Source organism: Miscanthus floridulus, chromosome 18 (genome assembly GCF_019320115.1).
Source record: "Miscanthus floridulus cultivar M001 chromosome 18, ASM1932011v1, whole genome shotgun sequence".
Lineage (NCBI taxonomy): Eukaryota > Viridiplantae > Streptophyta > Magnoliopsida > Poales > Poaceae > Miscanthus > Miscanthus floridulus.
In genome coordinates this window covers 102,905,260-102,977,348 of record NC_089597.1, presented here as the reverse complement: position 1 = coordinate 102,977,348, position 72,089 = coordinate 102,905,260, and the positions used below count along the sequence as shown (strand labels likewise).

General features: G+C 47.3%; 1 protein-coding gene and 2 pseudogenes across 2 annotated transcripts; 2 read left to right on the top strand and 1 right to left on the bottom strand.

The window, feature by feature from the left end:
* The first annotated feature begins 18,518 nt into the window (after positions 1-18,518).
* LOC136519912 (uncharacterized) lies at positions 18,519-20,004 on the top strand (annotated as a pseudogene).
* A 13,753-nt stretch (positions 20,005-33,757) lies between these two features.
* LOC136520171 (AT-rich interactive domain-containing protein 6-like) lies at positions 33,758-65,812 on the bottom strand. 2 transcript variants are annotated; one of them, XM_066513603.1, is made up of 13 exons: positions 65,080-65,812; positions 64,941-64,980; positions 63,579-63,631; positions 63,402-63,447; positions 62,945-63,037; positions 62,022-62,144; positions 61,892-61,940; positions 61,629-61,701; positions 61,306-61,372; positions 60,927-60,977; positions 60,730-60,822; positions 60,509-60,642; positions 33,758-34,040 (listed from the first exon to the last, which is right to left on the bottom strand). In XM_066513603.1, the coding sequence occupies exons 1-12, from the start codon at positions 65,667-65,669 to the stop codon at positions 60,541-60,543; spliced, it is 1,380 nt and encodes a 459-aa protein (XP_066369700.1). In that variant the 5' UTR covers positions 65,670-65,812; the 3' UTR covers positions 33,758-34,040; positions 60,509-60,540. The 2 variants fall into 2 exon arrangements, with proteins under 2 accessions (XP_066369700.1, XP_066369699.1); XM_066513602.1 differs by lacking the exon at positions 33,758-34,040 and adding an exon at positions 59,779-60,214.
* On the top strand, positions 46,258-47,730 carry LOC136519668 (uncharacterized; annotated as a pseudogene).
* Positions 65,813-72,089: the final 6,277 nt, after the last annotated feature.

The window sequence follows — 72,089 nt, the reverse complement described above, 5'->3', positions numbered from 1 at the left end:
AAGATCTTCAAGAAATCCCACCAACATCGAGAACCTTACAAAGGAGCTCAACACTCTTCATCGAGCTCATGCCAAAGATCAAGAGGAGCTGGCGGAAATGCAAAGGGGCATCACCATGACCATGGAGCTGTGGAATGAAGCCTGGACATGAGAGGATGCGGCCAATAAACGCGTCCATGAGTTGGAGTTCTACGTAGAAGACCTGGAGATGGACAATGTCATTCTTCATGAGAATGTCCACATGCTATACGCTCAACTTCATCCTCCTCATGGGGATGGTGGAGTTACAGATGAAGAAATGATTGTAGATCTAGGAGAAGTCAAGAATGAAGAAGAGGAGGAGGACCCTGAGGAGTTAGTGTACTTCTCAGATGAAGATGAGGTTTTGTCCGATATGGACACAGACGCCGATGACTGAGAGCTTGGAGTAGTAATAGTTCCTTTACTGCTTTCCTAGAGAACCAGGGTTGTCTTGTGGGATACAAGACATGTAATATAAATAAGTAACCCTTTGTAGCATGAAACCTTTTAACTGCTTTCAATAAATAATAATGTAAATCAATGTGTCTCTCTAACAGATGCCTCGTCCTATCACCCAAGCTGGTGCAAGTGGCTCGCATGACAATGATGATATCCCAAATCCTCCACCAATGCCTCCGACTATGGCAGATGCCATAGCCGCACTCGTCAATGCAACGGCAGAGAATGCTAGGTTGTTAAGGGAATTGGCTCAGAACCAACAGGCACCACACCCAAATCATGGTCACCGTAATAATGGAAATGATGAGTCAACCTATGTTGATTTTACTGACACACGTCCACCTGTGTTCTCTAAGGCAGAAGAGCCTTTAGAAGCTAATGATTAGCTTAGGACAATAGAGCAAAAGTTTGAGCTGATTCACTGTACCGAGATTCAGAAACTAAGGTTTATGGCACAGCAACTCCGAGGAGCTGCTGGTGCCTGGTGGGCAAATTTGGTAGTAGTATAGCCCGCTGGTCACCAAATCACCTGGATGGAGTTTAAGGATGCCTTTAGGGCACACTATATTCTAGATGGTGTGATGACCATGAACTTAGAAGAGTTTTTGGCTCTTAAGCAAGGGGAGCACCCGGTGATGCACTATGTTGGGTGCTTCAATCACCTATCACAGTATGCTATAGAATATGTGAATACTGACAGGAAGAAGAAGAATCATTTTCTTAGAGGACTAAACACTAAACTTCAGACCATGATGGCAACTTGTGGCAACGCAACTTATCATGAGACAGTCAACATTGCTATCGCTTTGGAAGAGAATTACCGCTGACACCAGGAGGCGAAGAAAAAGAGAATATCTGCTTCCGGATCGTCGAGTGGAAAGCATCAAAAGATAGTCTACCATCCTCAAAATCATGGCCGTACGCCATTTCGCCCCCAACAAAGCCAAAGCAGGCAGCAAATCTTTATTCACCCTGTAATTAAAACACATTATCCTCATCAAGCACCGCCGCGGCAAAATAATACAAATAATGCAAACCGCACTGCTACTCCCTAGAATCACAATTATCCATGTTATAATTATGGTAAACCCGGACACTTTTCCCGAGAATGTCCGTATCCCAGGAAGAATAATCCTGATGCACCTAAAGCCCCTATTCCTCAAGCTCAGAATCAGTACAAGGGCAATGCTCAGAACAGTCAGAAGGGTCAGGCTGAGAAGAAAACTGGAAGGGTCTTCTATACTCAGGTGGAATCTATTCCAGAAGGAGAACTAGTAATAATGGGTATGTTTCCCATTACTAAGCATCCTGCAATTACCTTATTTGATTCTGGTGCATCCCATACATTCATCAACCGTACATTTGTTGTGAAGCATGGGATAATTATTGGGGAAACAAAAGAACCATATCATATACAGTCGCCTGGGGGACAAATCTGTACAAGGGAGATAGTTCAGCATGTACCTATTGATTTGGGAGATTATGAGTTCCCTACCAATATGCTGATATTAAAGGATCAAGATATAGATGTGATCCTTGGTATGAACTGGTTAACCCAACACGGGGCTATCATAGATGTCTTGCGTAGAACCATAAGGGTAAATGCACCAGACAGCAAAACCCAACTTCTCATCCAACTTCCCTTTCCTAAGAGTACAGTTGGAATAGTCTGTGCAACTACTATTGAACAAGCCGAGGAAATTCCTGTGGTATGTGAATTTGCCACTGTTCGCCTAAACGGTCGTTTAGCCCATTTAAACACCGTGTAAACGCTACATGGTGGTGCACCATTTCCGTTTAATCACCCGTTTACCCTGTTTAATTGGCCGTTTAGTCCGTTTAATGGGACGTTTTGCCTGAATAATGGCTAAACGGTAGGTGACCGACTGTTTACCGTTTAGCGTTTAGGAAAACATTGGAATTTACGGATGTCTTTCCCGATGATCTGCATGGACTGCCACCAGACCGAGATGTGGAGTTTAGAATTGACCTGAAACCAGGAACGGCACCTGTGTCTAGAAGAGCATATAGGATGCCACCCAAAGAACTAGCAGAATTAAAGATCCAACTACAAGAGTTGTTAGACAAGGGTTTCATTCAACCCAGTTCATCACCATGGGGATGCCCTGCTATCTTCGTAAAGAAAAAGGACCAAACCTTAAGGTTATGTGTTGACTATCGGCCGTTAAATGAAGTCACCATAAAGAACAAATACCCCTTACCCCGAATTGATTTGCTATTTGATCAACTTGCGGGAGCTAAGGTGTTCTCGAAGATAGACTTGAGATCCGGCTATCACCAGATTAAGATCAGACAAGAAGATGTGCCGAAGACAGCGTTTACTACCCGATATGGTCTATATGAGTACTTAGTCATGTCTTTTGGGCTGACCAATGCCTCGGGTCATTTCATGTACCTGATGAACTCAGTTTTCATGCCCGAGTTGGATAAGTTTGTAGTGGTGTTCATTGATGACATTCTTATCTATTCTAAGAGCAAAGAGGAACATGCGGAACATCTCCGCATTGTTCTACAAAGATTAAGAGACCACGAATTATATGCCAAATTCAGTAAATGTGCATTCTGGTTAGAGGAAGTACAATTTCTGGGTCATGTGTTATCTGCTGAAGGTATAGCTATTGATCCGAGCAAGGTAGAAGAAGTCCTTAACTGGAGAGCACCTACCACTGTTCATCAAGTTCGTAGTTTTCTGGGGTTGGTAGGGTATTATCATCGATTCATCCCTGACTTCTCCAGAATTGCGAAGCCGATTACTAAACTGCTGAAAAATCAAACTAAGTTTGTATGGTCAATAGAATGTGAGAAGGCCTTTCAAACATTAAAGAAGTTGCTGACAACTGCACTAGTATTAGCACAACCTGATATCGAGAGGCCGTTTGATATCTTTTGTGATGCATCTGGAATTGGTATTGGCTGTGTTCTTATGCAAGAAGGCAGAGTCATAGCATATGCTTCTAGACCACTCAAGAAGCATGAAGAACATTATCCCACCCATGATCTTGAATTAGCCGCTGTTGTTCATGCACTCAAGGTTTGGTGACATTATTTATTGGGCAATATCTATCATATCTATACGGATCACAAAAGTTTGAAATATATCTTCACTCAGTCAGAGTTGAATATGAGGCAAAGAAGATGGTTAGAACTTATCAAAGATTATGACTTAGAAGTGCATTATCATCCGAGCAAGGCTAATGTGGTTGTCGATGCCCTGAGTCGCAAGAGTCATTGCCATTGTTTGACTGTGAAACCTATGCAACGAACATTGTGTCAAGAGATGGAGCATCTAAATTTACAAATCATAGAACAAGGTTCCCTATCCAATATTACAGTTGAGTCCACTATCAAAGATCAGATCATTGCTACTCAACAGAAAAGTAAGGGTATAGCCCATATCAAAGATAAAGTCAGATCTAGAAAGCCAACATGCTTCAATATTGATGAATCCGATGTAGTATGGTTCAAAGATAGATTGGTAGTACCCAAAAGTCTGGAGCTGCGAAAGCAGATTCTTGATGAAGCTCATTCGACAAGATACTCCATTCATCTAGGTAGCAACAAAATGTATCATGATCTGAGAAAGAGATATTGGTGGACCAAAATGAAAATAGAAATAGCTCAATATGTGGCCAAATGTGATACTTGTCAGAGAGTCAAAGCGGTTCACATGAAGACTGCAGGTGCATTACATTCATTGCCAGTTCCATCTTGGAAGTGGGAAGATATCTGTATGGACTTCATCGTGGGGTTGCCTAGGACATCTGCAAGCTACAATTCAATATGGGTTATTGTTGATCGCCTAACCAAGATAGCTCATTTCTTACCAGTCAGAGATAAATATCGAGTGGAACAGTATGCAAAGCTTTATCTTGATAGGATCTTCAGTCTGCATGGGGCACCCAAGACCATTGTCTCTGACAGAGGGTCATTGTTCATGTCCAAGTTTTGGAAAAGTCTACATGAGTCTTTGGGAACCAAACTTATCCGTAGTTCTGCTTATCATCCGAAATAGATGGACAAACTGAGAGGGTAAATCAAATTCTTGAAGATATGTTAAGAGCATGTGTCCTTTCCTATGGTGCTAAATGGGATGAATGCCTTCCCTTAGCTGAATTCTCATATAACAATAGCCATCAAGAGAGCATTAAAATGGCACCATTCGAAGCATTGTATGGCCGTAGATGCCAGACACCTTTAAATTGGTCAGAAGCTGGAGAACGTTGGTTCTTTGGACCGCATGTGGTCAAGGAAGCTGAAGAGAAAGTTAAACTCATACAAGCTAATATGAAGGTAGCTCAATCCCGACAGAAAAGCTATGCTGATAAGAGGAGACGACCGCTAGAATTCAAAGTGGGAGATCATGTCTACCTCAAGGTATCGCCGATGAAAGGAGTTCATCGTTTTGGGATTCGGGGAAAGTTGGCACCCCGTTATGTCGGTCCTTTTCAAGTCCAACAACGATGTGGACCGGTCGCCTATCGCGTCAAGCTACTAGATCACATGTCAGCTGTGCATGATATCTTCCATGTATCTCAGTTAAAGAAGTGTCTTCAAGTACCTGACCAAGTGATCGACTTTGGTGATGTAGAACTAGAACCTGATTTGACTTATGCCGAGTACCCCATTAGAGTCTTAGATCAGAAAGATCGAGTCACTCGAAGACGTACAATCAAGTTCTACAAAGTACAATGGAATCAACACACTAAAGATGAAGCTACTTGGGAGTCTGAGGATTACTTACAAGAAAACTTTCCCGACTTCTTCGCTTCCATCTCGTTGCAATACCTTGTCTATATTGTAACTTGTCTCATTGTCAACAGAATGGAAAACCCCCTCACTAGCCTTTTGAATAAAGTTATAATGTGTTAGCTTGACACATTTCCTTTTTCATTACTTAGCCTTAGGTTTTAAATCTCGGGACGAGATTTCTTTAAGGGGGAAGGGTTGTAACACCTCTGGTGTTTTGACCTAGCACTAAAACTTGACATGTCATCATATGCATTGTAAAGCATTCATAAAGTAGGAAATTTTGAATGCATTCACTAAATAAGCTATATTCCATAGTTGTTATTTTATGTGATGTAATATGATCCAAAACTCTAAATAAAGATCATGACCACAAGGCTCAAATTTCATGTGATCATGTGAGACCATGTGTTAATTGACTCAAATAACCCTAATGGGCCATGTTACTGGTCAAAAATCAAAGTTAAGTAAAAAGGTAAACAAATCAAATTTGAATTCAAATTCAAATCATAAAAGTCCTTTTTGCCGCTTTTGTCTAATTCAAAATCCATTTGGAATTTGGGGTTGTGACAAAAAGCAAAGTTGAAGCTTATTTGATAAGGATCAACTTTGGTATTCAAAGTTTTTAAAGTTTACATATAAAATTTGGAGTAATTTTGAAATGATTCAAATGCTCAAATGCACCCCAAATTCAAATTTCAAAATAGAGCCAGAATTTGAAAATGTTCATTAAAGCAAAGTGGTAGAGTTTGAAAAGTTGAGCAACTTTCATTTTTGGAGATTTTCAACTTCTTTAGAAAATTTGTGAGTAATTTGCAAAATAAATGCAGTGGCAATTCTGTAAATAATTCAAAAATCAAAACAAAGCCGAGCGCCACCTCCCTGCTTGCTGCCGGCGCCACGCAGTTGCCACCGCCGATCGTTTTTCACCGCTTTCTCGCGTGGTGACACGCCGCTGTCTCCGTGGCGAACTCGTTCGTGAGCAGTCGACGCCGGACGCGTCCTTCTCTGCTATAAATAGTCGCACCCGCCGCCGTCGTCCTTCCTTTTCTTCTCTGCTCGGCTCCACCGCTCACCATAGCCACCGTCGAAACCTTCCCGTCATGCCTAGCTAAGCCATCATGATCGCCTCGACCTAGCGCTTCTCTTCGGCTTGCTCGCATCACTCGAGTTGACCGGAATCACCCAGCACGACGTCTTCTTCCTTGGAGCCAGCCGAAGCACCACCACCACTGACCTCGCCATGGCCAGGATGCTCCAGCCCGTCTCCGCCTTCACCAAGCACACCTTCGTGTTCACGGTGAGCTTCTGAGCGTGATGCTCTCTCCGTTTTACTCTCTACCGTGTTGTAGCCGGCGTTGTGCCATGCGCCGCCGTGCCCGCGCCATAGTGGCCGCCATGGCCGGTGAAGAGCTCCCTCCAATGCGCCTGCTGCTGTTCTGAGGGTCGGGTTAGGTTCATGAGACGTGGTAGATCATGTTGGTGCTATCTGTCTCGCCAGAGTCTCGCCGTCGGCGTGTTTTGGCCGACCGGTGATGGCAGCGCCACCGTGTCCTCTATTTGTGTCGCTGACGAACGGGCCCAAGCTGTCAGTGAGAGAAGAAGGAGAGAACAGTGAGGTTTTGATATTTTCTAGATTTTGAATAGTGTAGTAATTTTGGAAATTTATAGGAAAATAATTATAGCTCCAAAAATTCTGAAAATTTGTCTGTAGCTTCTGAAAAGTTGAGCAAGTTGTGGAAGAATCCCCGGTTGTCACGGGATTCGATAATTGTGGTACTGATCCGGAACCCGAGATCGTCAACGAAGGCAAGCCCCGGTTTATGCATTAAACCATTACCTTGTTTACTTTGAAAAGTTTATCACCTATGTTACCTATTGCATTAAGTTGATTAATTCAAATGTTACCTACTTGATACATTGCCTACCTTATTAATTGTTTACCATCCTTGAAGATGATTTCATTTACAAAGGCGTAGAATGCTTAGTATGCTTTATGGTAGGCTTTCAAAGTAAAAGCTTCGATACAATCAAAGATGGCATACTGGCCAAAGAAAGAAAGAAGATAGAATGAACTAGAGACTAGTCGGGTGACTTATCTTGCATGTTGGGTAATGTTGCCGACTATGTCGCTTAAAGGCCACTCATTGTGGATCTTCTGAACGAGACACTTTGTAGTACTGGTCACATACTCCGGTAAGCCTACTTCGGCTAATCCAATACTAAGACGAATGCCCACGCACTGGGAGTGGAGATATGGTGGGAGTAGCATGTACCCTCATGGCTGGAATGTGGCCGTATTTGAGGTGTGTTGTGCTCTCGGGTGGCGTGGAGACGGCTTAGTATGGGAGGATCCGGTAGCGAGGTTGATATATGCAAGATTAAGTTCTACATATGTCGTGTGATAAGGAATCCCCAGCTGGGACTTGAATCAATTCGAATTGCCGGTGCTTCGCGGATGTGGAGACTCGATTCATTACAGAAGCAATGCAGGACTGGTGAATTACTAAAACATGAGAAAAAGGAATGGAATGAGAAGGATTGGAATATGGGATATGAACACTTAGTTTGAGATAATGAACTAATGTACTTAGGGGTAAAACTCAAAATTAGGATCAAGAATAGTAAGCTTTTGGCAAAGAACTTTGGAATCTTGCTACATCATTACCTTGACCCAACACCTGCATCTCTAAAGTCCTTCCACCCCTTTTTCATCGGGTCAGTCTTGTTGAGTACTTTTGTACTTAGGGTTTGTTAACCCTTGTTGCAGGTGAGTCGCATGCGCAGGCTTATTTTGGTCCCTGCTGCATGTCAGTGTTTGAAGTCGATGACGATGAGGAATGATGAATGGCCTTTGGACAAGGCACTAGTTTGTGTGAAATAAATAATGTTAATGTAATATTATCCCGCTACTATGGTTGTATGACACTTATGGTTTTGTAAGTTTGAAACAACTGGTTTGTAAACTACGTTATCTTAAGACTTCTGCTATATTTTACTCCGAGGTATATATTTGAATAAACTATTGTAATCTGCAATGTCTATGATTGGGATCCTGTTCGAAAAAGATTTGTGGATGATTCAGGTTTCCCGAGGACACCTGACAGACCTGTTAAGCTGTGGGGAACTCGTGTACGCCATCAGAGGTCTGTTGAGACATCGATAGGTGCACGTGGGCTTGATTTCTTAGGAGGTTCTGCCACAGTACAGCTTCTCCTTCTCAGAGTTCACAACATTAGAAGGTGCATAGCGTAGAAGGTTGGTGAAATGAGTAGTGTACTCAGTCACCCTGTCCTTTCCCATCTTGATGTTGTGGAACTCCTCGGCTTTGGCCTCCATGATACCCTTGGGAATGTGATACTCAGTGAATGCTTTGGCGAACTCATCCCACGAGATGTTGGCAAGGTCCTCATGGGAATCATTGAAACTGTCCCACCAGGCGCGTGCTGCACCTGTGAGCTGGTGTGTGGCAGCTCTGACACACTCATTGTCTGTAAAAGTAGTGAGGTCAAGCTTCTTCTCCATCTCCTTGAGCCAGTCATCGACTACAAGCGGGTTAGGGTCGGTGCCATCATAGGTAGGTGGCCTCAGCTTCAGAAATCCCTCCAGCTTCCTTTGGAAATCATTCTGCTGACCTCCCTGGCGACGGTTTGCTCCATCAACAAGAGCTGCAAGAAGCTGGGTCTATTGTGCCATCACCTCTACCAGGGTCGGTGGTGGTGGTGGCAGAATGTTCTCCTCATCAAGCGGTGGGGTATTCTCTAGGTTGAAGGGTATCCCTCCACATCCACGGCCACAGCCACAGCCATGGTTGTTGCCACCACACCCCCTGTTTGGTTTGACTGGTTCGGGGGTGGGCGCGTGTCCACGGTTCATTAGGCGATTAGATCGGCGGTTCGGCATCTGCAACACGGATCATAGGAATTTTGTGTTTGTGCCATAAGTGCTTATAATTCAGTATGATTACATGATTTTGACAATTTAAAGAAAAACATTTATACTATCCAACACTCATTACAAAGAAGCAATAAGATCCATAAGATGCAATAAGATCCAAAACATTCATTACATGGGATTTATTACATAGCATCATCTCCAGTAGCTACACTTGGAGAACGAGAATCGTACTATGCATAGTGTCTCATATTACATCTCATAAGGGGTACATCATGGGGTACAACTTATGGAAGCTACTGACATGACTCATGACCATGCAGGGTCATCTACTATAACTCGTACACCGCAGCTGGGATACGACTGTTCTCAATCTCGATCTCCTCGTTAGACTTGTGAAGTCGGGACACGTACTTCAAGGCCTCGGTGAGCTCCTTAGTAGGCTTGGCTCCAGGTAGGGTAGGGCAGGCGTCTAGGTTGAGGTGAGTTGGGGCTAACTCAAACTCCTCTATCCTAGGCTTCATCTTGCTGCGAATTTCCTTGGGTAGCTGATCCCACATACTCTTCATCTCCCTGAGGCGCTTCTTGTCAGACTTCTGCCAAGCCTACCAAGTCCTCTCACACTTGTCCTGTAGATACTCGTTCTGCCTGAGTGCCTCGATCAGGTGACCCTGGTTGTGAACGGACTTCTTTCTGAACTCCTCTAGCTCCTGGATCATGGTCTTGTTCTTAGATTGGATTTTCAGCATATCAATCCCCTTGGACCTCTCTCTGTCTCCTCTGCGGTTGAACTCGGTCTTCTTGTCGTCCAACTCTCTCTACAACTCTAAGACCTTGCTGTCGAGGTAGCAGTTCCTGTTGCCTAGGTCGGTGGCCTTGTCCTATAAGTCAGTGACCTCGGCTCTGTGGATTTCTTCATGATGGTTTAGCTCGTCCTGTAGCTTGGCAACTATCTCAAGTAGACTAGCTCGCTCCTGTGCTCCCTGCGAGTCTCACTCCTGGTACTCCCACAGAAGGGCCTGGTCCTAACGTCTCCTCTGCTCAAGCTGGGTCACGTACCTGTCCTGCTCCAGTAGGTGGATAGCCGAGATGCGAAGGCATCTGTCCTCCTCGGCAAGGATAACTCTACCGGCTGCGAAACTCTGCTCACTAGGGGTAAGGCTAGGGTCGAGGGCCTGGGAAAGTAGACGGAACTCTGTCGTCTTCAGGTGCTCGTAGTGGTCCGTCATCACTCTATGAAGTACCTTGTGTGAGACAGCTCGCAGTCCCTCCTCAACTATGTCCTCTATAGTCAACTCGGTGAAAGCTGGGACAGAAGGTAAGGTAGTGCTAGCTAGGAACTCGACTAAGGTGACAACCGGTCCTTTGATTCCTCCTTCCTGAGCTGACTTTCTGATGCAGGTGACCTTAACCAGCTCGTTAGGGACTCCTAACGTGACGAGAGCTCGGCAGAGGGTCTGTGCAAAACCCCCGAGCTCATGTAGGTCAAAGGTAAGCTTGGCGTGGTCCAGAGGTAGCGCTCCTAGAGGTGGCCATTCGACATTCATTGCCATCTGCATGGTTTAAGGAAACAGGTGTAGCAGGTCCATAAATAGATAAGCCTTGCATAAAAGTAAATGCAAGGTCGGTATATAACCGAAAGAAGGGCTATTCACGTCCTATTCTATCGTCCATTTCTGAGGGTTTCGTCCTAAGGTCAAGTATGGCTCTGATACCAACTGAGGCGACCTGATTTCTGTGAAGGGAAATCCACAGAGTTGAAGTGTATTATGACCGTTGTAGATCATAATACCCAAATTCCAGTCGAATACCACATCCATACAACAATAATATCAGAGTACAATTAGTGCGAAATTACATAAATTATTACATCACCGCATTGGCGGAATCAAAAGTAGCATTCATTCAGAATAGCTTAAAGATAAGATCACCAAACTCGAGCGTAGGAACGAACCCCTCAACCGTCAAACTCCTCAGAGCTATACTCCTCATCAGAACCTATGTGCCAAAATTTATCAGTACGATTTGTACTGGCCACTCCCACCCTATGAGCAATGCTTTATGGAAATTGGATGCAAGTTGGACATAATCAAAAGGAACCTATAAGGCTAGGGTTTCCTATGTATTAGCATAACAAGTATATAATAATAGTTGGTCAACTTTTAACACCATTCCCACACACATTCCACCCCATTCCTATCTAGAGACAGGTTTTGATCCAGGGATCGATATACCTCCATCTCCTCACCATCACCACATCACCACCATACCATCGCTCAGTCAACAGGCCAACTCCCTCTCGGCACTGTCTCAAGGCCCGTAGCCCATGGCTATGACCGACACTCTATCCCGGGGAAAGAAGAGAAGGACTCATCTCACTATCTAGTTTAAGCAAAACCCAGGAAAGGTCCATAGCCGACAAGTCAGCAAATGTAACGATCAATCAACCATACACTCTGCAGAGGTTTTACATACCCACAAGATTAGCCATCCTTGGAGTCTAGAATCTCCTAGGTAGAATTCGGGTCGCTTGCTAGCCTAGAACAATGCCACCCTACCTCTCAGCCCTGGAACATCCCAAGTCTAGTCTGGGATGGCTGATGCTATGAGTCATAGACAGAGCCGGGGCCCTCCAGATGTCAAGAGCCGGGTCCACAAGGCCTCCTGAAGTCTTGGAAGGGTGTGGGGGAAAACCGCGCCCCGTACCTCCTTGCATACGTTCGCCTAGCAGTAGTGGCATCGCTCTACCAAGTAGTCCGACCGTCCCGCACCATATACGGCGAGTGGGATGTAAAGGATTCCCGGTGAGTCTGAGTACTAGTAAGTCCTTAGGGATTGACCAAGCCAGAATGTCTTCATCAGGGCTTCCATTTACCGTGCCACCACAGCACCTCCTCCCCGGGCTCCTCCCATCACAGGTTCACACCCAGGGCCACCTTATTTACCATTTACCCACCACAGGTATCTATTTCCAGGGGTGCCCAGGTAGCACCACACGGCAAGACTTGCCCCAGGCTCATCGTATATTCCAACTTGGTCGACACAACCCACACCCTCCACGCACCCAAGTCACACACGCAGCACTCTCCCATAGTCCAGATAACACCAGTTTCCACCACGCATCAATGTAGTATAAGCATAGTAGAAGTAATAAGCAATGAAATATAGCAGCAAGCGTGTGACTTAGCCTAACAGCAGGGTGAGCAGGGGTAAGGTTGCGTCAAGGTAAAGGCCATCAAGAAAGCATACTATCATGCAAGTCCTATCATAGTGTGTATATAACAATAAAGTAAAGCAATAGCAGTTCTATATGAGCCATGCGTAATAGGTGCTATGAGGTTGGGTGGGATGTGGCACCTTCGGTGTAGTCGTCTCCATACTCCTCACGGTACTCTCTATCCTCGTCCGTCTGGTTCTCCTCCGAGTCTGCAAATGATCGCATTATAGTCGCGTTAGCGACGTCTATAGAATAGCACAAAAAGCAATGAAGATTCAAAAGAGCCAAATGCACTCAGACATGGGTTCATTGCGTAGAGCTTGATTTTAGATGAATTTTGGTCCTGGTCTTGTATTTTTCTGAGTTCGTATGAATTAGTTATGAATTTTCGAACTTTCAATCATTTCTGAAAATGGGAAAAGGCTGAATTAATATCGTGCTGACGCGTGTCACGCTCCTGTTGGTCCACGTGGCATGCTGACATCAGTATGACGTCAGTATGATGTCATCGTCTTGGTTCTGATACTGACAGGTGGGACCCGCATGACGTCATCATGACATCAGCGTGACGTCACCCACTGACAAGTGGGTCCAGTGGCTCTTGGGTCACTGACATGTGGGTCCGGCCTAAGTCAACGTCAAGTCAACGTGCGAGTCAACGGTCAATGAATCACAGTCACTGACAGGTGGCCCCGGTCAACGGTCAACGTTGACTGGTCAATGGTCAATATAGGCCGGCCTCGACTGGGCTGGTTGGGCCTGGATACGGGCTGGGCCTTGGTCCGCCACGTGGCGCGCGCTGATGCGGCCACGTCGTCTTACTGGGCCACTAACAGGCCGTGGTCCACGGGCGTAGGTGAGGCGCGGTTCATGGTGAACCCGCCTGCGTTGGTCCATAGACCGCAGAGTTGGTCTATGAAGGACTTGGTCCACTTACTCCTTCCCATGGTTTGGTTCACGTGCACGACGTGGTCGTAGTCGGAGCTGCTCGGCGAAGCTGCTCGAGATGTGGTCGACGTGGTCATGGTCGGTGCTCGGTGGAGCTGCTCGGGATGTGGTCGACGTAGTTGTGGTCGGAGCTGCTCGGCGAAGCTGCTCGGGATGTGGTCGATGTGGTTGTGGTCGGTGCTCGGTGGAGCTCCTCGGGATGTGGTCGACGTGGTTGTGGTCGGAGCTGCTCGGCGAAGCTGCTTGGGATGTGGTCGACGAGGGCAAAATCCCCTACTCTTCCTCGACGGGGCTCCCGCCAGCGGTGAGGTCACCGGCGAGCCCCCGTGGCGGCGCTAGCGTCCGATTAGGGTAGGCAAAAGTGTCGCCAAGCCTCGGCGAGTGCAGCGGTGGGGTTAAGGTGGCGGCTAGGGCTACCTAGGGCTCTGGCCACGGTGAACGGCGGTGTGGGTTTGTCGGCGTGCATGGACAGGGCTGCAGTGGTAGCGAGAGCCCAGTTGGAGGAGCATGTGAGCTTCATGGTGCTTCTACGGCCATGGTGGGCGTGTTGAAGGAGCACCTAGTGCTCCTAGTGGCTCTGGCCATGGTGGTGGGGGGCAAAATAGAGGCGGTGGCGCTCCGACGAGGTGCGGTGCGGCAACGCAGGGCTCCGGTGGGCTTCTTCCTCGGGTAAGGTGAGCGCGGTGTGTCTCTCGTCATGGTGGAGCCAGTCGGGGTGTCAACGTCGCCTTTACTACGATGTAGAAGACACGATGGTCTCACCATGGTTGTGCTCACGGCCATGGTGTGCGTGTCCGTGCGTGTGCGCTCCTGCTTCGATGTACATCGTCATGGCTGGGGTCTTCCTTTTGGCTGATGGTAGCGCGCACGGCGTGTCCTGGGTCTCGGCAAGCGTGGCCATGGCGGTCTCCCTAGCTAACCAGTTGGCTAGGCCGGAGCTCGAAGCTTCAGCAAGGTTTCGATCATGGCGGTGCACGTTCCATTTGGCTAGGGAGGTGGTCTCAGCAAGATGGCTCACCGTAGGGTTGGTGGTGGTAGGATGGCAGTGCGGTGGCGAGGCGAGGCCGTGATGAGGCGATGCAGTGCCGTGCCAAGCAGCTACATCGCTGTAGCTGATCGGGGCGACGCTCTTGGCTCCGGCGAGCTCCTCCCCGCAGTGGCTTCCTTCTCCTCCTTGCTTCTCCCTCCTCCCTCTCTCTCAGCTTGAAGCTATGTGGTGTTGTGCCACCAGCGGCGGCGGTGAACGGGCTGAGGGTTAGGGCTCACGGATGTTGGCTTTTATAGCCGAGTTCTAAGGGCTCCAACGGCGGACGGTGATCGGGCGGTGGTGATGCGTGCGGTGCATCCGACGGCCTGCGTGCAGTAGCGTAGGCGCGGCGCAAGGGGGAACACAGGGTCATGCGATGTGCGTGACCCCAGGCCCACGACTGCTCCACGGTCGGCTCCCGGTCGCGTGGTGGAGGGAGCGTGGGGAAGAGGACGACGCTGTAGCTAGGCGGCTGATAGAGGGGGCCATTTGTCAGCTTGTCCTGATGTGGCGGCATGCGGTGCGTGACGACTGACGGGCAGGTCTGGCTCGTCAGCGGCTTGTGCGCGCGCGGGCAGTAGGGTGTTGCTAGGCCAACTTCATGGGCCGCGTGCGCGAGTGGGTGGGCAGGCAGGCTGGCTCGCAAGGCCGAGTAGGCCTGGGCTGCTGCTGCTCCCTATTCTTTCCTTTCTCTTTTTCTTATTCTTTTTCTATTTTGTTTCACTTCTTTCATGTATATAAATCAAAGTGGCATATTTCTCCTTTGGTATAATGTTCCATGGTGATAATCATTGATCATAGTATATGTTGGGATATTATTCCCATGTTAGTACATTTATTTATAAACAAATATTTGTTAGCTTTTATTGATCAACACATAAACCCAAATAAAATCCAAATCACCATGTTGAATATAATGCAACTTGATGTATGCTATGTGGTAAAACAAATTCAAGGTGATGAGGTGAAATACTTGTGCAAGTCATGTAGGTTTAGTTAGGTTACGACTAATGCAACGCTTAGGGTTAGCTCCTACAAATGTCACTCATCATCACATGGGGTTTTGAAGAAAAAATTTTGTAGTTGGGATTTTTGGTGTGTGGATTTTTGGTTGTTACATCCACGGTGTTTAAAGATCTTCAAACACATATATACATTTTCTACATGACCCAACAAGTGAAAATACAAATAACATAGGCCCAACTTACCTTGCAGGCAGATGGTAGGCATTGGTCATCTTGGCCATCCCAGTTCGGCAACCTCCCTGCAAAATGGTCGACCAGAAAATAGTTGAACAAACTTGCCCCTTCAATTTGCCACAAGCTCTGTCACGAACAGTACCAAGGTGGAGCACTCCTCGACGAGCCCTGACCCAGCAGCCTCCTCCTCCTCCTCCTCCTTCTTCTTCTTCCTCCTTCCTCCTTCTCTTCCTCCTTCCTCCTCTCCTCCTCCTCTCTTTCTCCTCCTCCTCCGGTGGTGTGGCGCGGGCGGCGGCGGCGGCGCTGGCGCGGTCAGCTGCCTGCGTGCGTGTGTGCGTGTGTGCGGTGTGTGTGGGCCGGCTGGGCTAGTGGGGTTAAATCCCCCCTTTGTCGAGTGCCCCCGATCTGGCACTTGGCAAAGTATTTTTTTTAATTTTTTTTAATTCTCTGCCGAGTGTCACCTGGCCTGGCACTCGGCAAAGAGGGTTTTTTTAAAAAAAAATCTTTGCCGAGTGCCCCTAATCCTACACTCAGCAAAGTATTTTTTTTTAATTTTTTTAAATTATTTGCCGAGTGTCACCCGGCCTGGCACTCGGCAAAGGGGGGTTTTAAAAAAAATCTTTGCCGAGTGCCGGCCGTCCTGGCACTCGGCAAAGAGGCTCCTTTGCCGAGCGCCAAACGCAGACACTCGGTAAACCGTTTTTTTTTTTTCTTCCTGCCCCCAAACTTTTTCTGTAGTCCTCATACAATACCTGGTACTCCATGTTCCAATGTGGCACATTTCTCGGACTTTTTCTATATTTCTTTAATTTATTTTATTTAATTGAATTTTCTTGGATAATTCAAATTATAATAGCTAGTCATTCGAATAATGAAAAAAATGAATGGGAAAATGATATTCATGTTATTTAGTATAATATGAGGCCGTATCCAGGAACAGACCATCAATTTCGAACATCTTGTTCACGAAACATGACCACGAACTTGCGGTTGAGTTGTTTTTAAATTCTATAAAAAGCAAACGCAGACACGCAGGTACTGTTCACAGCTAGGAAGCGAGGGTGAGTGAGAGCCGGCCGCGGGGCGTTTGCCCATGGCCGGGCAAGAGGAAAGGGTTTTCCTTCTTAATTCTTGCTTGATTAGATCGATACATCTGCTCTCCTTATATAGAGAGGTTTACTTGACTCCCAAACAAGGCTTACTTGACCCTTAAGTAAGCGACCCTTATCTCTAATTAACTCTAACACTAATGGGCTATACAGCCAACCCAGGCCCAATAGGCCCCTGACGTACTCTAACACTACACCCCACCTGGACATGCAGCTCGTCCTCGAGCTGCAACCTAACGAACTTATAACGCTGACTCGACTCCTACAGCTGCAAGCGTCATAACATAGGTCAGGGTCATCTGAACAGAAACATTATTACAGACTGTTCTTATACGGAGCCACAAAAGTGTGAGCGTACTGTCCTGAAAGCAACATAAAACCAATAGCTATGGTCCTCTCGGTAGTTATTTGGAAGCTGATCATTAGTTTGAATTGGCACACTGACTATCGCCTCGTACGCTGGATGGAATGGACATCTATTCTACTGTTCTTAATGTAAGTGAAATCAGTGCATTGGACTTGGCTACATTATTGGCACATTTATCTCCAAGCTCGCACGATTCATATGCAGCATCAGAATGAGGAAATGAGACTAAGGTACCTTGCTCAAGAGCTTATTTCTATTGATCGACTATCTCCTCAAGCATGGTATGTATTTTTTATCTCAGAAAGAGTGACAGTGTTGGGGCCTTTTCTTGCCACACTATTTCGAATTTATTGTCCCTCCATCTTGTAACAAACTCTTTCTTGGTTTATTTTTTCTGGGACTGCAGAGGGTTGTTCTTGGTTTGACTATTTAGTTCCAGTCTTGGTGTCATGGCAGTGCAAAACAGCTGGATGAGTCTAGGCTACAGTCATAAGCCTTTAGTGGGAAATGCTTTAAAGCTGGGTTGCATTTTCTAATATATCGGTCTGGAATGTGTGCAACAGGTGTGCAGTGGGTAATTGCTTTGCCTTGAGGAAAGATCATGAGACTGTTTTGAAGAATTTTCAACGTTCGGTTCAGCTTGACTCAAGATTTGCATATGCTCACACTCTATGTGGTCATGAGTATGTTGTGGCTCTCATAAATATTCGATATATATGTTTCTATTTTTCATGCTCCACATCTTATAACTGGTGCAAATCTGAAGCTATATCCTGAAAATTCTAGTTGGAGACAATCATTTCAAAATTTCTAATTGAACCCCATTCCTTGGAACTGTAGATATTCTGCATTGGAGGATTATGAGAATAGTCTCAAATTCTACCGATGTGCACTGCAGGTAGATGAAAGGCACTACAATGCCTGGTATGGCCTTGGGGTGGTGTATCTTCGCTAGGAAAAGTTTAGTTTGCTGAGCATCATTTCAGAAGGGCATTTCAGATAAATCCTCGCTCGATCTTCTGTTCTCATGTGCTATCTTGGGATGGCGCTGCATTCTCTTAAGGTTGATATCATTGACCAACAACAATAAACTACTCCCGCTGATTCCAAAGAGTGAAATACACTTGCGTCCCTTTAGCTTGTCGGCATGTGCCAATCCGGTCCACGAACTTGCAAACGTGAAAAATAGACCCCTGAACTTGTCAAGTTGTTCACCGCAGGTCCATTTTTCATCCGGCGCGGCCTCCAGGCGACGTGGCAGTGCCAGCGTGGTGGACGAAGCACGTGAGCCACACGTTTCAATGGGCCTGCCACGCTCGTTTGCCGGTCACGCAAGCCCCACTCGGCCGCGCCGCTCGCCTGCCGGCACCGCGTGCGCTCGGCCGCGGCACCGCGTTCGCCCGCTGGCTCCGAATGCAGGTTGCCAAATCTCTGAAGTACGGAGTAGCAGATAGCTAAAGAGTACCTCCATCAAAACCCGAGATACGTATCAGTTTGCTCTCTCGCAGCAATGATGTCGGCAAAACTGCGGCTCGTAGTCGCGTTCTTGCTGCCGCTCCTTGCCATCGCCTCCGCGTTTGATCCCTTCCACCAGAACATGCCACAAATGGAGCCAAAGATGGCGATGGGAGGCGGCCAGCCTCGATTCATCCCCCACGAGTACGTCCGCTCCGCTGACGTCAAGCGGCAATGCCGGCCGGTGCTCTCCTCCACCACCGAGCTCACGTTCGACGCCAGCCGCGCCAACGCCCTCATGCCGGAGCTGACCTTCGTCAAGGGGGACGGGAAGCAAGACGACGGCGGCGTGCCGCTGATGCCGTTCGACGGCACCGACGTGTCGGGCGACGACGTGGCGCCTGACCCGTTGCAGCTGGCCTCGTTCATGCTCACGCACGTCGACGTGGGCCGCCGAGGGAAGACGGCCCTCAACGTCAGCGGCGTGCTCGGCGTCGCCGTCTCCCGCAACAGCACCGGCCCGGTGATGGGGCCGTACGTGTCGCCCGAGCTCAAGGTGTGGCCCGGGAGCACCGAGCTTAAGATCCTCTTCAAGGGCGTGTACACCGAGAACGGCGATGGCGAGAGCGTGCTCTGCAAGGTCGGCGACGCCCTGCTCCCGAGGCGCGGCAGCGACGCCGGCAACCCATGGGACTGGGCCAAGAACACCGGCCGCTATAGCTTCCAGCCGCCGGTCACCAAGGACGAAAACATACTGCTCGTGCTCCGGTACCCGACGACGCTGACGCTGACGACGGGCGCCGTGCGCGGCGAGCTGACGAGCACGAACGCCAAGTCGGACGTCGCCTACTTCGACGCCGTGCACCTGCTCTCGCAGCTGGGCGCTTACTCCAACTACAAGTTCGGCTCCGAGAAGCTCGTGGACAAAGCGTGCAGCACGCACCCTTACCGCGACGACATCCTCGGCGGCAGCCGAGGTCTGTACAAGGGCAACTCCTTCTGCGGCATCCTCGACCGGTTCACGTCGGAGGACGTGCTCGCCGTCGTCCCGAACTGGCGGTGCAACTCCACGGACGCGGTCTGCCGAAGGCTCGGTCCGTTCGAGACGGACAAGGCGATCGACGCGACGGACGGTGCGTTCGCGTACGTGAGCATCGTGATGCAAGACGTCCGGTGCGAGCCGAGGAACGCCCCAAGCGGCGAGAGCTCGGCTAGGGTGTCTCGGCGTCGGGGCCAAGGCGTGCCACTCCCGCGTGTGCCTGTACGTGCAGACCACCTTCACGGCCACCCGCCGCAGCCTGACGGTGGGGCAGATCACCCGCGTCGACGGCAGCGGCGGCGTCGCTCACTTCCCGCTCACGATCAAACGCACGGTGCACCCGACGGAGCTCTGGAACCGGTTCGGCGTCTTGGGCGGCGCACCGCTGAGCATGGCGTACAACTACACGAAGGTGAGGCAGGCCAGCGAGTTCCTCAGGCGCAGCGAGCCGTTTGAATTTGGGGCCGCCCTCGCCAAGTTGCTCCTGAGCTACCCCAAGTGAGCGTGGCAGGCCCGTTGAAACGTGCAGCTCACGTGCTTCGTCCGCCACGCTGGCACTGCCACGTCGCCTGGAGGCCGCGCCAGATGGGAAATGGACCTGCGGTGAACAACTTGACAAGTTCAGAGGTCTATTTTCCGCGTTTGTAAGTTTGTGGACCGGATTGGCACAGGCCGACAAGTTAAAGGGCCGCCAGTGTATTTCACTCGATTCCAAATATAGGTTGTTATAGGCTAAAAACTACTTACATATGGAATCGGATGGAGTACTTTCCTGTTTCTGTTCCCATTGCTTGTACCATTTCAGAGAGAGGGAAGGGAGGGAGGGAGTATGGAATCGGATGGAGTACTTTCCTGTTTCTGTTCCCATTGCTTGTACCATTTCAGAGAGAGGGAAGGGAGGGAGGGAGAAAGGGTTGCTTGTACGTACCTAGACCTGCCACAGAAGGTTCACCATCTGAGAGACCTAGACATGGCTCAACAGGCTACACTACAATGGCGCACCTCGTACGCATCGTCCTCCTACGGGTTGTACTACGCTGGCATCACTGCGTGGCTAACGAGGCCTCGAATGCTGCTGGTTGCGCACCTCAGGTCCGGCACATCCATCCGCAGGGGAGACCGTGAGTCTCTGCGCACGGGGAGAGAGTGTAGCAGCAAATCATTGCCGAGGCAGCAGTTAGCATCACGTCTCGAACTCTAATCAGTTTTAGACATGGGAGAATGGTTGGGACTAGCTGGCAAGCGAAAGCACCGGAGGGAGCAGCCGTGGAACGACGGGGTCAGTGCACGGAGGGGGGAAGATGGGCGGAGAACGCGAGGTCCGTAGGCGCCCCATTGTCGGCGCGGCCAGCCTCACCTTGAGGACGCCGTCGACGAAGCAGGTCGGGGGTGATCGGCACGATGGAGCAGCGGAAGCGGTGGGGGCTGGGGAGGGGCTGACGAAGCGGAGGGCTGCATGGTGCAATAATTAGTGGGAGCAATAACGATCCGGACAAAGATGTGGAATGGAAACCACGTCGGCTTGTCCTCTTTTGTGCCGAGACTGTTTTTTTTTTTTTTGCAAAATTCATTGCAGATGCTCATATGTAAGCATATATCCAAAAAAAAATTTTACAATATCTTGGTTTAGGCTGGTGGGTATTGATTGGTCACTACAAGCGTCTTTTTATCCATGGGCGTATGCCAAAGAATTTAGCCGCCACCATGTCCCCAGCTTGTCGATCAAGCTTAGGTAGCTTAGCAACAATAATTAACTGCAGTAATCCCCTATCATTATGCATTCCATGGCTGAAATCCCCCCCCCCCCAACCTCCTCCATCAACCTATAAATAGCCCGACCTGCAAGCCACCTTAAAAAATGCATGACGGCCTCAACCTTGTAGTGATAGGCAACACATACTGTGAGTTTGTGTGAGGTGAAGATGGCAGTGTCAGTGAGGAAGAGAACCCCATGGCTCGGTGTCATCTTCTTCGTTGTTGGCATGCTACTCCTGCAGCTTACTTTGACAGAGGAGCGGGAGGTAGCTTCCGTGGTGCGCCTTGGGCATGATGTTGGGGAGGAACACGATGCCGTGGTGTTTAGGGACAAGATGAACATGGTGCATGGTAGCGTGGCTGCTAATAAGGACGGCAGAGGCGGCGGTGGAGATTGCGGAGGTGGTGGTGGTGGTAATGGAGGAGGAGGAGGAGGAGGAGGAGGAGGCAAGTGATGTGCCATAAAGTGCACTCAACCAAAGAGTGTTGCCCTAGTAAACCAATATATGGTTTTATCATGATGTTTTCTTGTGCATATTAGTTGTGTCATCATGTCGTGTATGAATAATAATCGCACTCCTGTTAGTTGTGTCATCATGCCGTGTATGAATAATAATTGTACTTCATGTGAACAACTTGTTTCATATTGCTTACTGTGTGTATTCTCAAAGGGGCAAAAACAAGCACATTGTTGTTACATATGTATATACATTATATCGTGTGTGACTAGTTCGCGGATGAACCCGACTGGTTCACAGACGAACCCAGCCTAGTGAAAGGTCCTAAATGGCTAGAGGATGGGTGAATAGCCTAATAAAATTTCTAAGAATCACTAGAACAAATGGTTAGATAACAACAGGGCTATAAATGCAAACTTGCGCTAGCTCTAGTGAATGTGTTGCAAGCCACCTACCCAAATCTATTTGCTATGATCTCTAAGTGTCACACAAAGGCTAGGTCGCTACTTTACACCTAGTGAGCAAGCTAGCAAGATAATTACAACTAATTAAGCTACACTACTCACTAGCTACAACTAGCACTACACAAGTATATGACAAAATAAATACAAGTGCCAGAGAAGGGTATACCGAGCCGGGCAAGAGATCAACCAATGAATACCAATGAAATCCACGGAGACAAGATGACACAATTATTTTTCCTCCGAGGTTCACTTGCTTGCCGGCAAGCTACGTCCCCATTGTATTGATTCACCCACTTGGAGGTTCACGCGCTAATAGGCATCACACGCCTAACCCGCAACCGGGTGCTGCACAACCAACACAAGATGGGGATCCACAAGCTACACGCAATCCACTAGAGTTGTCTTTCATGATCTCCCACGGGGAAGGCACAATGCAAGAACCCCTCACAATCCATCGATCAGAGCTAGAGACAAACACCACCCTCCGCTCAATGATCCTTGCTGCTCTAAGCCGTCTAAATGTCGGCAAACACCAAGAGTAACAAGAGAAATTCGCAGTGAAACACAATCCCCAAGTGCCTCTAGATGCAATCACTTAAGCAATGCACTTGGATGCTCTCCAATCTCACCAAATGCTGAATCAATAAAGCAAGATGAGTTAGAGAGGAATGGCTAGGCTCACAAGGTTGTATTCTCAATAGAAATGGCCAAGAGAGTGAGCCCAAGCCGGCCAACATGTTTTTATAGAGCCCCAAAAGAAATAGAGCCGTTATGCCCCTCATTGGGCTGACTCAGTAGCAACCGGACCTGCCTGTGGTCTGGACCGGACGCACCGGAGACAGGGTCTGGTCGCCCTGAAACTGCCATGCGTACACCTCTTTGAATCTAGGCCGTTGATCACCAATGGCTACCTCCAACCGTGCAAAGTCAGTCACTCTAGACCGGACGCACCGTCAGCGTCCGGACTCTCCCGCGCCCGTGAGTCCGGAGTGAAACAGAAAGCATCCAGAACGCTCTAGGATGACCGGACCCAGTCCAATCCTCATGACCGAACCCTCGCAGACTCCGGTCCTCTCGATCAGCGTTTGCTCGTGCACCAGGCAGCAGTGATCAGACTTGGCACAGGCACGTCCGGTCACGTCGTGACCCCCAGAGTTCGATCGCAATGAAATCTACATCGAGAGGTTCCAGGGGCTCCGGACCGAGTCTGGTCTACCCCGACCGGACCCACCACCTGAGTCTGAAGCACGCAAAGCTGCCACGCGTCCTTCGCCGCTCAACACTTAATCAATCGAACCCATAGAAGATAGTAGCACCCGTAGGCTAGGGTTGGCGACCGGACTCACCCACTCAGGGTCCGGTCCACCCGTAGCTAGGGTCTGGTCAGTGTTTTCTTCACCTTTACATCTCCAACTTCTTCACCCTTGCTCCCAAGTGCTAACCACAAAGTGTATCATCATTGTGCATGTGTGTAAGCATTTTCACAAAGCATTTTCAAGGGTGTTAGCACTCACTAGAATCTAAATTTATATGCAATGAGTTAGAACATCTAGTGGCACTTTGATAACCGCATTCCACAAATGAATTTCTCCTCTCTTCATAATACGGTTATCTATCCTAAACCCACTCACACCCACTAGGTGTCTTAAGTGGCAAAAAAATGGCCCTATCAAATATACCTTTGCCTTGAGCCCATTTTGTTGTTCTCTTTCTTCTTTTCCAAATAGGACCTTGATCACCATCATCACATGTCCATCTTCACCTCCATGGACTTCATCTTGCTCCACTACTTGGTGTGTACTAACCTATCTCAAATTCACTTAGAGCCAAAGGTTAGTACTTAAGGTTTTATCAATTAACCAAAACCAAACTAGGTCTTTCACCTAGCTTGCATCTAGGGGCTTGGCTCTCAGTAGCAAGGCTCAGTGCATGCTCTGGTGTTTGGTTGTTTGCACGAAATTAGGCTGCTCCAAGAAGTTCTTTGGTTGCTTACACTAGGACAGGCCGAGTGAGATAAAAAAATATAAATAATTATCATCACAACATTTACTTTTAATATTAACAAAAAAATAAGTTAATATCATTTAATATGTGCTAATAATGCATGAATAACATCATTAGATGGCTAATTACTCGCATCCCACAAGCCAATTTTTTCTGTTTTTAGCCCTTTTTTTAAATATATTAACAAATAGACCCTTGGAGGCATGCTTTTAAAATCTAGACCCTAGGCACGGCGCTGTGGCAATTGGCGGAGCCAATTGCTCTAGCACCGAGGTTGGAGTCGTCGTAAGCGTGGCATCCTGCGTGGAGGCTTTCGTGGCATGATGTGGCAGCCGGCTTGGCCCCGTAGATCTTTTTTTCCTAGCTCAACGTCGAGATCCATGGCATCGAGCTTGGCGCCGCCTCTCCTGGCGCCGAGCTCAGCGCCCTATGCTTTGGCGCCGAGCTATGCGCCGAGTGGTTATCTTCTGTCCACTTCTGGACAATGTTAGTTGCTGAATTAGTGTTTGCTCCAAAAATAATGTTTGTAGCACACGTCGTAATCTACAACTTTGATTAAAGGTGAAAGACCACAACTCTTATAGAAACTAAAGTTAAATTTTGTTCAAAACAGTAACATGAAAAGGTGTCATGACTTGATAGGAACACTTAGAAGCATTTGAAGAAATGAAAACATGTTTCATTAACCCAGCACCACATGAAGAGTACATGGGACAATACATGGCCTGTGTGGAACTCTAGGTAGTCCCAACACTAATCCTAACATGCCTTAGGGAAATTAAACATAGAACGAGTTGCAATGGCATGTGCGGAACTCTATACTTCTAATGTTTAGAGCTCCACCACTAGTCCTAACATGCCTTAGGGAATTTAACTTGCTAGGCCTGTTACATTGTTCTACTAGGTGCAGCATGGTTGTTTCCCCTTTCTGACGCGCCGTGAAGATGGTTCCGCTGCATCCTTCTTGTTCTTGAGAGCTTCCTCCCAAACCTTAAGCTCTTGCTCTTGCTTCTGATGCTTGATGGCTACTTCATGCAAACTTAATTGCTCCCTCCTCCTAGCAAGCTCATCCTCCTTACCTTTCAGATGGATCTGGTCCACCCTGACGCGCCGCTCTTGCTCCTCCCTGATTTTTCGATCCACCTCGTGCTCCTGAGTCATCTTCACAAAGTATTAGCTGTTGTTTTCCACCTCCTATGGGATCTTTCCTAGCCATGCTAGGAACTTCTGATCCACCCATTTGACCCACTTGCAAGGCTATGTGTATAGTGCTAGATGCCATGGATCAGGTTCAGAAAAGATAATAAGAAACCAAAGATTTAGTTGTCATTCTTACCATGAAGTCGTCATCCAAATCTAAGCACATGAAGTACCTACAACCATAGTGTCAGTCCAGATCAAACGACATGGAAAGGATCATCCTAAACCCCACTGATCCTCACACCCAATTGAGATGATCTGCCTGAGGATGATGGGTGGAGAACCTAGGTAAAGCACACCCTCAATTGCGATTCCATCATCGTCTCCATGGAAATGTAGCTCCTCTTGAGCCCTGCCAACCAACTCACTAAACGGTGGCTTATCATTGAATAGCACAGGCACGCTTTGCATCTCCATGGTTGAAATCCACCCACTTCTTCCATGGCTCCATCAACCTATAAATAGCCCATCCTGTAGGCCACCTTCAACATGCATGACGACCTCAACCTTGCAGTGATAGAAAACACATACTGTTAATTTTGTGAGGTGAAGATGGCGGTATCAGTGAGGAAGAGAACCCCATGGCCCGATGTCCTCTTCTTCATTGTCGGCATGCTGCTCCTACAACTTACTTTGATGGAGGAGCAGGAGGTACCTTCCGTGGTGCATCTTGGGCATGATGTTGGGGGGAACACAATGCCATGGTGTTTAGGGACAAGATGACATCGTGCATGGTAGCGTGGTTGCTAATAAGGACGACGGAGGTGGTGGTGGAGATTGCGGAGGTGGTGGTGGTGGTGATGGAGGAGGAGGAGGAGGTTGTGGCGGAGGGGAGGAGGAGGTGGTGGCGGTGGAGGAGGAGGAGGGGAGTTGCGTCATCATATCGTGTATGAATAATAATTGCACTCCTGTTAGTTGCGTCATCATGTCATGTATGAATAATAATCGTACTTCATGTTTAATGCTTGAACGACTTGTTTCGTATTGCTTACCGTGTGTATTCACAAAGGGAAAACTAGCACATTGTTGTTACATACGTATATACATAGGGTCAGCCTGGCTTGCATGGGCGGCGCTAGGGGTATGCCCCTGTATTCCTTAGAATACCCAAGATTTTGTGACACAACAATGAATATATCTATACAGATTTACATGTATATTGGTACATCACGTTATATGTTGCAAATATGGCAAATAAGCCCAATACACCAATTAGTTCTGGCAGCCCACGAAGAAACAAAGCCCAAAAATGCAAAAACCCATCAACTCGTTGTCTGCTTGTCTCGCTCTCCCTCCCCGGCTCTTGTCCGTCGCTCTTGCTCGTGAGAGGCAAAACCGCGCCACCCCTGCTCTCGCCTCGCAGCACACCACTGCCTATGGCCAGGACGGCCGGTGTTCAGCTACCATCTGCTAGGCGCCAGCCACCACCGCGGTAGGCCGACAGCCCACAGCCAGCACCTCCCCACTCTAGCCGCCCCTGTGGCCCTGCCCCTTTCCCTGCTGCCTCCTCCTAGTAGAAGGAGCCATCCACCGATGGCCTGGTGGTGGCACCCCTTCGGCGTCCATGTCCGACTCTTTGCCCCCCAGCAAAGGACTGGCGCGTCCATCACTTGGATGTTAAATCGGCCTTCCTCAACGGCGACCTGGTGGAGACGGTCTTCGTCAGGCAACCTCCAGGTTTCACCGTCAAGGGAGAGGAGCACAGGGTGCTCCGACTATGCAAGGCGCTCTATGGGCTGCGGCAGGCCCCACGAGCATGGAACTCCAAGCTTGACGCCACGCTGGGGGAGCTTGGGTTTCAGCGGTGCGCAATTGAGCACGAGCTCTACATGTGGCGACGGGGGAAGGAGGAGCTCGTCGTCGGCATGTATGTGGATGACTTAATCATCACCGACGTGTGCACGGAGGACATCAATGGCTTCAAGCATGAGATGGCGGCTTGTTTTTGAATGAGCGATCTCGACGCACTCTCCTACTACCTCGGCATTGAGGTGAGACAGGGGAAGGAGGAACTCATGCTCGGTCAGAGCGAGTATGCCTCCAAGCTATTGGAGCGGAGCGGCATGGCTGAGTGCAAGCCATGCATGACTCCGATGGAGGAGCAGCTGAAGCTGACGAAGGCCAATACCGTGGCGCATGTGGATACAACACTCTACCGGAGCATCCTCGGTGGTCTGTGCTACCTAGTCCACACGAGGCCGGACATTGCGTTCGCCATGGGCTACGTCAGTCGCTTCATGGAGGATCCCAAAGAGGATCATTGGGCTGCGGTGAAGCGGCTACTGCGCTACGTCAAGGGGATGGTAGATCAGGGGATCATCTTCCCAAAGACCGGCGGGAGTAGGCTGCAGCTCACTGTGTTCAGCGATGCAGACATGGTGGGGGACATCGACGGACGATGGAGCACCTCTGGCATGCTCGTCTTCCTCGGGTCGGCCCCAATTTCATGGCTGTCGCTGAAACAGAAGGTGGTGGCGCTATCTACATGCGAGGCAGAGTACGAAGCGATGGCCACAGCGGTGTGCCAAGTTGTGTGGCCACGCCGGCTGCTGGACGAGCTGACCGGCGTGGAAGCTCACCCACCAGCACTGATGGTGGACAACTAGCCCGCCATCGCCCACGTGAAGAATCTGGTTCTGCACGACCGGAGCAAACACATCGACATGAAGTTCCACTTCCTCAGGGACTGTGTCGATGGAGGGCAGATCGTCATCGAGTTCGTCGCAACTGGTCGGCAACTCGCGGATGTCCTCACCAAGCCGCTTGGACGTCTTCGACTCATGGAGCTGAAGGAGATGATCGGCATGGAGGGGGTACAAGGGTTAGCAATAGGATTAGGGGAAGATTGTTAGATAATCTACTGCTACCTTGTGTGAACACAGCAAGGGAAGGCGGCACCGAAAAGGCACCCTGTTGTGATACTATAGCCGCTGCAGGTGCAGGCGCCGCACGGCTCACCTACAGCACTGTAGCCACATGCAGAGGCCGGCGCAGAGTCAGCCCTGCTGTGTTATCTAGTTACTGTTACAGCATGTGCGATGTATTAGGACTAGATGGATAGAGTTGTATAAATAGACTACCACGGCAACTAAGTAAAGAGAGTTCAGATTTGCCATCTCCCATACAGGGCTTCGGCCAACGCTGGTGTCTTGTACTGTGTGTGCATGCTCTGTTCTTCTTTCTTCTTCTAGCTCTAGCCATAGTGTGTGGGACGGACAACGCTTGTTTGTGATCGGCACGGCTAGTGGGTGCTCAGCAACACTAGCGGGTGCTCGGCAAGACTGATGAGTGGTTCACTCACCTGAGCCGGTGATCCTATGGGCCAACACTCCGTCCACCTCGACATTTACGCCGAGAGACCCGATCGCGATGCGGAGAGGTCCGACACAGTGGCCATGGCAAACTCGATTTGGGGGACAAAAATAGAGTTCCCAAATTGAAGGCTCTGAATACCAATCGTTACGAACCTCCACTATCAATCACAAATACAAGAGTAACTTGATACAATTTCTGGAGAATCAGAGGGAGTTTATTAGACTAGGAATAGCAAGGATCAGAGATAGGTAGCAAGAACAGCAGTACAGCAAGAAGGGCTCTTGATGGAAGGAAGAAGACGATGGGTTCTAGTTCTGGTTCGATGACTTGTCCAGCTGTTGTTCCCCTCTTTTGTAGTCAGCCCGTTCCGGTAGATGGGCCAGGCCGACTCACCAGCCATACATTTGTGTAGTATCATAGCCCATAAGCCTAGTACATGACAAGAAAGTATAACAGACGAACAGTCGAGCCACCGAAGAGGAGAAGTCACGAGTCGCGTCTCGCGCCTCGTGCTACGTGCGTGATCACGGGAGTCGGGGATTCATCGGCCGTATCTACCGTATTACTGGCTGATTGAGCACTAGACGTCTAGACTACTACTAGTGTATACATATCTGGGGAGGGGCCCATCGACGAACTGGGCCTGGGACGATGCCCCTCCCCCCCCCCCCACCCCCCACCCTCCTCGGGGCCGGGCCTGGTCCCACATAGGTCGGAAACAGTGCACATGCTTGTTTCATCGTTAAATTAAGTATGCACTTTGATCATTTGATTCTCTAATGTTATGTTGGGTCCGAAGAATCAGATCACATTCCAATCTAGCAAGTCAAATTGCACTTTAGCTAGAACATCATCTGCAATACCCCGCAAAAAAAACATCATTTGCAATAACATAACAATGGCCACCGAAATGAGATAAGAGAAGGAATAACTGCAAGAAGGATTTACATTTTATCTATTACAGAAACATGGGGAGCATTCATACACTATTACACAGGGGATTTGTAGGAGCGGCTCATGACCCTCTATGAGGTGGTTGTGGTGGCCGTCCCTACCCAGGCACCTCTACAAATCAACGATGTGTAGGAGCGGGTGAGGATTTGTAGGGACGGCCGAAAAACGAGTCGCTCCTACAAATCCGTTTTCCAGAATTCTCAAATCTGGACCAAAAAATAGCAAAAACAATTTTTTTTAATCGTAGAACGCCCCACCGGGCAGCCAAACGCCCGTGCCATCCCGGTCACAAGTCGCACCATTTTTCGCATGAAAATCGCACACTACGCGGCCGCTGGGTTTCAAACCCACGACCTCAGCCTCGCATGTTCCTCCCTCTAAACACTCCACCCCACACTCACTTTGTCTGTATCAGATATTCTTTCTACTCATGTTATGCTCAACTAACTTTAAAATGAGTGTTTGGAAATCTAAACGGATTCAAATGAAAATGTCGTCAACTGCAAAGTTGTATAACTTTTCAGGATCTACAACTTTGGTCTTGGTCGTTTCTCCATCCGAGATCATTTGAAAAAATCGAATTTTAAATCTACCAAATTTACACATAATTATCCTTAGCTAGATGATTCAAATGAAAAAGTTGTCAACTACAAAGTTGTTTATGTTTTTCAGATCTAGAACTTTCACTTTTGCTGTTTCTCCATCCATGGTCGTTTGAAAGATTCAAATTTTAAATCTACAAAGGTCAAAAGTAGTTATCCTTAGCTAGATTATAATTTTTGTTTTGGTTGTTTCTCCATCCGAGGTCATTTGAAAAAATTAAATTTTAAATTTGAGAAATTCAAACGTAGTTTTCCTTGACAAAATTATTTCAAATGAAACAGTTGTCAACTACAAAGTTGTATAACTTTTCGAGTTCAACAACTTTTGTTTTGGTCCTTTCTCATGTATAAATACCATCCAACTTTATTATCTGGTAACTTACCTGTTCAATTGAACTGACACTACTGTCTTTGTGAAACATGAACCTAATAGAAAAGAAATCTAATATCAACATGTTGCTGTCGTTTCTTTTTCTGAACCTATGAACCAAGATGTTCTTGCATTGGTCCTGTATATATATATCATGAAGCACAAAAAGATGTGCAAGTGTAAAACAAGTGTTGAATTTAGAAATATAACTGCAAACGTGAGCACACAGATGCGCCCCAGCAGGCTCATTGGGGACTGCTGGTGGAATGGAACATAAATGGCTGGAGTTAGGATGACCACTTAAATTTTGGGAAACAAGGGAGGGCACGGAAACGATTTTAATCCATTGCTTCTACCATTTCAGAGAGAGGAAAGGCAGGAAGGAAGGGAGAAGGGGTTGCTTGTACGTACCTAGACCTGCCACAGATCGTATCTCAGAAGGTTCACCATCTGAGAGACCTAGACATGGCTCAACAGACTACATACAATGGCGCACCTCGTACGCATCATCCAACAGGTTGTACCACGCCGGCCCATGCGGCCGGTCTGCTGGGGTTTTAATGTTTTATTGGGCTTGAAGGGGCCCCTCTCCAGTCTGTATATATACTATATAATTGACAGAACCTGCATGGTGCAATAATTAGTGGGAGCAATAACGATCCTGACAACGATTGTGGAACGGAAACCACGTCGGCTTAAGAATTTAGCATGGTTTGATTCGCCGGGTCACATGCCACCATGTCCCCAGCTTGTCAATCAAGCTTAGGTAGCTTAGCAACAATAATTAACTACAGTGATCCCCTATCATTATGAATTCCATGGCTGAAATCCCCCCCCCCCCCCCCCCAACCTCCTCCATCAACCTATAAATAGCCCGTCCTGCAGGACACCTTCAACATGCATGATGACCTCAACCTTGCAGTGATAGGCAACACATACTGTGAGTTTGTGTGAGGTGAAGATGACAGTGTCAGTGAGGAAAAGAACCTCATGGCTCGGCCTCCCCTTCTTCGTTGTCGGCATGGTGCTCCTGCAGCTTACATTGACGGAGGAGCGGGAGGTAGCTTCCGTGGTGCGCCTTGGGCAAGATGTTGGGGAGGAACACGATGCCATGGTGTTTAGGGACAAGAGCATGGTGCATGGTAGCGTGGATGCTAATAAGGACGGCGGAGGCGGCGGTGGAGATTGCGGAGGTGGTGGTGGTGGTAATGGAGGAGGAGGAGGTGGTGGTTGCGGCGGAGGGGGAGGGGGAAGGGGAGGAGGAGGAGGAGGAGGAGGAGGAGGCGGTGGTGGTGGTGGTGGTGGTGGAGGAGGAGGTGGCGGTGGAGGCGGTGGCGGCGGTGGAGGAGGAGGAGGAGGAGGAGGAGGCTATAGTCATAGACGAGGTCAAGGTACTGATGGTGGAGATGATGGTGACAAACGGAGAGGTAACTATGGTGGTGGCACTGGCGGCCACGGCGGCAGCCCCAGCAGCCCTGGCGGCAATGGTGGCTGCCCCGGCAACCCGGGCAGCGGCGGCCGCGGCGGCAACGGAGGCAGCGGCGGAGGAGGAGGTGGTGGTGGGGGTGGTGGAGGAGGAGGAGGAGGAGGAGGAGGTGGTGGTGGTCTTCTTTAGGAAAACCAATATATGTTCTTATCATGATGCCATCTTATCGCCTTTAGGAAAACCAATGTATGTTCTCATAGTGATGTCTTCTTATGCCTTTTAGTTGCGTCATCATGTCGTGTATGAATAATAATCGCACTCCTGTTAGTTGCGTCACCATGTCATGTATGAATAATAATCGTACTTCATGTTTAATGCTTGATGACTTGTTTCATATTGCTTAAAGTATGTATTCACAAATGGGCAAAAACTAGCACATTGTTGTTACATATGTATATATACATTACAGGGCGTGACTGGTTCACAAATGAACCCAGCCTAGCTCGTATCTAGGGGCTAGGCTCTCCGTAGCAAGGCTCAGTGCATGCTCTGGTGTTTGGTTGTTTGCACAAAGTTAGGCTGCCCCTAAGAAGTTGTTTGGTTGCTTGTACTAAGATGGACCGTGTGAGATAAAACAAATATATAAGCAATTATCATCATAAAATTTGCTATGTGCAACTATTATTTTGTAGCTCTTAATTTATCTTATTACTCTTAATATTAATAAAAAATATGTTAATATCATTTAATATGTGTTAATAATGCATGAATAACATCATTAGATGGCTAATTACTCGCATCCCACAAGCCTAGCATGGGAGAAACGGCTACTATCCTCATATCCTCAGAGTCAGGCTGGAGGACCCTTTTGCAGTTGACAAGCCAAGCCCAAGTGCTAGTGCAGCAAACCAAACAAACAAGTCACATCCCGTAGATGTAGCCAAGGAGAATCCAAGCAACCAATCATGGCCTATTTCCCTTTTTTAGATGAAGAAAGACTTCCATTCAACACGGTGTCCATGCAAAATCGTTGGACACAAGAACAACTACATGATGTGGTACCTGGTCCACCCGCATTACAGTTCATACCAAGGGTTACTAAAGAGTGTGCTACTGAATTACATTCCCATGGCTGCTGAGGCAATCACACCCTACTATTTTGATGTTGAATGACACCGACATGTACTCGTGGCTCTGCAGAACAGAACTGAACATTACAGCAAACAATTTGTACGGATCTAGATAACCCTCTACAGTTGCAAGCATCATACATAGGTTAGGGTCATCTAAAAAGAAACATTGTTACAGAATGTTCTTATACGGAGCGACAAAACTGTGAGCGTACTGTCCTGAAAGCAACATAAAACCAATAACTATGTCCTCGGCAGTCGTTTAGTGTTCAGTATTGCTTCCTCTTTCAGCTAGTACCGAGGCACAAAGTCACACAATATGGAGGCAGGTTAGGGGGGGGGGGGGCGGGCCATAGAGTTTCAGACTGTTTGACAATACAAGTTGAATAGCAAATTAGCAATGCACCGACAACAGTTACATACAAGAGTTTCAGACTGTTTGACAATACAAGTTGAATAGCAAATTAGCAATGCACCGACAACAGTTACATACAATGAATCTACCTGACTCCATTTTCCAGAGCTAAAATACTGGGAACAAGCTACATACCACATTGCTACAAACAGTACACTTTATGCCGGTTAAATTGAAAAAAAACCATGGACATGTTGAGCATCAGGCTGTTAACATCCTAAACTCTAGGCTTAGTAACTTTGCTTTAGCTACAATTCACAGCCAATGGGCACAGCCGAATACACACAGAACTACGTCAACTAATGAGTTTAACTTGATACAGGAGAGATCTAGAATGGAAGAGTCTTGAAGCATTAGGATCAGCAAGGAACTAGTTTTTGACGACGGTCAGGGTGAGAACTCTAAGCCCATGTCACAACAATATAATCCCACCCATAAGGCAAACCTGAAAGAGAAACAAGTTGGTTAGGGGTGTGGTAAGCACAAAACAGGTGCCGAGTTCACAGCTGGTTCCACAAGTGTGCACACAAGTAATCTTGTAATTTTGGGGGCCTAACACAAGCAGGACAAAAGAAAACCCTTGCATTCAATAAACAATAAATTCAGAGGTGTATAATCTTATTAAAATAATCAACTATGCATTTCTCCATTTTAGTATCCATTTTTATAGATGACAGTTTCAGATTCGGAATGATAAAACATAGTATGTAAATCAAGGTCCAGGCACATGAATAGCTATGTTCCAAGAACTCCTATCTAAAGCTAAGTCTTTAGGTATATTCCATCCTTTCAAGTCTCCTTTGATTGCCTCTACCCAAGTCAACTTCGGTCTTTCTCTACCTCTCTTCACGTTACTATCCTGGCTTAGGATTCCACTACGCAACGGTGCCTCTGGAGGTCTTCGTTGGACATATCCAAACCATCTCAACCGGTGTTGGACAAGCTTTTTCATGCTAAAATCATAAAGAACAATTTAATTTGTTAGATGCTGCAAGTACCTCCTCTCACAATGTAGCTTGCTCCATGCCTCTTTATCTAGATAATATTTGTTCATTAGCTGTATATGAACTTAATATATTCTGATACATCATGTTTGAATGACAACCTAATTTATTTAAATGTATAGGCAACCATGGCATGGTATGTAGTGCATGTTGGTCATGTGCCTAGGATTTATCGAACCTAGGAAGATTGCTATGCTCAAGTCAATCTCTACCTTGGTAATTTGCACAAAAAAATACAACACAGAAGCTGAAGCTTTGAGGGCCTACTATAGTCATCCGGCCTACCTTGCAAACAATGGGCAACTGGCCTACTATGGTCCAATGAATGCAAACCATGGCCATCCACTGGCACTGGAGATTGAAGAGAAGCCACCCGCCGAAGATGTGAAGATTAGGAGAATTGCTCATTGGTCTTGGAAAGATGTCATGCTTTTATTTATGGCTATGGTCATTGCTTTTCTTATTTGAAAGTTCATGTAGGCTTAGTTTCGTAGAACAGTAGGTGGACTTTGTTGTATGTGGTCAATCAAACAATGAATTTGTTCTAGGTGAACATATGCTATTATTTGATTTTGTTGTATGTGGACTTATTATTAGACTTTGCATTAAACATATTATATATATATAATATGAACATATGCTATTATTAGTTGTCCGCAGCCAAAACTAACCACGATCATGTCACAGCCATGACTCATCGTCGCCTGTTACCCCGTCGTCGAAGAATAGCAATAAGAAGCGGCTGATATCGCTGGGATGGGAGAGCCGCATGATCCGACAAACGGTGACGGTGTCAATCAGGACAGTGAGAACGAGCAGCCATGGACCCCGTCCGGCCTACTCGAGCTAGGTCAAAATGACCAAGATGGCTAGGTAACATTGGTATCATGTGACTATGTAGCCACACACGCTAATCAATTGAGAGGGTCATAGCTTACTTGATGTCTCCAGCAGGAGCCTCCGCTGGCCGAGGAGCCAGAGGGTTCGGGAAGCAGGAAGGCCAGATCCAAGTGAGGCATGTCAAAGATTCCTGTTCGTAGGAATGCACACTAACACATCACTGAGTTCGATGAATTCGGGGATCCACTCTCACCGCCGATAGCTTTGACCAAATACAAGACTATCCTCGGGTTACTTGTAAGGGACTTCATCCCGATTAGGTACAGGAAGTGGAATGGGAAAGATAATGACCCGTTGAGGGTTTCCGAAAGTGAGAAGGATTACATATGGGATATCAAGATCCCAGAGTATTTCACTTTCCCACCGGAGTATGACAAGGAGGTAGTCAAGAAAAAGGAAAAGAAATCATGGGGACATGCTTCAAGAATTTCAAGGGGACATTGTACAAGAATTTTGTCCTCCAAAATAAAGAGCCAGATTTCGATGGTGGACAGTTTAGCAAGCAGAAGGACTTCTGGTAGGATTTCAAGGAATACAGGTTATCCGAGGAGTACTTAGAACTAACCAGGAAGAATAAGCAGAAATCACAGAAAGCGACGAATCCTCATCATCTCGGCTCTCGTGGCTACGCCAAAAAGATGCCAGAATTTGAAGCAGAACTTGAAAAGATGGATCGCCTTACTGAGGAAGGCGTTCAGATTGAGACCGCCCATTGGGAGACAAGATCGGTATTATACTATATGGCAAGGAATGTACGCCACGCCGAGGACAGGAGCTTTAGCTCCACAAATCCACCCATGAGCGAACTCATCCAGAGGATCTCCTAGGTAACTGAGGAGGTGAGGCAAGGGACTCGCACTTCTAATAGGGAGAAAGACATGCTCACCCAAGCACTCGGAACCAAGGAGCACCCTGGTCACACTAGAGGAACCGGTGTTGTTCCTTGGAAACTAGCACTCCCCGAAGAATCTCACACTTACCGGAGCCGCTCGAGAGGTAGAGCGGATCATGAGGCAGAGTGTTTGAGGCGACTAAAAGAGATGGAAGACAGAATGGATGCACGGATTGAGGCGGCTATTGAAGCATGAGTCTAGCAAATTTTGCTATCCAAGGGGTCAGGAGTACCACAAAACCCTACTCCTACTGCCTTTAGCCCACAGTTTAGGGGTCGCAGCAGCTACGGATCGACCCCGCTCAACGAAGAAGATGCGAATGTGCCTCATCCGGTGAACGGCATCACTGAACCCGTCAATGTCAAGTTGTACATCCGTTAGGAATGGACAAAGAACAAGGTGGCGCTCGGCTAGGCCTGGCCTACGGGAGACAGGACCATTAATGGCCATCCAATTTCATAGGGGTACGCTCACATCACCATTGACAGAATACTTGATTAGAAGTATAACAAGATACACATTGAGTACCCCACAGCGGAAGACAGGCCAAAACTTGGTCATAACAAGGGCTCTCAAGTGGCCTGGCGCAAGCGCTTCATTAAGCTTGACCACCAATTGTCCTCTGATGATGAGGACGACTGTGAGTCTTTGCCCACCCACGATGATCACTCACCATCTCCCAACAGAGATCACTCCCCTCCTCATCCCTTACCATCACCTCCGAGAAGACAGAGGTCTCCTTCTATTCCTCCTCGTCCGACTCCATCTTCATCAGCCCCGAGAAAAGAGAAGACTCCTCCTCCTCCTCCATCTTCTTCAGCCCCGGGAAAACAGAATTCTCGTCATCATCCTCCTCCTCCTCCTCCTCCACCTCAGCCCAAAACAAGATCAAAGGCATCCTCGCAGTCGCAGAAAAGGTCCTTGGATTCGGTCGCTATGCTCCCAAAGTGGACCAACAAAAAAGAAAAAGGTCGTTCAGTGGTAGCGTCACAAACTTGATGGAAGGAAAATTTATAGCACACATCTCGAAGGAAGATTGTGTTAGTTTCTTCAATCTCTATGCCTCACTGCCTCTATGTTTGTTGAAGTCCGAATTCGAAAGGCAAACACAGAATCAGTACGCTATAATAAGAGTCGATGAAATACACAACGAAGATTTAAGGAAGATACAGAAGTACGTCGAAGATAACCCCAAATTAACCATGGAAGAGGTCGCGAACATCTATTATTATGTACAAGGGATGGGGACACCGGCAATGAAGTATGAAAGGGGCAATCTTTTGGTTCCCGATGACGAGTATAAAAATTTGACAACATATATGCGCCAGTTGCATGAATATTACATGGCTCAAGCAACAGAAACGGAGGACTTCGGTTTTGAGGTTATTATCCGTTCACCACATGTTTTTCATTATCATGAAGAAGAGAAGTTCGATGTCGAGTGGGAGTGCTTGTTCCAGCTATACCAGAAACGCTCTCTCGATTCACAAATGTTGACGATGTGGACTATGTAAGTACCCTACACGCACGATATTATAATTAACTACTCTCTCGAGACACAAATTGTTAACTTTTGACCAATTCCCATGATTTTATGTAGGTGTATAGCAAAATTTTGCATACTAAAAAACAAATGGGATAACATAGGCTTCTTGGACCCCTTGCGAGTCAATGAGAAGACATGTTTAGGCCTCCATGGATATGACGTGGAAGACTTGAAAGAGAGATTGATTGCTGTTTTCGATGAATTCAAGATGAAGAACAAAACCCACATACTTCTAGCCTACAACTGCGAGTATGTGTTCTCGGCTTTTAATTTTATGCTTCTTTTTTTTAAGATTATTCGATAATTAGAATCCTGTGATTGCAGCAACCATTTCGTCTTCATTTGTGCCAATCTTGCTAAAAATCTGATCGAGGTGTGAGACTTGAAGAAAAAACCATTTCATCATCTGGATGCACTGGTGGCAGTGCTGAATTAGTAAGCGATCCTAATAACATATTATTTTTTAGTCACACATACCGCTTTCTAATGTTTCTCCTTTTAATGTTGCATAGTATCCGTAGAAGACATATCGGTGGGACGCATGTCCCATTCAATGTTGTCGAAATGGAGGGGAAGTACCTAAAACAGCCGACGGGAAACAATGAATGCGGGTTTTATGTAATGTGGGCAATGCTTCGCTACATCGGCGGGAAATCGAAAGAAGCAGATAAGTTGGTGTGTATAATCCCCATTTCATTTATGTCTGTTAATAATTCAACAAAATGATTTACTGATTCCTTTTTGGATATCATCTTTTTTGAACGACAGCGCAAGAAATATAACCACGAAAGGCTGTTAGACATGGAGATCGTCGCACTACAATCGGAGCTGGCAAAATTCATCTTAGCCGAGGTATTGGAAAAAGATGGAGTATTTTCCATTGCACAATCCGTGAAGTTCAAAGACCAGTATGGCCCAGAGCGGCTCGCTAGATTATTGTAAGAAGTCCGAGAAGCATGCTTCATCTTATCGAATAATTTCTTTTTTATTTTGAGGGATCGAGATCTTGATAAGAACATTTGAACTGTAACCGTAACATTTGTAATGTTTAATATTGATGGACCTGTCGTCTACGTAGCGTATATAAAGCGAAACCCGATTCCACGAAAAGATATAAATTAAAATAAATTATAAAACAATAAAATGCGAACGGGAAACCGGCAGTCACTACCGGATTCAACTTCTTTGCCGAGTGCCAGGCACTCGGCAAAGGGCGCTCGGTAAATAGTTTATCGGCAAAGACCTCTTTGCCGAGTGCACTTTATCGGGCACTCGACAAAGCCTTTGTCGAGTGCTAATCTGACACTCGGCAAAGAAAAGTCGTCGTGATGGCGGCTTTGCCGAGTGTCAAGGTCAAGCACTCGGCAAAGGTCATCACTTTGCTGAGCGCCGTTGGCTCAGACACTCGGCAAAGGTGGCCACTGTGCCGAGTGCCACCGGCAAGACACTCGGCAAAGGTAGCCTATTTGCCGAGTGTCCTGTCAAGACACTCGGCAAACAGGCGACCTTTGCCGAGTGCCTGGCCCGTGGCACTCAGCAAATCTATGATGTTTGCCGAGTGCAATGGCCTTTGCACTCGGCAAAGCATGTTTCCAGGTAGTTGCTTTGCCGAGTGTCATGGCCATTGCACTCGGCAAAGTGATTGAAAACATCCTTTTTTATTTGTTTTTTACATCCCATCCAAACAAACAGAAGATATATATAACAAACATCACCAACATCACATATATATCATCAACAACACATATATATCACCAACACCACATATATATCACAAACGTCACATATATATCACAAACGTCACATGTCTCACAATATATCACAAATAAGTTCACAAGTAATCCAAGTGCTCCATCATCTACATATATATCACAAACAGAAGCAATGAGCTTGAGCGGATTTTTCCCACTGCTCCTTGCGCCGCAGATCTAGATCTTTAATTATTGACATAAATGAAGGATCCAGATACGAATCTAACTTGAAAGAACCCCTATAGAATAACCAGACAAAAGTGAGTTGAAGAAAAACTATTTGAAGATCAAGATCTATGACAACATGTAGTCAATACAAGCAACCATGTAGAGTAAACAACAATGAGACAAAGAACCTGTAACAAATTACTTAGATGGGGAATGGAACACTAGAAAAGGAACAGTCATCTTAGTAAGTATAATAAGGATATTGCTTTCAGAAAACAAGAATGATGATAACGACTTAAATGCATTGACCTGCACAAAATAGGAACATAAAAATACAATTCAAGCTAATTACTATGAGAAAAAAGGATATAATAAATTCTCCCACTATTATACTCCCTCCCTTCCAAATTATAAGGCGTTTTGGCTATTATAGATGCATTGCTTTTACTATGTATCTAGACATAGTGTGTACCTATGTGCATAGCAAAAGCTATGTATCTAGAAAAGCCAAAATATCTTATAATTTGGAATGAAGGGGGTACAATATTTGTCCATGGCCAAGGGATACGTTCCACAATGTTTTTAGGGTGTAGTTATTGTTATGTTTCCACCCTCCACCATAATTAAATGTTTGGAAAGAAAAGAATTTGTTATATATGCTATTCATTAGGGGTATAGATGGTATTTCACTTTGATTTATTTTCGTGGAAATAGTACTTCCTTGGTCAATGTACATGGTGTGCTGTGGAAAACTATTGTAGAACGGAGGGAGTAAGATATAGATCAGCATCAGGCACATGGAAGATCATTAAGTCTTCAAGTTATATAAATCCAGCTATCACCAAAATAAATAAAAAACATATTTGAATTTGTACCATCCAATATTGAAAGCAGAAAAGTATGTCAAGCTTTTAAATTTCACCTTTTCAATGCCGATCCAGAATCAGAAAGAGGAAGATCAACAAGATCTGCATTGTTTAATTGCTTATAATCGGCTGATGAACAAATAGAAGGTAATACAGATTCCAGGGTTCAGTTTAAGTACCGTTTGTATATCTCTGTGTCAGATGATGATATAGTACAAAAAACAACACCAGTTATTTTGCCTTTTTGCTTCTCCAGAAAACGTCTAACAGTTCCTACAGAGTATAAATAAATTCACAAAGAATGAAACAACTATTTACCTATAATATTCATGGAGTAAAAGCATGACTGCAGAAAGAACAATTCATCCATAATTTCCATTTTTTTGCCAATCACTGATTTGTCCTGTACATGGTTGCGAGAAGTGGGAGGGGTGTTGAGAGTTACTTTTTCTTAAGGTTAGTACCACAGCTAACATCAATATTTACAAATAAAATATTTTCATTCATGCATAGGATGATAAGAAATATTCTATAGCACAAGTAAAGAGAAAGTAAACAAAGATAAGAAGAACTTACTTATTGCCACGTGAGAAGCTGGTTCACGAGGGTAGTTTTTAGCTTCTGTGTATATACAACCCATTGCGATGCTAATAAAATAAGCAACAAAAAAAATTACTAATAATATCCATAAATCTATAAAGTTCACTATGTGAAACAGGACAACTCAAACATCATTTGTTAAACTAAAATTAGCAATTAGATTTAAGCAATATGATCCTGCATGTACCTTTCAAGACCATTCTCAATGAGCAGTTCCAAGCAGGACCGATAGCAGTGACTAAGTGCATTCTCTGAAGCTGTGTGATACTTGACAGCATATTTGGGGCCCACAGTATGGATGACCTTCCTGCATAATGAATTGATACATGCATCTTAGCATAACTGAGATTACAGACAACCACAGAACAACATGTGGATATGAGTAAATATGTGAGTGTTCAATAGCTAGCTGCAGCAAAGTTAAACTTTCACTAAAGCTTCAATTATTGGCCACTGGAGGCTTGCTTGAAGTAACAAGTTATATGGGTTCAACAACACCGCTTGTTATATAAAGTGAATCAAGGTATGGATATGCAGTGTTTGTGAAACACGGGCATAGGGGATATGCTTTGCTTAATCAAAAACAACCATCACACCAGTGCTATATCAAAAGATTCCGAAAATAACGCAGGCAAAACAACCCGTATTCTGACTCTATAAGCAAAAACTCTTGTGTTGCCCTCACTGCTCGAAATTTGCAGGAAACATGAAGCTGGGAACTTTGAACCGAGCAACTTATTTACTGTGAAGGGACACAGTTGTCATTGTGGAACCACATAACACATCAATGTTGTAGCTTAGGTGTCCACGGTGTTTAAAGATCTTCAAACACATATATACATTTTCTACATGACCCAACAAGTGAAAATACAAATAACATAGGCCCAGCTTACCTTGCAGGCAGATCGTAGGCATTGGTCATCTTGGCCATCCCAGTTCGGCAACCTCCCTGCAAAATGGTCGACCAGAAAACAGTTGAACAAACTTGCCCCTTCAATTTGCCACAAGCTCTATCATGAACAGTACCAAGGTGGCGCACTCCTCGACGAGCCCTGACCCAGCAGCCTCCTCCTCCTCCTCCTCCTTCTTCCTCCTTCCTCCTTCTCTTCCTCCTTCTTCCTCCTCTCCTCCTCCTCCTCTCTTTCTCCTCCTCCGACGGCGTGGCGCGGGCGGCGGCAGCGGCGCTGGCGCGCGGTCAGCTGCCTGCGTGCGTGTGTGCGTGTGTGCGGTGTGTGTGGGCCGGCTGGGCCGGCAGGGTTAAATCCCCCTTTGTCGAGTGCCCCCGATCTGGCACTCGGCAAAGTATTTTTTTAATTTTTTTTTAATTCTCTGCCGAGCGCCACCTGGCCTGGCACTCGACAAAGAGGGTTTTTTAAAAAAAAATCTTTGCCGAGTGCCCCTGATCCGACACTCGGCAAAGTTTTTTTTTTTAAATTCTTTGTCGAGTGTCACCCGGCCTGGCACTCGGCAAAGAGGGGTTTTTTAAAAAAAAATAAAATTCTTTGCCGAGTGCCAGCCGTCCTGGCACTCGGCAAAGAGGCTCCTTTGCCGAGCGCCAAATGCAGACACTCGGCAAACCGTTTTTATTTTTTTTCTTCCTGCTCCCAAACTTTTTCTGTAGTCCTCGTACAATACCTGGTACTCCATGTTCCAATGCGGCACATTTCTCGGACTTTTTCTATATTTCTTTAATTTATTTCATTTAATTGAATTTTCTTGGATAATTCAAATTATAACTGCTAGTCATTCGAATAATGAAAAAAATAAATGGGAAAATGATATTCATGTTATTTAGTATAATGTGAGGTCGTATCCAGGAACAGACCACCAATTTCGAATATCTTGTTCACGAAACATGACCACGAACTTGCGATCGAGTTGTTTTTAAATTCTATAAAAAGCAAACGAAGACCGAAAATCTTGAAACCGACGAACTGTAGCACTACACCCCACAGTATGGATGACCAGGAACTGTGGCGCCATGGGTACTGTAGCGCGTCAGCCGCCGCCGCTCTCCCTCATCTCTCTCCCTCTCAATCCCAGCAACCGACGCTACAGTACCCACGGTGCTGCATTACCCGTGGGTACTGTTCACGTGGTGGTGGCGGTGGCCAGGGCTAGGGGCGCTGGGGGAGGCCGGCCGCGGGGCTTCGCCCATGGCCGGCAAGAGAGAAGGGATTTCCTTCTAATCTCTTACTTGATTGTAGATTGATACATCTCCTCTTATTATGTAGAGAGGTCTGACTTGGCTCCTAAGCAAGTGACTAATTAACTCTAATGGGCTAAGGCCCAATAGACCCTTGACTCCTCTAACACCATGCTTGAGGAGATAGTCGATCAATAGAAATAAGCTCTTGAGCAAGGTACCTTAGTCTCATTTCCTCATTCTGATGCTGCATATGAATCGTGCGAGCTTGGAGATAAATGTGCCAATAATGTAGCCAAGTCCAATGCACTGATTTCACTTACATTAAGAACAGTAGAATAGATGTCCATTCCATCCAGCGTACGAGGCGATAGTCAGTGTGCCAATTCAAACTAATGATCAGCTTCCAAATAACTACCGAGAGGACCATAGCTATTGGTTTTATGTTGCTTTCAGGACAGTACGCTCACACTTTTGTGGCTCCGTATAAGAACAGTCTGTAATAATGTTTCTGTTCAGATGACCCTAACCTATGTTATGACGCTTGCAGCTATAGGAGTCGAGTCAGCGTTATAAGTTCGTTAGGTTGCAGCTCGAGGACGAGCTGCATGTCCAGGTGGGGTGTAGTGTTAGAGTACGTCAGGGGCCTATTGGGCCTGGGTTGGCTGTATAGCCCATTAGTATTAGAGTTAATTAGAGATAAGGGTCGCTTACTTAAGGGTCAAGTAAGCCTTGTTTGGGAGTCGAGTAAACCTCTCTATATAAGGAGAGGAGATGTATCGATCTAATTAAGCAAGAATTAAGAAGGAAAACCCTTTTCCTCTTGCCCGGCCATGGGCAAACGCCCCGCGGCCGGCTCTCTCTCACCCTCGCGCCCTAGCCGTGAACAGTACCTGCGGTACTGTGGCGCCGCGGGTACTGTAGCGAGCCAGCCACCGTTGCTCCCCTCGACTCTCTCCTCTCAATCCTAGCAACCACATAACCCGCCAGGCACCACCGCACCGCTGTCCGCGGTCTCCACATCGCCCAGGGTGCCGCAATCCTCGCTGCAGATGGCCGCGGGTGCGTCGTCCTCCGCCGTGGGCGTCATGACGAACGAGCAGTTGACTGCGGCTGTCCTTGACCTCGGCAAGATGGTGGCCGGGATTCATGGGTTTCTGCTGGGGCCGTAGCCTGATACCAGATTGTTATGTGGCTGCTAGGATTGAGAGGGAAAGAGCTGAGGGAGAGCGACGGCGGCTGACGTGCTACAGTACCCGTGGCGCAACAGTACCGCGGGTACTGTTCATGTGTTGGTGGCGGTGGCTAGGGCTAGGGGCGCTGGGGGAGGCCGGCCGCGGGGCTTCGCCCACGGCCGGCAAGAGAGAAGGGATTTCCTTCTAATCTCTTGCTTGATTCTAGATTGATACATCTACTCTCATTATATAGAGAGGTCTAACTTGGCCCCTAAGCAAGTGACTAATTAACCCTAATGGGCTAAGGCCCAGTAGGCCCTTCCACTAACACATGGTATGTATTTTTTATCTCAGAAAGAGTGACAGTGTTGGGGCCTTTTCTTGCCACACTATTTCGAATTTATTGTCCCTCCATCTTGTAACAAACTCTTTCTTGGTTTATTTTTTCTGGGACTGCAGAGGGGGATGTGTGTGTTGGGGGGGATGGGTATAGGTTATATTGTCCTTGGTTTGACTATTTAGTTCCAGTCTTGGTGTCATGGCAGTGCAAAACAGCTGGATGAGTCTAGGCTACAGTCATAAGCCTTTGGTGGGAAATGCTTTAAAGCTGAGTTGCATTTTCTAATATATCGGTCTGGAATGTGTGCAACAGGTGTGCAGTGGGTAATTGCTTTGCCTTGAGGAAAGATCATGAGACTGCTTTGAAGAATTTTCAACGTTCGGTTCAGCTTGACTCAAGATTTGCATATGCTCACACTTTATGTGGTCATGAGTATGTTGTGGCTCTCATAAATATTCGATATATATGTTTCTATTTTTCATGCTCCACATCTTATAACTGGTGCAAATCTGAAGCTATATCCTGAAAATTCTTGTTGGAGACAATCATTTCAAAATTTCTAATTGAACCCCATTCCTTGGAACTGTAGATATTCTGCATTGGAGGATTATGAGAATAGTCTCAAATTCTACCGATGTGAACTGCAGGTAGATGAAAGGCACTACAATGCCTGGTATGGCCTTGGGGTGGTGTATCTTCGCTAGGAAAAGTTTGAGTTTGCTGAGCATCATTTCAGAAGGGCATTTCAGATAAATCCTCGCTCGATCTTCTGTTCTCATGTGCTATCTTGGGATGGCGCTGCATTCTCTTAAGGTTGATATCATTGACCAACAACAATAAACTACTCCCGCTGATTCCAAAGAGTGAAATACACCTGCGGCCTTTAACTTGTCGGCCTGTGCCAATCCGGTCCACGAACTTGCAAACGCGGAAAATAGACCCCTGAACTTGTCAAGTTGTTCACCGCAGGTCCATTTTCCATCCGGCGCGGCCTCCAGGCGACGTGGCAGTGCCAGCGTGGTGGACGAAGCACGTGAGCCACACGTTTCAATGGGCCTGTCACGCTCGTTTGCCGGTCGCGCAAGCCCCACTCGGCCGCGCCGGTCGTGCCGCGCCGCTCGCCTGCCGGCACCGCGTGCGCTCGGCCACGGCACCGCGTTCGCCCGCTGGCTCCGAATGCAGGTTGCCAAATCTCTGAAGTACGGAGTAGCAGATAGCTAAAGAGTACCTCTATCAAAACCCGAGATACGTATCAGTTTGCTCTCTCGCAGCAATGATGTCGGCAAAACTGCGGCTCGTAGTCGCGTTCTTGCTGCCGCTCCTTGCCATCGCCTCCGCGTTTGATCCCTTCCACCAGAACATGCCACAAATGGAGCCAAAGATGGCGATGGGAGGCGGCCAGCCTCCATTCATCCCCCACGAGTACGTCCGCTCTGCTGACGTCAAGCGGCAATGCCGGCCGGTGCTCTCCTCCGCCACCGAGCTCACGTTCGACGCCAGCCGCGCCAACGCCCTCATGCCGGAGCTGACCTTCGTCAAGGGGGACGGGAAGCAAGACGACGGCGGCGTGCCGCTGATGCCGTTCGACGGCACCGACGTGTCGGGCGACGACGTGGCGCCTGACCCGTTGCAGCTGGCCTCGTTCATGCTCACGCACGTCGACGTGGGCCGCCGAGGGAAGATGGCCCTCAACGTCAGCGGCGTGATCGGCGTCGCCGTCTCCCGCAACGGCACCGGCCCGGTGATGGGGCCGTACGTGTCGCCCGAGCTCAAGGTGTGGCCCGGGAGCACCGAGCTTAAGATCCTCTTCGAGGGCGTGTACACCGAGAACGGCGACGGCGAGAGCGTGCTCTGCATGGTCGGCGACGACCTGCTCCCAAGGCGCGGCAGCGACGCCGGCAACCCGTGGGACTGGGCCAAGAACACCGGCCGCGATAGCTTCCAGCCGCCGGTCACCAAGGACGAAAACATACTGCTCGTGCTCCGGTACCCGACGACGCTGACGCTGACGACGCGCGCCGTGCGCGGCGAGCTGACGAGCACGAACGCCAAGTCGGACGTCGCCTACTTCGACGCCGTGCACCTGCTCTCGCAGCTGGGTGCCTACTCCAACTACAAGTTCGGCTCCGAGAAGCTCGTGGACAAAGCGTGCAGCACGCACCCTTACCGCGACGACATCCTCGGCGGCAGCCGGGGTCTGTACAAGGGCAACTCCTTCTGCGGCATCCTCGACCGGTTCACGTCGGAGGACGTGCTCGCCGTCGTCCCAAACTGGCGGTGCAACTCCACGGACGCGGTCTGCCGAAGGCTCGGTCCTTTCGAGACGGACAAGGCGATCGACGTGACGGACGGTGCGTTCACGTACGTGAGCATCGTGATGCAAGACGTCCGGTGCGAGCCGAGGAACGCCCCGAGCGGCGAGAGCTCGGCGAGGGTGTCTCGGCGTCGGGGCCAAGGCGTGCCACTCCCGCGTGTGCCTGTACGTGCAGACCACCTTCACGGCCACCCGCCGCAGCCTGACGGTGGGGCAGATCACCCGCGTCGACGGCTCACTCACTTCCCGCTCACGATCAAACGCACGGTGCACCCGACGGAGCTCTGGAACCGGTTCGGCGTCTTGGGCGGCGCACCGCTGAGCATGGCGTACAACTACACGAAGGTGAGGCAGGCCAGCGAGTTCCTCAGGCGCGAGCCGTTTGAATTTGGGGCCGCCCTCGCCAAGTTGCTCCTGAGCTACCCCAAGTGAGCGTGGCAGGCCCGTTGAAACGTGCAGCTCACGTGCTTCGTCCACCACGCTGGCACTGCCACGTCGCCTGGAGGCCGCGCCGGATGGGAAATGGACCTGCGGTGAACAACTTGACAAGTTCAGAGGTCTATTTTCCGCGTTTGTAAGTTTGTGGACCGGATTGGCAAAGGCCGACAAGTTAAAGGGCCGCCAGTGTATTTCACTCGATTCCAAATATAGGTTGTTATAGGCTAAAAACTACTTACATATGGAATCGGATGGAGTACTTTCCTGTTTCTGTTCCCATTGCTTGTACCATTTCAGAGAGAGGGAAGGGAGGGAGGGAGTATGGAATCGGATGGAGTACTTTCCTGTTTCTGTTCCCATTGCTTGTACCATTTCAGAGAGAGGGAAGGGAGGGAGGGAGAAAGGGTTGCTTGTACGTACCTAGACCTGCCACAGAAGGTTCACCATCTGAGAGACCTAGACATGGCTCAACAGGCTACACTACAATGGCGCACCTCGTACGCATCGTCCTCCTACGGGTTGTACTACGCTGGCATCACTGCGTGGCTAACGAGGCCTCGAATGCTGCTGGTTGCGCACCTCAGGTCCGGCACATCCATCCGCAGGGGAGACCGTGAGTCTCTGCGCACGGGGAGAGAGTGCAGCAGCAAATCATTGCCGAGGCAGCAGTTAGCATCACGTCTCGAACTCTAATCAGTTTTAGACATGGGAGAATGGTTGGGACTAGCTGGCAAGCGAAAGCACCGGAGGGAGCAGCCGTGGAACGACGGGGTCAGTGCACGGAGGGGGGAAGATGGGCGGAGAACGCGAGGTCCGTAGGCGCCCCATTGTCGGCGCGGCCAGCCTCACCTTGAGGACGCCGTCGACGAAGCAGGTCGGGGGTGATCGGCACGATGGAGCAGCGGAAGCGGTGGGGGCTGGGGAGGGGCTGACGAAGCGGAGGGCTGCATGGTGCAATAATTAGTGGGAGCAATAACGATCCGGACAAAGATGTGGAATGGAAACCACGTCGGCTTGTCCTCTTTTGTGCCGAGACTGTTTTTTTTTTTTTTGCAAAATTCATTGCAGATGCTCATATGTAAGCATATATCCAAAAAAAAAATTTACAATATCTTGGTTTAGGCTGGTGGGTATTGATTGGTCACTACAAGCGTCTTTTTATCCATGGGCGTATGCCAAAGAATTTAGCCGCCACCATGTCCCCAGCTTGTCGATCAAGCTTAGGTAGCTTAGCAACAATAATTAACTGCAGTAATCCCCTATCATTATGCATTCCATGGCTGAAATCCCCCCCCCCCCCAACCTCCTCCATCAACCTATAAATAGCCCGACCTGCAAGCCACCTTCAAAAATGCATGACGGCCTCAACCTTGCAGTGATAGGCAACACATACTGTGAATTTGTGTGAGGTGAAGATGGCAGTGTCAGTGAGGAAGAGAACCCCATGTTTCGGTGTCATCTTCTTCGTTGTTGGCATGCTGCTCCTGCAGCTTACTTTGACGGAGGAGCGGGAGGTAGCTTCCGTGGTGCGCCTTGGGCATGATGTTGGGGAGGAACACGATGTCGTGGTGTTTAGGGACAAGATGAACATGGTGCATGGTAGCGTGGCTGCTAATAAGGACGGCGGAGGCGGCGGTGGAGATTGCGGAGGTGGTGGTGGTGGTAATGGAGGAGGAGGAGGAGGAGGTTGCGGCGGAGGGGGAGGAGGAGGAGGCGGCGGTGGAGGAGGAGGTGGTGGTGGTGGAGGAGGAGGAGGAGGAGGAGGCAAGTGATGTGCCATAAAGTGCACTCAACCAAAGAGTGTTGCCCTAGTAAACCAATATATGTTTTTATCATGATGTTTTCTTGTGCATATTAGTTGTGTCATCATGTCGTGTATGAATAATAATCGCACTCCTGTTAGTTGCGTCATCATGTCGTGTATGAATAATAATTGTACTTCATGTGAACAACTTGTTTCATATTGCTACTGTGTGTATTCTCAAAGGGGCAAAAACAAGCACAATATTGTTACATATGTATATACATTATATCGTGTGTGACTGGTTCGCGGATGAACCCGACTGGTTCACGGATGAACCCAGCCTAGTGAAAGGTCCTAAATGGCTAGAGGATGGGTGAATAGCCTAATAAAATTTCTAAGAATCACTAGAACAAATGGTTAGATAACAGCAGGGCTATAAATGCAAACTTGCGCTAGCTCTAGTGAATGTGTTGCAAGCCACCTACCCAAATCTATTTGCTATGATCTCTAAGTGTCACACAAAGGCTAGGTCGCTACTTTACACCTAGTGAGCAAGCTAGCAAGATAATTACAACTAATTAAGCTACACTACTCACTAGCTACAACTAGCACTACACAAGTATATGACAAAATAAATACAAGTGCCAGAGAAGGGTATACCGAGCCGGGCAAGAGATCAACCAATGAATACCAATGAAATCCACGGAGACAAGATGACACAATTATTTTTCCTCCGAGGTTCACTTGCTTGCCGGCAAGCTACGTCCCCGTTGTATTGATTCACCCACTTGGAGGTTCACGCGCTAATAGGCATCACACGCCTAACCCGCAACCGGGTGCTGCACAACCAACACAAGATGGGGATCCACAAGCTACACGCAATCCACTAGAGTTGTCTTTTGTTATCTTCCACGGGGAAGGCACAATGCAAGAACCCCTCACAATCCATCGATCGGAGCTAGAGACAAACACCACCCTCCGCTCAATGATCCTTGCTGCTCTAAGCCGTCTAGATGTCGGCAAACACCAAGAGTAACAAGAGAAATTCGTAGTGAAACACAATCCCCAAGTGCCTCTAGATGCAATCACTTAAGCAATGCACTTGGATGCTCTTCAATCTCACCAAATGATGAATCAATAAAGCAAGATGAGTTAGAGAGGAATGGCTAGGCTCACAAGGTTGTATTCTCAATAGAAATGGCCAAGAGAGTGAGCCCAAGCCGGCCAACATGTTTTTATAGAGCCCCAAAAGAAATAGAGCTGTTATGTCCCTCATTGGGCTGACTCCGTAGCAACCGGACCCGCCTGTGGTCTGGACCGGACGCACCGGAGACAGGGTCTGGTCGCCTTGAAACCGCCATGCGTACACCTCTTTGAATCTGGGCCGTTGATCACCAATGGCTACCTCCAACCGCGCAAAGTCAGTCACTCTGGACCGGACACACCGCCAGCGTCCGGACTCTCCCATGCCCGTGAGTCCGGAGCGAAACAGAAAGCATCCAGAGCGCTCTAGGATGAACGGACCCAGTCCAATCCTCATGACCGAACCCTCACAAAATCTAGTCCTCTCGATCAGCATTTGCTCGTGCACCAGGCAGCAGTGATCAGACTTGGCACAAGCATGTCCGGTCACGTCGTGACCCCTAGAGTTCGATCGCAACGAAATCTACATCGAGAGGTTCCAGGGGCTCCGGACCGAGTCTGGTCTACCCCGACCGGACCCACCACCTGAGTCCGAAGCATGCAAAGCTACCATGCGTCCTTCGCCGCTCAACACTTAATCAATCGAACCCATAGAAGATAGTAGCACCCGTAGGCTAGGGTTGGCGACCGGACTCACCCACTCAGGGTCCGGTCCACCCGTAGCTAGGGTCTGGTCAGTGTTTTCTTCACCTTTACATCTCCAACTTCTTCACCCTTGCTCCCAAGTGCTAACCACAAAGTGTATCATCATTGTGCACGTGTGTTAGCATTTTCACAAAGCATTTTCAAGGGTGTTAGTACTCACTAGAATCTAAATGCATATGCAATGAGTTAGAACATCTAGTGACACTTTGATAACCGCATTCCACAAATGAATTTCTCCTCTCTTCATAGTACGGCTATCTATTCTAAACCCACTCACACCCACTAGGTGTCTTGAGTGGCAAAAAAATGGCCCTATCAAATATACCTTTGCCTTGAGCCTATTTTGTTTTTCTCTTTCTTCTTTTCCAAATAGGAGCTTGATCACCATCATCACATGTCCATCTTCACCTCCATGGACTTCATCTTGCTCCACTACTTGGTGTGTACTAACCTATCTCAAATTCACTTAGAGCCAAAGGTTAGTACTTAAGGTTTCATCAATTAACCAAAACCAAACTAGGTCTTTCACCTAGCTTGCATCTAGGGGCTTGGCTCTTAGTAGCGAGGCTCAGTGCATGCTCTGGTGTTTGGTTGTTTGCACGAAATTAGGCTGCTCCAAGAAGTTCTTTGGTTGCTTACACTAGGACAGGCCGAGTGAGATAAAAAAATATAAATAATTATCATCACAACATTTACTTTTAATATTAACAAAAAAATAAGTTAATATCATTTAATATGTGCTAATAATGCATGAATAACATCATTAGATGGCTAATTACTCGCATCCCACAAGCCAATTTTTTTTGTTTTTTGCCCTTTTTTGAAAGATAATCATAAATAGACCCTTGGAGGCATGCTTTTAAAATCTAGACCCTAGGCACGGCGCTGTGGCAATTGGTGCTAAGGTTACACATCTCAGCGCCAATTGCTCTAGCACCGAGGTTGGAGTCGTCGTAAGCGTGGCATCCTGCGTGGAGGCTTGTGTGGCACGACGTGGCAGCCGGCTTGGCCCCGTAGATCTTTTTTGCCTAGCTCGACGCCGAGATCCATGGCATCGAGCTTGGCGCCGCCTCTCCTGGCACCGAGCTCAGCGCCCTATGCTTTGGCGCACTCCTGTTAGTTGCGTCATCATGTCGTGTATGAATAATAATCGTACTTCATGTTTAATGCTTGAACGACTTGTTTCGTATTGCTTACCGTGTGTATTCACAAAGGGAAAACTAGCACATTGTTGTTACATACGTATATACATAGGGTCAGCCTGGCTTGCATGGGTGGCGCCAGGGGTATGCCCCTGTATTCCTTGGAATACCCAAGATTTTGTGACACAACAATGAATATATCTATACAGATTTACATGTATATTGGTACATCACATTATATGTTGCAAATATGGCAAATAAGCCCAATACACCAATTAGTTCTGGCAGCCCACGAAGAAACAAAGCCCAAAAATGCAAAAACCCATCAACTCGTTGTCTGCTTGTCTCGCTCTCCCTCCCTGGCTCTTGTCCGTCGCTCTTGCTCGTGAGAGGCAAAACCGCGCCACCCTTGCTCTCGCCTCGCGGCACACCGCCGCCTGTAGCCCGGCCGGCCGGTGTTCAGCTGCCATCTGCCAGGCGCCAGCCACCACCACGGTAGGCCAACAGCCCACAACCAGCACCTCCCCCACTCTGGCCGCCCCTGTGGCCCTGCCCCTTTCCCTACTGCCTCCTCCTGGCGCAAAGGAGCCATCCACCGATGGCCTGGCGGTGGCACCCCTTCGGCGTCCATGTCCGACCCTTCGCCCCCCAGCAAAGGACTGGCGCGTCCATCACTTGGACGTTAAATTGGCCTTCCTCAACGGCGACCTGGCGAAGACGGTCTTCGTCAGGCAACCTCTAGGTTTCGCCGTAAAGGGAGAGGAGCACAGGGTGCTCCGACTGCGCAAGGCGCTCTACGAGCTGCGGCAGGCCCCACCAGCATGGAACTCCAAGCTTGACGCCACGCTGGGGGAGCTTGGGTTTCAGCGGTGCGCAACTAAGCACGAGCTCTACACATGGCGACGGGGGAAGGAGGAGCTCATCGTCGGCGTGTATGTGGATGACTTAATCATCACCGGCGCACGCACAGAGGACATCAATGGCTTCAAGCGCGAGATGGTGGCTCGTTTTCGAATGAGCGATCTCGACGCACTCTCCTACTACCTCGGCATTGAGGTGAGACAGGGGAAGGAGGAACTCACGCTCGGTCAGAGCGAGTATGCCTCCAAGCTATTGGAGCGGAGCGGCATGGCTGAGTGCAAGCCATGCATGACTCCGATGGAGGAGCGGCTGAAGCTAACGAAGGCTAGTATCGTGGCGCAGGTGGATGCAACACTCTACCGGAGCATCGTCGGTGGTCTGTGCTACCTAGTCCACACGAGGCCGGACATTGCGTTCGCCATGGGCTACGTCAGTCGCTTCATGGAGGATCCCAGAGATGATCATTAGGCTGCGGTGAAGCGGCTACTGCGCTATGTCAAGGGGATGGTAGATTAGGGGATCATTTTTCCAAAGACCGGCGGGAGTAGGCTGCAGCTCACTGTGTTCAGCGATGCAGACATGACGAGGGACATCGACGGACGACGGAGCACCTCTGGCATGCTCGTCTTCCTCTGGTCAGCCCCAATTTCATGGCTGTCGCTGAAACAGAAGGTGGTGGCGCTATCTACGTGCGAGGCAGAGTACGTAGCGGCGGCCATAGCGACGTGCCATGTTATGTGGCTACGCCGGCTGCTGGGCGAGCTGACCGGCGTGGAAGCTCACCCACCAGCACTGATGGTGGACAACCAGCCCGCCATCGCCCACGCGAAGAATCCGGTTCTGCACGACCGGAGCAAACACATCGACGTGAAGTTCCACTTCCTCAGGGACTGTGTCGATGGAGGGCAGATCGTCATCGAGTTCGTCGCAACTGGTCGGCAACTCACAGATGTCCTCACCAAGCCGCTCGAACGTCTTCGACTCATGGAGCTGAAGGGGATGATCGGCATGGAGGGGGTACAAGGGTTAGCAATAGGATTAGGGGAAGATTGTTAGATAATCTACTGCTATCTTGTGTGAACACAGCAAGGGAAGGCGGCGCCGAAAAGGCCCCCTGCTGTGATACTGTAGCCGCTGTAGGTGCAGGTGCAGGCGCCGCACGGCTCACCTGCAGTACTGTAGCCACATGCAGAGGCCGGCGCAGAGTCAGCCCTGCTGTGTTATCTAGTTACTGTTACAGCATGTGCGATGTATTAGGACTAGATGGATAGAGTTGTATAAATAGACTACCACGGCAACTAAGTAAAGAGAGTTCAGATTTGCCATCTCCCATACAGGGCTTCGGCCAACGCTGGTGTCTTGTACTGTGTGTGCATGCTCTGTTCTTCTTTCTTCTTCTAGCTCTAGCCATAGTGTGTGGGACGGACAACGCTTGTTCGTGATCGGCACGGCTAGTGGGTGCTCGGCAACACTAGCGGGTGCTCGGCAAGACTGATGAGTGGTTCACTCACCTGAGCCGGTGATCCTGTGGGCCAGCACTCCGTCCACCTCGACATTTACGCCGAGAGACCCGATCGCGACGCGGAGAGGTCCGGCACAGTGGCCATGGCGAACTCGATTTGGGGGACAAAAATAGAGTTCCCAAATTGAAGGCTCCGAATACCAATCGTTACGAACCTCCACTATCAATCACAAATACAAGAGTAACTTGATACAATTTCTGGAGAATCAGAGGGAGTTTATTAGACTGGGAATAGCAAGGATCAGAGATAGGTAGCAAGAACAGCAGTACATCAAGAAGGGCTCTTGACGGAAGGAAGAAGACGACGGGTTCTAGTTCTGGTTCGATGACTTGTCCAGCTGTTGTTCCCCTCTTTTGTAGTCAGCCCGTTCCGGTAGATGGGCTAGGCCGACTCACCAGCCATACATTTGTGTAGTATCATAGCCCATAAGCCTAGTACATGACAAGAAAGTATAACAGACGAACAGTCGAGCCACCGAAGAGGAGAAGTCACGAGTCACGTCTCGCGCCTCGTGCTACGTGCGTGATCACGGGAGTCGGGGATTCATCTGCCGTATTACTGGCTGATTGAGCACTAGACGTCTATACTACTACTAGTGTATACATTGGGGAGGGGCCCATCGACGAGCTGGGCCTAGGACGATGCCCCTCCCCCCACCCTCCTCAGGGCCGGGCCTGGTCCCACATAGGTCGGAAACACTGCACATGCTTGTTTCATCATTAAATTAAGTATGCACTTTGATCATTTGATTCTCTAATGTTATGTTGGGTCCGAAGAATCAGATCACATTCCAATCTAGCAAGTCAATTTGCACTTTAGCTAGAACATCATCTGCAATACCCCGCAAAAAAAACATCTGCAATAACATAACAATGGCCACCGAAATGAGATAAGAGAAGGAATAACTGCAAGATGGATTTACATTTTATCTATTATAGAAAACATGGGGAGCATTCATACACTATTACACAGGGGGATTTGTAGGGGCGGCTCATGACCCTCTATGAGGTGGTTGTGGCGGCCGTCCCTACCCAGGCACCTCTACAAATCAACGATTTGTAGGGGTGGGTGAGGATTTATAGGGACGGCCGAAAAACGAGTCGCTCCTACAAATCCGTTTTCCAGAATTCTTAAATCTAGAACAAAAAATAGCAAAAACAATTTTTTTTAATCCTCGAACGCCTCACCGGGCAGCCAAACGCCCACGCCATCCCGGTCACAAGTCGCACCATTTTTCGCATGAAAATCGCGCGCTACGTGGCCACTGGGTTTCAAACAGCGGCCTCAGCCTCGCACGTTCCTCTCTCTAACCACTCCACCCCACACTCGCTTTGTCTATATCAGATAGTCTTTCTCCTCATATTATACTCAACTAACTTTAAAATGAGTGTTTGGAAATCTAAACGGATTCAAATGAAAATGTTGTCAACTGCAAAGTTGTATAACTTTTCGGGATCTACAACTTTGGTCTTGGTCGTTTCTCCATCCGAGATCATTTGAAAAAATCAAATTTTAAATCTACCAAATTTACACATAATTATCCTTAGCTAGATGATTCAAATGAAAAAATTGTCAAATACAAAGTTGTTTATGTTTTTCAGATCTAGAACTTTCACTTTTGTTGTTTCTCCATCCGTGATCGTTTGAAAGATTCAAATTTTAAATCTAAAAAGGTCAAAAGTAGTTATCCTTAGCTAGATTATAACTTTTGTTTTGGTTGTTTCTCCGTCCGATGTCATTTGAAAAATTTAAATTTCAAATTTGAGAAATTCAAACGTAGTTTTCCTTGACAAGATTATTTCAAATGAAACAGTTGTCAACTACAAAGTTGTATAACTTTTCGAGATCTATAACTTTTGTTTTGGTCCTTTCTCATGTATAAACACCATCCAACTTTATTATCCGGTAACTTACCTGTTCAATTGAACTGACACTACTGTCTTCTCTGACATGTGAAACATGAACCTAATAGAAAAGAAATCTAATATCAACATGTTGCTGTCGTTTCTTTTTCTGAACCTATGAACCAAGATGTTCTTGCATTGGTCCTGTGTGTGTGTGTGTATATATATATATATATATATATATATATATATATATATATATATATATATATATATATATATATATATATATATCATGAAGCACAAAAAGATGTGCAAGTGTAAAACAAGTGTTGAATTTAGAAATATAACTGCAAACGTGAGCACACAGATGCGCCCCAGCAGGCTCATTGGGGACTGCTGGTGGAATGGAACAAACCTGCCTGACGAATCTGTAGGAAAATCTTGAGCACATAAATGGCTGGAGTTAGGATGACCACTTAAATTTTGGGAAACAAGGGAGGGCACGGAAACGATTTTAATCCATTGCTTCTACCATTTCAGAGAGAGGAAAGGCAGGGAGGAAGCGAGAAGGGGTTGCTTGTACGTACCTAGACCTGCCAGGCTGCCACAGATCGTATCTCAGAAGGTTCACCAATCACCATCTGAGAGACCCAGACATGGCTCAACAGACTACATACAATGGCGCACCTCGTACGCATCATCCTCCTACAGGTTGTACCACGCCGGCCCATGCGGCCGGTCTGCTGGGGTTTTAATGTTTTATTGGGCTTGAAGGGGCCCCTCTCCAGTCTGTATATATACTGTATACTATATATTTGACAGAACCTGCATGGTGCAATAATTAGTGGGAGCAATAACGAACCTGACAACGATTGTGGAACGGAAACCACGTCGGCTTAAGAATTTAGCATGGTTTGATTCGCCGGGTCATATGCCACCATGTCCCCAGCTTGTAGATCAAGCTTAGGTAGCTTAGCAACAATAATTAACTACAGTGATCCCCTATCATTATGAATTCCATGGCTGAAATCCCCCCCCCCCCCCTCCTCCATCAACCTATAAATAGCCCGTCCTGCAGGACACCCGCATGACGACCTCAACATTGCAGTGATAGGCAACACATACTGTGAGTTTGTGTGAGGTGAAGATGACAGTGTCAGTGAGGAAAAGAACCCCATGGCTCGGCCTCCCCGTCTTCGTTGTCGGCGTGCTGCTCCTGCAGCTTACTTTGACGGAGGAGCAGGAGGTAGCTTCCGTGGTGCGCCTTGGGCAAGATGTTGGGGAGGAACACGATGCCATGGTGTTTAGGGACAAGAGCATGGTGCATGGTAGCATGGATGCTAATAAGGACGGCGGAGGCGGCGGTGGAGGTTGCGGAGGTGGTGGTGGTGGTAATGGAGGAGGAGGAGGTGGTGGTTGCGGCGGAGGGGGAGGGGGAGGGGGAGGGGGAGGGGGAGGAGGAGGAGGTGGTGGAGGAGGAGGAGGAGGAGGTGGCGGTGGTGGAGGAGGAGGAGGCTATAGTCATAGACGAGGTCAAGGTACTGATGGTGGAGTTGATGGTGACAAACGGAGAGGTAACTATGGTGGAGCCACTGGCGGCCGCGGCGGCAGCCCCGGCAGCCCTGGCGGCGACGGTGGCGGCCCCGGCAACCCGGGCAGCGGCGGCCACGGCGGCGACGGAGGCGGCGGCGGAGGAGGAGGAGGAGGTGGTGGTGGTGGTGGTGGTGGGGGTGGTGGTGGTGGAGGAGGAGGAGGAGGAGGTGGTGGTGGTGGTGGTGGTGGTGGTCTTCTTTAGGAAAACCAATATATGTTCTTATCATGATGTCATCTTATCGCCTTTAGGAAAACCAATGTATGTTCTCATAGTGATGTCTTCTTATGCCTATTAGTTGCGTCATCATGCCGTGTATGAATAATAATCGCACTCCTGTTAGTTGCGTCACCATGTCATGTATGAATAATAATCGTACTTCATGTTTAATGCTTGATGACTTGTTTCATATTGCTTAAAGTATGTATTCACAGATGGGCAAAAACTAGCACATTGTTGTTACATATGTATATATACATTACAGGGCGTGACTGATTCACGAATGAACCTAGCCTAGCTCGTATCTAGGGGCTAGGCTCTCCGTAGCAAGGCTCAGTGCATGCTCTGGTGTTTGGTTGTTTGCACAAAGTTAGGTTGCCCCTAAGAAGTTGTTTGGTTGCTTGTATTAAGATGGACCGTGTGAGATAAAACAAATATGTAAACAATTATCATCATAAAATTTGCTATGTGCAACTATTATTTTGTAGCTCTTAATTTATCTTATTACTCTTAATATTAATAAAAAATATGTTAATATCATTTAATATGTGTTAATAATGCATGAATAACATCATTAGATGGCTAATTACTCGCATCCCACAAGCCTAGCATGGGAGAAACAGCTACTATCCTCGTATCCTCAGAGTCAGGCTGGAGGACCCTTCTGTAGTTGACAAGCCAAGCCCAAGTGCTAGTGCAGCAAGCCAAACAAACAAGTCACATCCCGTAGATGTAGCCAAGGAGAATCCAAGCAACCAATCATGCCCTATTTCCCTTTTTTAGATGAAGAAAGACTTCCATTCAACACGGTGTCCATGCAAATCGTTGGACACAAGAACTACATGATGTGGTACCTGGTCCATCCGCATTACAGTTCATACCCAGGGTTACTAAAGAGTGTGCTACTGAATTACATTCCCATGGCTGCTGAGGCAATCACACCCTACTATTTTGATGTCGAATGACACCGACATGTACTCGTGGCTCTGCAGAACAGAACTGAACATTACAGCAAACAATTTGTACGGATCTAGATAACCCTCTACAGTTGCAAGCATCATTCATAGGTTAGGGTCATCTAAAAAGAAACATTGTTACAGAATGTTCTTATACGGAGCGACAAAACTGTGAGCGTACTGTCCTGAAAGCAACATAAAACCAATAACTATGTCCTCGGCAGTCGTTTAGTGTTCAGTATTGCTTCCTCTTTCAGCTAGTACCGAGGCACAAAGTCACACAATATGGAGGCAGGTTAGGGGGGGGGGCATAGAGTTCCAGACTGTTTGACAATACAAGTTGAATAGCAAATTAGCAATGCACCGACAACAGTTACATACAATGAATCTACCTGACTCCATTTTCCAGAGCTCAAATACTTGGAACAAGCTACATACTACATTGCTACAAACAGTACACTTTATGCCGGTTAAATTGAAAAGAAACCATGGACATGTTGAGCATCAGGCTATTAACATCCTAAACTCTAGGCTTAGTAACTTTGCTTTAGCTACAATTCACAGCCAATGGGCACAGCCGAATACACACAGAACTACGTCAACTAATGAGTTTAACTTGATACAGGAGAGATCTAGAATGGAAGAGTCTTGAAGCATTAGGATCAGCATGGAACTAGTTTTTGACGACGGTCAGGGTGAGAACTCTAAGCCATGTCACAACAATGTAATCCCACCCATAAGGCAAACCTGAAAGAGAAACAAGTTGGTTAGGGGTGTGGTAAGCACAAAACAGGTGCCGAGTTCACAGCTGGTTCCACAAGTGTGCACACAAGTAATCTTGTAATTTTGGGGGCCTAACACAAGCAGGACAAAAGAAAATCCTTGCATTCAATAAACAATAAATTCAGAGGTGTATAATCTTATTAAAATAATCAACTATGCATTTCTCCATTTTAGTATCCATTTTTATAGATGACAGTTTCAGATTCGGAATGATAAAACATAGACCTAGCAGTCTACCATTGGAAAACAAGGGCATACTTGTATTATTGAGCTTCATTGTGGCATCAACATTATTTTGATTGTTCAAATGGTGCACGCACAAATAGCTGCCCATGGAGGGTGACAACTGCAGAGGTTTGGTGAGGATCAATGCGGGAAGGCAAACTAATGACCTGCAAAGGATGCACAAGTTTCAGCAAGGAGTATATCATTAAAAGCGAAAAACATCCATCAGGATACAATTCAAAGAGCTCACAGACCTTCTTGAATGGAGTGACACCCCATGGGTTATCCAATTGCTCAGGCTCTCCAGTAACTATCAAACGACCAGCAGGGTCAGACTGAACATGTACCTGCATCAAAACATGCATCAGCGACTCCAACTTTTGCAGCACATAGAGGAGATCATGATTGAAGGACAATAACCAACCATTATAAAAGATTTGCATTTACTTACCTCTTCCCGCAGAAGGCCAGGAACCAACGCATAGATTTCATAGCAATCTTTCTGAAAGAAACAAAATTGAATGAAAATAAATAAATTAACTAAAACATAATCTCTTTCACGAAATGCCCTCAAGTGATCATAGTTTCACTGATTCCTGGCTAGCCTATATTCTTTACGAAAATTTCCATAATAACCACAAGGCCTAACTGAGATATATGCATTTCATAAAGAATCAGCGGTTCACACGTTCACTAGCACAATTTCAATGCTTCAAAATTTCCTTCAGGAATTAATGGAACTGAGAACTATGAGAAAACAACAAACTAATAAGCAGCAGCATAAAGCTATAAGATTTAACAACAGATAAAGGTGAGATACAGATACTCACGGTTTTCCTAACGTTTATTTTCACCCAATCAGCAGGAGGGCCCATGTCAATGACCATCGAGTCATTTCTGCCAGAGAGCAATATTTCATCAAATCAATCAAAGTCCAAGGAGGAAGGAGGAAAAAGGACTAGTGCCATGCCAAACCTAAATAGTTATTCAAATGGATATTATGCCCCGTAGGACTATTATTATCCATGCAAAAGAACAGAATGAAGCTAATTGTGTGAAGCCGTGTTGCAATTCTTACTGATTTTTTTAACAGCAATAGATAGGAAAATGGAATGCAGGATTTGCGTGAATATTAAGTGCTCAGGGGATTTACTGTAGCTTATCAGACTTATAAGGTATCACCCTGTCATCTTCCAGGGATGGTGTCCTTTTCCTCTTGGCAGAACCTACACAAATCCAAGGATTAGTAAGTTTTTTTTTCTCAAACAATGCATGAGAGCCGCAATTCATTTCATTAAGAAGAAAAATATAGTACAAGGAGAGATCAAGAGGCCTGTCCAAAGACCCAATCCACTCACAACGATTAGTAAGTAATGGCATAACGGAAGTAAAATGAAACAGAATGCAGAAAGGTACCACTGCTTTTAGGAGTTTTATCCTTCTTTAAGACAATTGGCCCTTTATCCTAGGGAAAAATAAAAAAAAAATATTATTATACAACAAAATGAAGATCGCTAATAACCCTTGATTTGAAAGCAACAAATACCTTAATTACAGGATCAGCGATTTCACCATTGCCTAGTAGGCGCTGAGAATGCCAACCTTGCATTGCACGAGTTGCGGATTCTCTTCTGGCTCTTCCAGAACCAGATACATGGCTTCCACCCACCTGGGCAAACATACAGTGATACAACCTGAATTTTAGTCTCCTTGCATATCTTTCCCATGTTTTAGCATAACTGCATGAACATCCTGTCAGCACTTAGAAGTACTCTCTCCGTCCCGAAATAACATATCTCAAACTCAAAATTTGTTATCTTCGACAAACAATTAGTCTAATCATATGAAAAGCTTTTAAAGAGTAAAGTCCACTAGCTGTCCTTAAACTTATTCAGCTGTATCATCCCGGTCCCTAAACTTACAAATCACCCGTTGAGGTTCTCAAACTTGTTCAGCTATCATCTTGATCCCTAAACTCGCAAATCACCCATTTAGATCGGAACAGAGATTGAGTGCCTAAATAGGCGGTTAGTGAGTTTAGGGATCAGGATGACATAGCTAAACAAGTTTAAGAACCTAAACATGCAATTTGCGAGTTTAGGGACCGGGATGACACAGACGAATAAGTTTAAGGACCTAAACGGGTCATTTACAAGTTTAGGGACCGGGATGACACAGCCAAACAAGTTTGAGGACCGCCGGTAGACTTTACTCTTAATAAATCTTAAAGTACAAAAGTTGTTACAATGGATTTGTATTTAGAAATACTCTCTAATGACCAAACTTTTGTTGCCACAAATTAAACTATATTATAAGAGTGATCTTGAAAACCGCACCAAGTCAAATTGTGCCTTATATTTTGAGACAGAGGGAGTACATGGAAATATCACAGATCTTTATTCAAAATGAATTTCATCGCATTGAAACTAGCTTGTGCTAAGTTATATACTAGGCTACATAAAACTGTACCTGGCTCTCAGAACCAATCCGATCTGGTAGAGCAGATGAAGCTACTTGGAACTCTCCTGTTTCAATTTTGTGTTTCTCGTATTCAAGGAGTGCCTGTAAAAGAGAGGAAAAGAAAGATAAAAAAAGCCAGTATCTTGCACTACAAATTCTACCACTAAGAAATCCACAATATAACCTTAAATTTAATCAGCTCTGTACCAATTAAGGAGATTAGATTAGATTTAGGGCATAATCCTATGTTAACAGCTTGGTAAAACTTCTAAATAATGGCATGTACTTGAGCTGCCAAGACTCAATTGACATGCTCACGAAGAATGTGCTTAAATGAAAAGTTTTTTCTATTCAACAAACTGCCATGGTAGGTATCACATGGCAACACTCAAGTGCTAAAACAGTGCTGAAACTAGAAGCTATAAAGGCTGTACAGGTATCCCAGGAACCATGAATGTAAAATTACCTTCTCATAGAAGTTACGGAAAGTCCATGAAACAGTTGTGCATGTCCTGCATAAAAACATGCAAGTCACATCATGGGATAGAGTACAGAAAGAAGAGCTTATGTGAACTATGTCCCAGTGTCTGTTAAAATGACAATTGAGGATCATCAATTGAGTTGCAGACTATTAAAGTCGTACTTTGGAGGTTTGAATGACTCTCCCACTTGACGCCACAGCTTGCATGATGTCACCTGTTCAGTGTTGATGCAACTAGTTAGCAAGCATATGAGGCAAAATATCTCTCTTCCTCCCCCTCCCCCATACAGCAAAGTTAATCAACCAAAACCACTTTCCAGGAAACAGGGGGAAAATAGTCACGACCACAAATCAACAGATATATTTTAGAGTCACACAAAGAAATAAAATAAATTAAATGACAAATTGGCGCAGGGAAAAATTATGTCATCAATTTGGTAGAGAATATCAACACAGAGAGAACTTTCCCACTTAAGCAAACCATATTTGCTAGTTTATGTCTACAAACACACCATGATTACATTTCATCACTAAAAGTTACTAGCAGTATAGCTATTTAATCTGCAAATGGTGCTTTCTCAGATAGAAATACTCATGCTTATAAAGGTTAATTTTTGGTCCCTTGTTGAGATCTTTACCATTGCTTTTATTATATAGCGTTCTTTGTGTAAAGTGTAAATTATACATTTAAATAAAAAAAACAGTGCCAACCAGGGTAACAAGAGCAGGGATGGTGCATCACTGACTCTCAGAGTCAGACAGGAGCACTAGCGTTTCATAGGCAGGCTACACAGTAGTCTTTTTGAACATCGACTAGAAGATTTTAACATGGACACGAAATGCTACAAACAAGGTGAATGGCTAAACATATTCCATGCCAAAGAAAGATAACAGCATCAATGTTTTGAATCGTCTAATCGACCCTAGTCCCCATGGCACCGATTAGCCTGACTAATCACGACTACTCGTAATTAATCGGGACTAATAGTAACTAATCGTAGTGCATAACTGATCACCATGGCACCGATACCGACTAATCGCAATTAGTCGAACGACTTGATAATCTTGAACAGTATGATCAATTAATATGATGGTTTTGTACGACTCTGGAAGAGAAAAGGGAGAAATCAGAAATCAGATAAAAATAGTGCTGACACGTTTTGTGCAAAGTGTAAAATTAAGATAATCTAATGGTCAAATAAAACATATGTAAACAAAATTGGGCAAGCTAGTCAAAATTCATAACTCATCCTTGAGGTACAAAGTTAGATGAGTATGATATGCTAAGTACCAACATAGAAAAGCTAAGGCACATAGGGTGAGAAATTCAGGATTAAAACTCTAGCAAGAGGCGCTTTGCTACAGACATGTTCCTGACATGTGTTCATTTTTAGCAGAAAAAAAATATTAATGACCGAACATGTGTGATGCAAATAGAACTCATAATTCAACCATTCCCATACGAATAGAATCATTTGTGTTTTCTTCAACAAACCTAAAAGGCAAAATATTGAAGACGAGTACCTGATCATAGCCACCCAATCCAGTAACTTGTCTCCACAATCTAATGACAATAAAGATACAATTACTTAATTCAGCGTGGTCATAGGACAATGAGTAATTACAGGAAAAAAAAATAAGGTTTTGTGGTTTGTGTGCTTACTTGAGGCAATTCAATCCTTCGCCATAAAACTTTGGGGGCTTGAACTCCAACATTTTCTCCCTGTGGAAACGCTCGAGCTCCTTCATGAAGGCAGCCTGCTCCTCCTCAGTCCCCGAGTCGTCACCACCAGTGGTGTAATCGAACATGAAGGAATTATTTGAGATCTTGGTCAATGCCAGATCCTCCTCAGCCGGCACCAGCACAAGCTGGTTCACAATAGGCTGATTCTGACCAACCAGGCCCTTATCATCACCGCCATCTCCAGCCCCACCCTCATCCGCCGAGCCACCCACCGTCACGGGTCCATCCCCGTTCTCCAGTTTCACAACCTCGCCAACCAAATCCGCCGTCGGGCCACCATTCAGCTCCTCCATGTCCCCCTCCTCCGCGCCCTCTGCTTCGGGCTTCACTGAAGCCTTGACGGAATCAACGGCGTTGGCAGCCCCGTCTGCACCGCCCTCCCCCTCCCCCATGACGGGTTCCTCCTCGTCCTCCGCCGCCGCGGCCTCGCTCATGGGGGCATCGGCGGCCGGCTGTGCCTCGCCTTCCGCCTGCGGCGGCGGCTCCTCCACACCTTGCTCTCGCGGCATCCTTGGTCCCGGCAGCGGCGGAGGCGAGGTAGACGTCGGACGCGGTGGGAAGGGCAAACCCTAGCCGGAGATGGGGAGACGACGAGAGAGAGGGAGCGGAGGGAGAGGACAGGAGCAACAGTGGAGAATGGTTTTGAACTGAAACCGTGCTAACGTGGGCTAGCGGGCTACTCCCCATTTTTTCCAAGTTCCAACTGTTTTCAGTGCCTTAAAAAATTACGTCATGTTTGGAATGCGTGATTTTTTTCCTATTCCTATGTTTTTCTATGAAATTAAACTGATTCTTGTGAAATTCCTATGTGATTCCTGTGAAATTTCTACGTTTCAAACAGGCCCTTACCCAGTGGCGGGCATCCAACGGTCAGAAATCCTCTAGAGGAATAGCTAAGAGCACTTTTGGATAAATGGTAGCTAATAGGTTTGTGAATGGTTGATATTGCCTCTTTTTTCTGTAAAAATATGAGTTGTTAAAAGTTTTTCTCTTCCTTTCAACGTAGTATATGACATAGACATACTAGGATTCAACAATGTCAAATTTCAAAACTTTACCATTTTTGTCACATTCAAGGCTTTTCAACCATCACTGGTTTCACCGTGTAAAAAATTATCTTACTAGCCAAGTCGGTGATCCAACGGTTATAAAATCAAATGCCCTCATCTCAAGTTGAGTTGGTGGAATCTGAAAGCTAGACCTCAACCTATGCAGTTTGGATCAAAAGCTAGATTCTATAATCGGTAATGCTCCGATTAAGACGTCCGCAATGGAATGACGCCCCACTCGCTCACTCCCACACCCAGTCCCTCGCTTCCTCCTCCCTTCCGCGCTCGCGCCCCGGCCCTACCCCAACGTGTGGCCATGGCTGCCTCCCTGGCCGGCGGCGGCACGCTCCCCCACCCTGACGGCCTCCTCCCCCACCCGACAGCCCCTTCCCCCACCTCGACGGCGCCCCTCCCCCCACCCCGACGTCCTCACCCACCGGGAGCGCACTACGTCCACGGATCCGGTGTCCCTCTTCGCCCACCTCGACGAGATCCATGGAGCAAGAGCGAGATCCATGGAGGTGGCGCGGCGGTGTTGTAGGGGAATGGGCGGCTCTGTCCCACCCCGGCGCGGCACCCTCCCCACCCCCGGCAGCGCCCTCTCTCACCCTAGCGACCGAGCTCCCCCCCCCCCCCCCCGCGTGGCCGGAATCAACCGGCCCAGCCTCTCCCTCCCCTATGTTGCATATGTATGTTTCAAGTGTTTCAAGCATTTCAGATGTATGTTGCATTTGTTTCATATGGATGTTGCACATGTTGCATGTTTCATAGGCATTGCAAGCGTCTGTTTTGAGTGTTTTAGATATTTCAGATGTATGTTTCATCTGTGTTTTCTGAATACATGCTGCAAGTGTGTTTATTTGGATGTTGCATACGTTTCACATATACGTTGCATGTGTTTTATTTAGATGTTGTGTATGGTTGCAATGGTTTTCAAGTGTGTTTCAGGTGTGTTTTTTCAAGTATTTCAGAAACGCATGCCTTCATACGTATGTTGCAACTGTTGTATTTAGGTGTTTTAAAAGTAGATCGGGTGTTGTATCTCCCTTCCCCACCTTCTGTTGTATCATCTCTCCCGCACTACTACACAAAAACTTAACCGAGGCGTTTGTATTTTGGGCTCTGAGGCGGTTGGGCCGGTTGCCCGCCTCAGTTATTCATGACAGGGCAGCCGGCCCAGCAACTGTCTCAGTTAATGCTTAACCGAGGTGGACAACGTAAAATAACCTCCTCGGTTAATGCTTATTAACCGAGGCGGTTGCCATCGAGGTGGTCAGCTTAAAACAACCGCCTCGGTTAATAAGCATTAATCGAGGCGGTCGTTATAAGCGTCCGTCTCCGTAAATCGATTTATGGAGGCAGGCGTCTTAAGATGTCTGTCTCGGTTAATGATTGTACCAAAAAATAATTCATAACTTTTTCATATGAACTCGAACGAAGACAAACTTTATATTAAATATGTAGCTCTCGACGATATCTACAACTTTGTAGCTGTAAAGTTTTTGAATTGAAACTATTTAGGGTCTCAACATATTGTTGTAAGTGCATAAATTTTGAAATTTAAAATTTAAAATTATCAAACAATCTTAGATGTTGACATGGTCTATATAAAAGTTATAGTTCTCACTAAAATCTACAAGTTTGTAGTTGAAAAGTTTTAAATTTGAAGATGTTTAGTATCCCAAATATGTGTTCGAAGGTTATAGATTTTGAAATTTAAAATTTAGAATTCCTAAACCATCTCAAATGTTCACATAGTTAATACCAAAGTTCTAGTGGCCGACCTGATCTACATGTTTGATATTGACAAGTTTTTGATTTAAAGTTGAGTCTCAAATATGTGTTTGAAATTCAAATCTTTTGAGACTCAATTTTTTTAACTTTTCAAACTATCTCTGATGGAGATACATCATATACCAAAGTTATAGTACTTGACAAGATTTAAAACTTTATAGCTAAAAGTTTTTTTTCATTTGAGTCCATTTAATAGCCAAAATATCCAATATAAGATTACAAAATCTTGATATAAAAAGATAGCATATTATATATAGAAGAAATGAATGAGTGTGTGGTGCAGTGGTAGAGATGCGATAGTGTTGAGCGGTAGGTCATGGGTTTGAATATCCAAAGTCACAAGTTTTTTTGGTTTTTGGGTTTTCTTGATAACATTAACGGAGGCGGGCATATTAAGACACCCGCCTTGGTTAATGGGGTTAACGGAGGCGGTCACCTTAAGGGGCCCGCCTCCGTTAATCGATTAACCGAGGCAGGCAAAGTAACTGCCTCCGTTAATCCATAATTAACTGTGACCTTTGGGCGGAGGTGATTGCAATGTTCGCCTCCGTTAATCAAAAATACCCGCCTCGAAAAATATTTGTGTAGTAGTGTCGGTGCCGGTAGGGCATCCATATGATGCCGCAGTCGGGTCCTTCCAAATCGGAGGCGTTGTGCAACCTTCCCCTCTTATCGCTTAGGCGGCATGGAGCGCAAAATGGAGTGCAGCGCGTGGGCGTCTGTCCGGACGTCCAGGCACCACACTTCCGTTCTATTATTTGAATGGATCTAATTAGGGCCTCGGTGCTTCTTTGGTTTGACCAAACCTTTGTCACATTTTGCCATATTTAGGCCCCCTTTGAAATGAAGGGAAAATATAGAAATTTTGAAGGATCTAAATCCTATAGAAAAAATTCCTATGAGGCCCTTTGGGACAAAGGAATGTTTCCCAACAAAATTACTATGGCTTGGAACATTCAACGATTTTAGGCCACAGGATGGGAAATCGGACGGCCACAAAATTTCGGGACGACGTGGACGGTGGTTCTGTCGGAGGAGCAGGCCCCGCTTGTGTAGGTAAAAATTTTGGAGGAAACTAAACATGAGCTCCAACCTCATTGTTTTGTTTCATGTGCTTTACCTACCTTGCTTCCAAAGACATTTAAAACCCTATAGGATTTGAATGTTATTATAACATTTCTGTCGGGGTTATAACCCCAGGGTGTCTAAAGGTATCGATTAGTTAACAGGCCGAGCGACCCACGATACATCAGCCAGCAAGAGCCCGGACGACCGAGGCCCAGCTGATCTAAGAAAACCAGGCCAAGCGCTAAGGTGAGGGTTGGCCACGACCTCTTCATTAGACTTAGCCACATGATGCGCAAGAGACTCACGACCTCCCCACCGCTCCGACCCCTGGGAGGAATAGGGAGGGGTCGAGCCTGACCAAGCATGCTTGCTCTGAAAAGAGTAGATACGCCACACTGACTCCGCAAGGATCGAGAGGACAGCGGTCACCTCGGTCCAGTCAGACGCTATCCCTATGCCATGCAGCACGAACAAGACAACACCACACAATAGTGGCTGTCAGTATGGTGACCCACCGTCCAAATATGAACCAACATGACGTAAGTACGATTCCACCCATTATAGGATGGGATCCACAATGAGGGCCTTGACTTAGAGGCCATCTAGAACGGCGGGAGCCACGTCCCCAACGATCGGGATCGTGGCCACCAACTCCACAAGCTAACTAGGCGATCGATGACCTGGAAGCGGCTACCAACTCCTATACGACGCCCCAGGAAACCAGGAGGCGATGACGAAGACCACGGTGGAGACCACATGGCATTGGATAGCTGGTGAACCACCACTGTGCCTATAGTGTCGCCATGGCTGGCACAGTAGCACCACGTCACACCATGCTACGATGTGGCCATAGGACCGTGACGACAACCACACTCAGATGTGCACCACAAGATGGCGTAGCTTGCAAGCCAAGTTAGCTAGGTCCTCTCTTAGGCTCATGACCCTTCGGTCGGGAGAATCTTCTTCTTTGTACATGCCCTAGCCCCGAACTCTATATAAGGGTAGCCAAGACACCCATCTGGGGGATCCGAACTCATTCACTCATTCTTACACCGTAGAAGGGCTCCTGAAGCTTCCCTTTGGGCAACCCATCTCCTAGCTCTAGCTCTCCTACCTCTTCCACCATTCTTGCACCCCTATTGTAAGAACTTCAGAGCATTCAAGCGAGGAACATGCACTCGATCATCTCTGAAACTAGACGTAGGGCTCTAGCCTGAACTAGTATAAATCCTCGTGTCTTTTGGATGCTACCATCGTCTTCCTAGAGCAGTGTGGCAATCGTATAAATTTCCTAGTCTAGTTTACAAAACACCAACAGTCAGCACGCTAGGTAGGGGATAGTCATGCAATCTCGTTTGTTGAGAAGGAAGCAATGGCTCCTCGCAACATCGGTGGACTTGCTCGCCAAATGGCCCACGGCGACCACATCCGCCACAAAAACTACGAGTTCATCGACGTCAAAGGGCCAGCGCCCGTGTCCGCTTTCAGCCATGGCCCGAACCTTTGCCCTAGAGATCTAGATCTCATGGTCCCTAGCGGACACACTCTTGGAACTGCCCCCGGTGGCAGCATTCTAGAGTTCACCTACATAGGAGGGCCAGTACCCTCTCTCATCGCCGGCCATGGCCAAATCTTCCACCCAGGAGGCCATAGGCCCATGGCTCATGGCGAGCTCACCCAGGGAATGGCCTCGACCAGCCACATCCTTTTGGGAGACCACAAGGTTATCCGCACTAATGGGTCAGCGCCCATCGCCAGCTTTTACCCCGTCCAGGCCAACTACGTGGGAAGCCTGGGTCTGGCGGTAGAACCACACCCCGAGCAGCGTCTCCACAACTAGTGGAGTGCAGCATGTCAGGGCATGCACGCACGATGAAATTACCCACCGCCACACGGCATCGTCATTAGTGATAAAGGTGGCTACACGGCGCCATGCCTCACAAGGACAAGCCCAGAACCAGGACCTAGTCCCGCGCGGCGGACAAACTATCTGTCACGTCTCAGCGAACTGCCCAGAACCAGGACCTAGTCCTGCACCCCGAGCAACGACAACCAGTTTCACAACAACTTTTGGTACATCAGTCAGTCACATCCACTTCGACCTTAGCCTCTCTACCCAAGCACGTCCATATACATGGGTAGGCATACCCGCGATTACATGAAACTTAGAGCCGCCCCGTAGAGCGAACAACATGATGTCCATACATCTTGACCTAGTAGTACTTAACTCCTGAGTGATTCGACCTGACTCGTGCTCATAGCCGGACACGACTCACTCGCGGGGACTACACACAGAGGCGCAATCACATGACCTAGGGCGCAACACTGTTTGTCATCGTCCCAGCGACCGATCCACCTCAAATTCCTTCCAATCACGTCTCTCACAGTGATGAACCGATGAGTCGAACCTTGATTTCCCACTCGCATGGGTCTCAGAAGAAATAGGGAACTTGCTCGCTCGAGGCGGAAGGAGCGACAAGAAAGAAATCTCTCGTAGCTCATTCACTTTCTTCTCACATCGTATCGGATCTGCGACCTACCCTCAACGCCTCATCACTCCAACGGATCACGCACCTTTTAGCCCCACAGGCCAGCCCCTAGGTTAAAATGCACACCCACGAGCACAGGGCTAGGGGGACGAAGCACATTCCAACTCGAATGAAAAGAAAAGCGAAAAGGCAGCAAAACAGCAAACGAATGCGTTGATCACACACCATACACACATAGAACCCAAACATGTTCATTACAGAAAAGGACATGCGCACAAGTCTAGGCCGGTTACACTAGAAACTCCTATACATCGGAAGCCTGAAACTAGAGACGAACAGTGGCAGCCGGCACCTTGCTCGCGAGGACCTCTGCACCACGAGCGGCGGAATTGCTGATGGCAAGGATCTCGGCGTCGGACTTCCTCGACGAGTATCCTTGCCCCACGGCATCGTAGTCTATGCCCTTGTAGTGGGAGCCAATCGACGTCAAGGCCGCAAGCACACCACTACGAACCCCTGCAGAGACCAG

Excerpts from the sequence above, each read along its gene's own strand:
- LOC136520171 (XM_066513603.1), bottom strand. The coding sequence starts at position 65,669 with ATGCCGCGAGAGCAAGGTGTGGAGGAGCCGCCGCCGCAGGCGGAAGGC. Across the intron at positions 62,145-62,944 it reads GGATTGGTTCTGAGAGCCAG|GTGGGTGGAAGCCATGTATC; the intron begins GTACAGTTTTAT and ends ATGTTTGCCCAG. Across the intron at positions 60,978-61,305 it reads AAATAAACGTTAGGAAAACC|AAAGATTGCTATGAAATCTA; the intron begins GTGAGTATCTGT and ends TGTTTCTTTCAG.